Source organism: Cyprinodon variegatus, unplaced genomic scaffold, assembly GCF_000732505.1.
Source record: "Cyprinodon variegatus isolate N-32 unplaced genomic scaffold, C_variegatus-1.0 Scaffold499, whole genome shotgun sequence".
Classification (NCBI taxonomy): domain Eukaryota; kingdom Metazoa; phylum Chordata; class Actinopteri; order Cyprinodontiformes; family Cyprinodontidae; genus Cyprinodon; species Cyprinodon variegatus.
In genome coordinates, this window is record NW_015150952.1 from 169,978 (window position 1) to 224,833 (window position 54,856).

At 37.3% G+C, this 54,856-nt stretch overlaps 1 protein-coding gene across 1 annotated transcript; it reads left to right on the forward strand.

Moving 5' to 3' along the window:
* The first annotated feature begins 4,702 nt into the window (after positions 1 to 4,702).
* Positions 4,703 to 43,262, forward strand: LOC107094667 (cytochrome P450 26B1). The gene is made up of 7 exons (XM_015390434.1): positions 4,703 to 5,808; positions 26,573 to 26,797; positions 36,731 to 36,849; positions 38,229 to 38,385; positions 38,547 to 38,702; positions 40,270 to 40,554; positions 41,588 to 43,262. Exons 1-7 carry the CDS (start codon positions 5,605 to 5,607, stop codon positions 41,978 to 41,980), a joined length of 1,539 nt encoding a protein of 512 aa, XP_015245920.1. The 5' UTR covers positions 4,703 to 5,604; the 3' UTR covers positions 41,981 to 43,262.
* The last annotated feature ends 11,594 nt before the right edge of the window (positions 43,263 to 54,856 follow it).

The following is a 54,856-nucleotide window of genomic DNA, read 5'->3' on the forward strand; positions in this document are numbered from 1 at the left end:
GCAAACCAACCACGAATCATGACAAGTTTTGCACAAACAGTTTTTGAAGGACATTAAAAAGATTTAAAAAAAAATCATCCAGGCTTTTAAGTTTGTTTTGATAGTCAGATTCAAAATGTCCTATCTTTAATGCTCTTTTTACTTTTACCACTTTTTTATTTTTTTTCCAGAATGAAAGTAACTTATATAGTTCAAAGAACCCTGAATTTTGTCATGAAATATAAGGTTGAATGTTGTTTTTATAAAATGCATTAAACATTTTGTGAAAATTATCAATAATCTTTCAGATTATTATTTATAAATAAATGAAAAAAATCAGTGGTACTGGAACAGAGCCTTGGGAAAACCCTATTTTAAGTCAAAACAAGCTTGTAGGATGTGGTTTATACACGCACTCTGTTTGAAGATAGGTATTCCTATCTAGTACTTTGCCCAATCTGTAGTTACCGTAATAAGATTTTTTTTTGTTTATTTAGTATGAAAGACAAAGAAATCTTATTATATCCCTCTTTTTCAGGAGGTGTTAAAATCTTTTCAATTTCACAATAGAAACCTGAAACTCTAAATTTCAGTCAATCATCTTTCGCAAAAAAGATGGCCGATATATTGAGTCAGAGCTGCTGAAAACACTTACATTTCTAGGAGTGTCGGTCATGTTAGTCATGGTATCGATTCAGGCTGACAGGATACAGATATTCATGCATTTTCTTAAATCAACATGAATGAAGTCTGACAAAAATTGGACATAAAAGGATGTGCTTCAGGGAGAGATCATCTGATTAGAGCTGACCTGTTTTACTCATCAGGTCAACAGTCAAAACTCTGCTGTCTACTTACTCTGTATTCACTAATATCAAAGCAACCTGACTTGATTTTTTTTTTTTTATCTTTTAGAGGACTGGATGGAAGGTGAGGAGACTTTTTTAATGCTCTACATTGTTGGGACCCCTCCTGTTTTCCTTAAAACTTTCAACTGAAAAGAGAAGCAAGAAGGTGTCTGGCCTAAAAATCAGCTGTCAGATATTAATGGAAAGTCCAGCAAATAGCCAGGACCGATCAAGAAAACTGATCAACCACTGTTTTAATTGTTGGAGTAAATCACATTTTCTCTCTGTCCATCTAAAGGAATGAGAACAAACTAAGTCCCCAGTTTGCAGGCTGTAAGAAAATAACACATTTAGAGCTGGTTCTTTGCTGACTTCTCCAATATGTCGGTACAGCAATGGTTAATTGTTTAAGTTTAAGTTGATACTGTTGCTGTCATTTTGTGTTGAGGTAATTATATAGATAAAAAATAAAAATAATTAACTGTTTGTTGTCCTGCATTTGTTGACTTACTGTGGAATATAATTTCTCCCGATTCACACTTATAACCCAAACTCTGATAAAAAAAAAATAAAATAAAAAATAATGTGTTCATGTTGTCGCTGGTGGGAAAGAAACTTGCATCTTGACTTCAAATAATGTTAATTTTCTTGTGATAATCACACCTATTCACTAACTTTTGAATCTGGGATTTCAGATGGTCACATTTATCATGGGTTTGAGTCCAGGCCCGTTGACCTTTGCCCCATGTCTCTCCCTTTCTCTCTCTCTCTCTCAACCCCAGATCCTATCAGCGATGAAAGCCAATTGTGCTAAAAAAAAAAAAAAAGCATCACAAAGAGAATCTACCTTCGATCCATAAGTCACCTTCAGAACTGAGCAGCTGCTTTAATTTCTTGAAATATTACGTTTTTGAAGATTTATGGCCTATAGCAATGATATAACTACTTGCATAAGATGTTATCTATTACAAATGTATCATACATCTAATTTACTTTATCACAGTTCATATCATATTATATGTATATCTTATTTATATCATATTTCATATCATGCATATCATAACTTGCATATATTAGTAGAAACAAAAACTAATTCAATTTGAGGTAATAAAATACTGCACAGCAGTGAAATAAGTGCAATCTTTCTTTGAATCTGTCTCACAGCATCAAGTGCATCTAAAGAAACAGCTAAATGTTGATTAAAATATGTTCTAATCTGTAGCTCTCCCCAGTCTGCTCCGTTAGAGAGCCTGCAGTGAGGGTTGTCTCCACTAGGCGGCATCACTGAGCTGCTAATTGAGGGCTGCACTGAAGAGAAGATTCCATGAAAGAGGAAAATGAGGAAACCCCAGTGAGGTTTCTTCTCTGTTCTGGAAAGGAAGAAGTGAAGCAAGAGGAGTAGTTTAGAGCAGAGAAAATGATTCCTCTACATGACTGAGTTATGAAAGAAATCTATATGAAATTAGCTTTAAAGGAGGAATCACTCATCTGAGTGGAGGGGCTGTTACTGTAACTGGATATACCAAGCTCTGCTTCATCAGCAGCTTTAGAGGTGAGGAAGGCAAGACAGTGACTGGAAAAGGAAATAATTAGTCACAATGTTTATTTAATTTAGCATAATTTAAGCAGGAGGGGATCTCTGTGAAAATCATTCAAACAGATTTTACATATGATGAAGCTGAGAAGGATGTGAGAGATGTATGAAGTCACATAAACCACAAATATTAACTGTTCCTATTTATTGTAAGGTCAGCTTGGAAAAAAAAATCAGTTGTGCCACCAAGAACCAGGATGGCAGTTCTATGCATGAAAATTTAAACTGGTAGCTTTAATAAATGTATTATTATCTTTGTTGCTCACTCCTGTCCCCCCCGCAATGACCCCAGCTTCACAAAATATAGGCTAAAATCAGGAGAGTTACAGTGTTTTAAAGGTGCACTACACTATAAATATAGTTCTATGTAAATCAGCTGATTTATGTAACCTGACAAATGAGCTTAAGTTAATATTTAAAGAATATAAATCTAATGTATTTCCCTCAATGTTGCTGAGAATATCTTGTTTATCTCTAGCAGTATAGATAAATGTCACTAGAAGTCATTTCATGGGTTTCAGGCTTGGCGTACAACTCCTAAACCAACAGTGACCAGTTGGATTGGAGCTTTGTGCGGAGCACGGGCCCCAAGGTTTACAGGGCCTCAAAAATATTGCTTCACCAAATAAATGATTTATAACATAGAACGCAAAAAGTACACATCAGTATATTATATCAACATATATACTGGTGTTATGGAGGCTGTTAGGTCTTTATCAAAGTTGGTGTTGTCTTCATTAACCTGCTGATGGGGGATCTAAGGACAAGAAAAATGTATGCACCTTCTAAGAAACAAAGCTTACATGGATCAGGTATTATATAGGACATTTCAGTGCATCATTCACTTTTTTTATTTATTTATTATCATTTAAGGCACATTAAGCTTTATAGAGTTAATTTCATAAGTTTCCTAGTAAATAACAAACATGCAATGACTTAAAAAAATCTAATCTAACCCCCTTATGTATAAGAACACTCATTAAGCATCATCTCCATGACATCATTGTTTCTGGTGGTGGTTTTAGGCCTGGTATAACTTCTGCAATGTATTTTATAGTTAGGCCCGAGCAGCAAAGCGCTGCGAAGGCCTATTGTATTTCGAAAGTTTCTTCTTCTTCTTATTATTATTGCGGTTCTTTTGGCATTTTGAACGCATTTTAAGGGGACTTCGCATATTCAAAAACTCAGGAAAATGTGGCAGTAAATTGTCCCCCGCATGAAATAGACGGACTATAATGGAATCCAAAATGGCCGCCCCCAAATTACGCCACAGCGCCCCCTAACGTGAGTTGGGGGAAACTGTAAGTCACAGAGATTTGAAATTTGGCACACAGGTAGATCTCCTCAAATCATGAAAAAAAGTCTCTTGGAGGTATGCCCTAAAACCCACAGGAAGTCGGCCATTTTGGGTCAAAGTGCGATTTTGGGCCATTTTTCATTTTTATTGTATTCATGAAAAGTTCAGTTTTAATAGGTTTTTGGTAAAAAAAAGAAATCCATATTTCTATATAAATATGACCAAGACAGAAACGCGTTAAACTTAATCCGGACCATTTAGTCCTAATTAACATATTAAGGAAACCTGTGTGGGAGACAGTGGCGGTTCTCCAAGAAAGACACTCTGACCAAGTTCCTGCTGCTCCTAACCTCAATCAAACTGCATTTTAAATGATATTTTGAGCCTACTGAATGTTATTCAAATTGATGAAAAACAAACAAACAAAAAAAAAAGTTATTTATTAATTAATTTTTTGAAGACAGAAAGAAAACGTGAGTAACAAATACAGAGAAACTGGAAAAAGCACGCGCTCAGATCTGTGCGTAAAAGGCGCACTGCTAGAAACCAAACGAAACAAACTGTTTTTTCCATCAATTGTGCTGCTTGTTTCAGCCTGCAGGTGACTAGCTCCAGAGGACCAGCAGGATGGGGAGAGCGCACGTCCTGCATGGAGTCAGGACTGCCACTGCAGCACTGGATCTCGCTCTCTTCCTCTCCTTCCACCTCAGCCGCTGGCGCTGCGCCAGCTGCAGCACGCTCCGAGCCTCCTCTCTTCTTACGCCGCTTGCCGCTCACTTTACAGCACCCCCCACCCCCACCCCCTCTCAGTGAGGGGAGGGGAGGGGGTTCTCCGGGAGCTGAGAGAGGTGGAGCAGAGGTGGAGGAGGGATGATGGGAGGGAAGTCTGGGGCTAGAGGGGGGCGACGGGAGCCCTTGGCCGCCTATTCGCCTTCCAGTTGCCTCCACACTATATAAACACTCATTGGTGCCTCTGGCTGGACGCACACACTCTTTGCACACACACACACACACGCGCATTGAGGGTGACTTGTATATGCAGCCAACAGAGAGAGAGAGAGAGAAGCGCTCCGAGAGACAGAAAGGTGCACAGAAAGGAGAGTGGACGGCAGAAGCAGAAAGAGCGCAGCAGCAGCAGCAAGACGGAGCATCTCTTGTGCATCACTGCAGCTTCACGGATCTTAAAACATCTCCAACTCCTCACAGAGGCTCGTAAACATTTTTGAAAAAAACATATTTTTAAGTTTTGGACCTGAATAACGCGATTTCTGGAAGAGTTTCTCCTTTAAAAGCAACTTTTTTCCATCCATTCCAGAAGTTTTTATAAAAGTTGAAACTTTTATTGACTCTAGGTTCGGCTTTACTTTTTTTCCCCCACGTGTCCTGGCCATTTTGCAATTATTTCCCTTCAGATTTCTAGACATTTTATTCTTTATAACTCTTATTTTTGAATTCAATAACTCCCATAAAAGACTAAAAATGAACTTTCAAACACCAGGAGCGTCCCCAGTCAGGTGTGATTCTAGTCTCAGAAGTTTAAATCATTAAATCAAACTAACTTTTGGTGGTTTAATTTGATTTTCCTGAAAGTTTGAGATAAAAGCGTCACCTGTTGCATCTCATCACCTCTACTTTAGGCGAATTGCGCTCTGGAGACGCTAAAACGCCTCTTAAAGATTATTCTCAGAACATAATCCATATCATATCTTTACAGTTCATTCATTCTCAGAGCAAAATCCTACCGCTTTTAACTTCCAGGAGAGTTTGGTGTGCGTAAAAAGGCGCTGCGTTGTTTTTACGCACAAAAAAAATCACCACCCAAATCCACAATTTGTGTCCCAGACTTTTTAAAGCTCTCTTTAATCCTCCCGCCCGTCATCCTCGTCATGCTGTTCGACAGCTTCGACCTGATCTCGGCTCTGGCCACACTGGCCGCCTGCCTGGTGTCCATGGCGCTGCTGGTCGCCGTCTCCCAGCAGCTCTGGCAGCTCCGGTGGACGGCCACCCGGGACAAGAACTGCAAGCTGCCAATGCCCAAGGGCTCCATGGGCTTCCCCTTCATCGGTGAGACCTGCCACTGGTTGGTACAGGTAAGAGGCATCATAAATTATTGATGGTTCTAGTGTCCCTATGGAGACAATTCCAATTTAATTGTTGAAATGCTCCTTATATATTATCAAATACACTTTGTATGCATTTAATTGTTGTTTCTACACTTTCCATTTGGCCACATGTTGGGAAGTTATCAAGTCACTGATGAGTTAGTCTCCCGCAGGACAATCACAATATCTCAGTATTGATTTTTTTGCAAATATTTCTTCCCCTTTTCAACTTTTCACTCTTGCAAATCAAAGATCTGTCTCTGTGATAAAATGTAAATTTGCTCTGATCAGCACCAGAGAAGTTAAAAGCAAGCATATCTGATGTGATCTATCTGAGTTGGAGTCTATCCCCATCCTGCGCAGAGTTTCCCCAGACTTTTTGTCTCACAAACTTGATGGGTTTATATATTTATTGCTCCACTGGTGGAGGAATCAGGTCACTTTCTTTACTTCTTTATCTCAGAGCGGCGCGCGTCAGGGGGTCGAGCTGGAGTCAGCCTGATAAACGCATCGATCACATCAGATATGAAGGGAATCGGCTGCAATGGCAGGAATGTGATTGTTTATATGGAGATGGGGAGCAGAGAAGAGGTTTAAACTGGATGGAAAGTCATTTCCATGCTTCGTGTTCACAGCTTGTTGCCTGCTCCAAAAAATCCCAAATGAGACATCTGATGCTCCGGGACCTTTAAACAGCCTGCAGCATCTCCTCACCCACCCCAACTTAAAACCCACTCAAATTCACCTCCGCACCGCTCAGAGTAAACCAGAAGGAGAAATAAGGATAAAAGAGATATACAAGTTTGAGTAGAAGAATTGCATTAATAGAAATCACAGATAATGGTGTTGGAGGGGAGGAACATGAGGAGCGAAGTTCATCAGGACGCGCGGAGGCACGTCGGCAGCGCGCGGAGGTTGAACTCGCAGTGCTCCTGTCGGTGAAACATCTGACATAGAGAGGGGGAGAGAGGGAGAGAGGGAGAGAGAGAGAGGGAGAGAGAGAGACGCGTTCCCGGAATGCAGTCGAGGACCATGGCCAAGTTTATGAAGAGGGGAGCAGAACGGAGGGGGCTTCTCTGTCAGTCTGATGGAGGAGGCTGAGGCTGTCTGCACTTATGAGCTCCAAATGTCTCCGAAAGCGCAGAAAAGTGTGGAAAAGTCCAGATTGTTGGCGGCGGCGCTGGTTCTCCTAAAGAGGCTGGGTCTGCAGGAGACTTTAGTGAAATTAGAGATCAGCACCGATCTGCCTTTTCCTGCACGCTGCCCATTTTTCTATGTGGTGTAACCTGCCTACTCAGTTTTTATTATTATTTTTGACATATAGAAATTGTGATTTCTTTGATTAAATTTGTACATTTAGAATTCAGACCGATTAAAAAAACAAAAAAACAAAAACAAAACATGTTTCATACTTCTAGAAAAAAAGGGTCAGATTTTATTTCTGCATCTGATCTGTTCATCACTGGTTAGAGCTGATCAAGAAAAAGTTGCTCAGCTGAAAATTTCAATTTAGTTGGATTCAAGACAGAATGTGAAACCAATGAGGACACTGCTGTCCTGAAACAACTCTAATGTTCAATTCATTGTAGTAGGTCTGGATCTTACTTTACCATCGTCTTACCCTTTCCACTAAGCAATTTACACAAAAACTGACTGATAGATGTTGGAGGTGATGGGACATCAAATATCTTCCTACCTGATTCCGATTTGGGGAACAGATCATGTGCAAAGTTAGGTCAAAGAAATGAAAATACAGATGTGTTAAGTTAAAGCTACTGATTTTTACTCTGCTTATTAATATGCTTTTCAGATTGAAGACACCTTAGTTCAGTTCTCTACTTGTTGTTTGACACAGGAGCACAATAGCTGCCGGACCGCCTCCAACCCCCATTTTCTGTAGAATAATCATTACTTTCTGAGTAAATCCGTCTGAAATTGGAGTTATTTAAAAAGGGTAGATGACAACTTTCTCTAGCCTTTAACTTAAACCTGTTGTAACAACTAAACTGGAGTTGTGCTAAGTGAAGTTTCCTCAAGAATTAACTACTACAGGCTAATGGACTTTAAGCAGAAATTCATAATTAAACCAAAAAACAGACCTAAATAGGAGAAAACTCGAGTTTGGCACAGTTTTGCTTTACCATGATCCAAATGGCCAAATACAAAACTCATACAACACAACCCAACCAACCATTAACTAACCAATGACCCTTGGGAAATTAGTGGGTCATTTATTTGAATCTTGAACTGTCTCTTTAACATCTGGGTCCCCAGTTATAGCTACCAGTAATCGCAGCACTGATGCTCTTTAACATCTGGGGACCCAGATGTTAAAGAGCATCAGTGCTGCGATTACTGGTAGCTATAGCACGAACTGACAGAACTGACAAACACTCCTAGGCTTCAAAATGCTCTTGGAAAAACAAAGTGAAAGTCCAGTTTTCTGCAGTTCAACCTGAATCTAAGGCTGTTTTGTGGTTGTCATAACTCTGACAATTGAGATTTTGTACAGGCATCTCACGATTCAACATTTTTTCCTCTTAGACACCATTTAGACATCGTTTTTTTTTAGGCTTAATCTGGTCGGTCTGTCATAGTCTCGATTTAGTCCAAAAATCCTTGTTGAAAATTGGGCTGTGTTTGGTCGGTCTGAATTTGTCCCACTTTGGTCCAGTAATAGATGTGGAAAAGATGTCGCAAACCCAGTTTTCAACATCTTTTCGACGATCTGAAAATTAAAGCCTTTCACCTTTCACTTTTCAATCACAATGTCTCTTAAAGCAATTTTTGCTTGGTGGGTATGTATACCTAAATCCATGTGAAAGACAGGTGAGTTTTATCATATTACTTGCATTAGACGAAGAAAGATTAAGATTGGTCAAGAATGTTACTGATTGATTGTTTGTGGTGATGAAATGTCAGACAGATTTAGGGAGGAGTTTTACATACAAGTCAAAATGTCTGACTCATTAAAGCCTGTTACCATGTTCATGAAGTAAGGAACTACCTGGTGGATTATAATTTTTTGAGTTCTTAAGATTTAGAGCACATTTGCAGCTTTTTGCTCATTGTAAATTCTAGATTCTAGAACTTACTAAACTCTAGCTTCTAGAATCTAACTAGTTCCAGATAATTTTCAATTGCTGTTCCCTTCTTGGACACAACAGGCTTTGCTATGGAGCAAACTAACCAGGCCTGATAAGTCAGGCAAGTACATGCATTAATGGCTTTTTACAAATCCGACAGCTGCGTCCTTCAAAGGCCAGCTTTTTCGGCCTACTGCGTCATTACTTGGTGCTGTGGCTTCTTCGGATTCGAAGACTCCTTTGTATGCGGCCAACAGACGAAGCCTTCGTTTTTCTGGGTTGGTAGGAAAGATCCCCTGTATCGTTCATTGCGAGTCCAAGCAAGCTGGTTGCTCCGTTTTCAGAGGAAAAAGGGAAATAGCGGCCAACAGTGGTGAATATTGTAAGTGCAGTTTATTATAATACAAGTATGTGAATAATCTCATTTTGAATTAAGGAAAATAGTTAATTTAGAGGGTTATTGAGTCAAACACAATAATTGGTAATGTTTGTAGTTTGTAGTATACAGAACAGCAGTAAGAAGTTCGGCATCCATTCTTTGCCTTCTTTGTGAGTCAACTGTAACAGTTGCTTGGCAACAGAACGTACGCTGAGTGAGGTGACAGTCGGAGAAGAGTGGATCTTTTTGAATCCATAGCTGAGCTCTTATTTTCATGGACTTTGATGGACCCAGTCCAGGTAGGCCGGGTTCAGCCGCATCGACCGAAATTGAACCCAGCCTTGGTGACCTGTGAAATATGGATCCTTGGTTTCGTTTGCAGAACTTGACTTTCGCAAACAGCTAACAAACACATTTCAATAAATTTGACTGAACTACAAAGGTACTTAAAAACTTAAAAAAAATTATAATAAAAGGAGCTTTCTAGAAGTTTCATCTACTGACCCCTACTGTTTTTAAGAGGAAGTGCAGTTATCCAAATGTGTTTTTTTTTTTTAATAACTTCACCACCCGTGTTCTGACTGTATACTCATTTCTACAGCGTTGTTTCACTACTGGCACAACAGACCCTATTGCCTCACATTAGGCGTTTTCCTTATATCCATAAATATGCAAATGTTAAAATTTACAAACGAATATTAAGTATCTTATTTAGATATAGTTTGGCTATGCTTGAGTTGCTATATGCGGTTGCAATTGCTAAGTTTGGCCACATGGTGGCAGCAGACAGAATTTTTCAAATAACTCTCGAATATTTTCGCTTATATGTTATCAAGCAACATTTTATTTGCCCTAAACCGTTTTTTTTTTTTTCGGTTCAGGTTGGTCTTAAGCAAGACCTGGCTAGTACACCACACATACTGAGTGTTCCAGGAGGTATTTACTAGCTGTAACTGCTTGGTTTTTGTTGCTCTTGTCTGCCAAAAACAGCACTGTGGGTGAGTTAACAGAGAACCAAAATACTTCATTTGTGCAATAGGGAGCAAAACATTGAGGTAAAACTCACTATGAAGAATTACAGCAGGGTGTTTGTTTACATAAGTGAACAAGAGGCATCTCTGTAGAAGCACGTCGTGAGGCAACAGTAAAGCTTTTATTTCTTCTTTTTTCAATACAAATCGACTGGTTTGAGATTATTTTCTTTTCTCGATTCCTATCCTCTCTTTGTTCTTCTGCTCTCTCAGCTGACGTCCCCTGGCACCTCATTCAGAACTCCAACATAAACACTTAGTGTCTAAATGTGTGTGCAAAGTGTATACACACAGTATATTTTTACCTCAACACACACACAGCAACATATTTCTGTGGCCGATCCATTTTAAAGCAATCTACAGTTAGAAATAGTGATGTGGCCGCTTTGCCAAGGATCTGTCTGCTCTCATTAGGAGCCGGAGCTTTCTGAATGGACGGTGCCAAGCAAGGAGAGCTACTGAGGGAGGACACACACAGTGCAGAGAATCACTTACCTACACTGGGTAGATTTATGCATAGAAAACAGCATGCAGAAATAACTACAATTTGGACCAATCCAGATGTGATGGCTTCAAATAAAACCCGATACCTATTTCTTTTTATGCAACTCAGATTTATTTATGTTGCTGCAAATTACAGCAGATGTCAACTAGAGGCCTTTTGGAAACAAAATATAAAATGTAGTTGGCACAAATTCAACTTCACTTTTGATAAAAAAAAAACAAAAAAACAAGAAAACTATTTAAGTCTTGAGTTTAGAAATGTCCTAGACTCCATTTTTTTGTGCTAGGATAAGCGTTAAAACAAGAACATATGTTGTCATTTATTTAGTCCAGAAAAAGTAAGGGGGTCTGATCAACATTCTTTCGAACAGCTACTGTAGATAGATGCTTGATAGATATCAAGCATGGCGGACAAAAGCATTTGAATATTAGTTGTTTTGGTAAACATTTTTTAAAGTTCCTCAAGTGTCCTCGTGATTTTTCCTTTTGCAATAGTATTTCAGGATGAATGAAAATAAAAAGAAATGCTCAAACTTTGCTTAAAAAACTTCGTAAAGTTTGGTATTTTGGTTTTGTTGATGAAAGCACAACATTTTTTTAATCAGTAAAAAAATCAAAGAATTTTCTCTACCACTACTTATAAATATATTTAGAATTAAAAAATGCACTTGGAACATTCCTAAAACAGTCCCTAATTAATAAATGCAAATTATCTTTTAAATAGTTATCTCCTGCTTCCACACGGTGTCACTAAAGTGCACAATTCCTGAAATGTTTTGGAAGGTAAAAATTTCTTTAAAATTTTAAATAAAAAAATTAAAAAAGAAGGTTTTTATCAAAACCAGTGCAAGACTGTTTTTTTTTTTGAAGAATCAGCAACATCCCAGTCACTCAGCTGTGGATAATATGAATGTGCTAAATGTTACCTGATTTATATTGGCAAACAATCACTCTGTTTATAATACTTCGTCATAGACCTTTGGAAGTAATCAGACATGGCAAATGTTTCTTTGGATGTGGCTTCCACAGTGTATCATCCGTCTGTCTGTCTGCCAGCCTGGCTTCCTGTCTGTCTGATTTACAGTGATGAAGTGTAAATTATGGTGGTCAGGGTAATAACCGCCCTGCAGACCAAACACCCTCATCACACAAAGCGATGACAGAGGCTCCTCTCACTTAGTTCTCTTTCCTAAAGCACCTGCCCTATCCTGTCTCCTGCTTCATCAGCTGTAAATTAAACATCAGGGAATCATTTCTCAAAAAATCACACATTTTTTTGTTTTTTTTGTTTAGATACTCTCAATGCCCTGATAATTGTATTTATCACTATTTAAAATCATGACGCTTCTTAAAAAATGAGTCCAAAATATAGTGCAAAACAGTCCAATGTAAAGTTATTTATATTTAGAATTTTGAATTAATTTAATGCATAATGAGCGAAAAATGTATATTTTTTAAATAGTCTTCAAATGGTTAAAAAAAAAAAAAATTAAAGAACTATATTTTTAGATATTTACATAAACTAAATATCTTCAAAGCAAGAGAACAAATATTTTGAAAAATCAAATGTATGTTATTATATGTTGTGGTGTCAGATGTGGATCACTTTCATGGGTGTTTTATAGCCGCAGACTCAATTTTTAATTTCACTTTCTTAGCATATCCGCTAAACGGAGTTTAAACCGCAGCGGATGATGTAGTAATGACTAAACTAAAGGTGCATTTTAAAGTTTATTAAAACACAACAAACTTATAGCAAATGTATGTTTTAAAAATCTAAGCTTAAAAAACAGCAACAACAACAAAACTGCAGTTACTAAATCTTTATCCTTAACTTATTAGTGATTTTATTGGTTATTTTCTGGCTGAGAAGCGTTAAAACGGATGTAGGTTTAGGTTTTCTTGTTTTCAAAAACACCTGTGATGAACGAAGAGATGCCAAACCCAAAGAGTTACCGTTACGTAAATGTATTTAAGGAAAAATATTAATAGAGTTTTATTAGTTCAACAAGTAATTAGAACTTCAGTTAAGACGCAGTTTATGGTGAACAGTAAATGCCTTTGAATCATTCTCAAAATGGGTAAAAAATAAATGCTTTTGAAATGCTTTTAAATAATTTGGATGCTTACTTTATTATCATTGTATATAGAAATCGAAAGCATGCAACTCTGAAGGATTTGAACACATTTGAACCTAATTGGTAAAATAAATGCTGTAGAAATGAGCAGGGTTTGCTTGAATCAGCCAGAACAAGTACGGGATCAAATTCCCTTGATTCAACAGTGAATGCATGAAATACCCAACCATTAGAACATCCTCTCCCATTCTTTAGAAAGCCACAGAGTAACTACAATATTGACAGAAACTATTAAAACCAAAAAAATCCTTTCAAAGCTGACTTCTTATGATCACTCCCTGTTCTGCGTTTTTTTTTATTTTAGAGGCTTGTGCCTTTAAGCGTCTCAGACAGAGCGAGCATTGTGAGGCCCAGTGGCTTCATCTATAGTATTTTCCATTACTGTGGTGCAGCTCACTGTGTGCTGCATGACTGCGGTTATACACACAAATACCCAAGGCAGGAATCACATGAAGTCATGAAATATCCCATAGAATAATGCATGATGTTGCAGAAAACGCATTTTCTCTTATAGTCAAGAAAATGTGGAATTGGATTTATCTTTCAGGTCTAGAACAAAATTTACAAAGAAAACAACGTTTGCAAACATGTCAGTATTTCCAGTTGAGGCCTGGATCACATATCGGTAATGAGGTGCACCAAGGTTTAATAAAGTTAAAAAACAAAACAATCTGGACTTCCTACTTTCTCCATGCCTTAATATCTTTTTCATTGGTGGAAAGAGATTTTTCTACAGCTTTAGGCAGCAAATGGTAACGTAGGATTCCCCCATCTCACTTGTTGTAGCAGACTAGTTAACTCGCTAAAAAGAGTGATCCACTATAATCCGTGCTAGCGAAAAAGAAATTTGGCCGTCTGAGAATATTTGTAGCAGAAAACCTAAGAAAAACATAAAGCAACTCTACTACACTTTGGTTTCAAATTAAATTTGAAAACATCCTGTTGATTATCAGCGGATTTCAAGTCAGATAGCCTTACAAAGTATGAGGGGTTATAGATCTAACACCATAACTAACAAATGTTCATCATTATATTACATTGTGGAAATTTGCGTTTTTGTTTTAAGTGACCAACATCTACGTCTCAATTTTAGGGAAAGAGTAAAACTGTTTTTTTTTTTTATTAACTGTTCCTTTTATGATGATGGTAATAATAATAATATAATACCAGTCCTTATATGTTCTAGACTTTATTAACTGTCCTCTTGTTTTGAATTAAAGTATTTAAAATAGCTCTAAATGTTGGGTTTACAAAAATGATTGTAATAGTCACCATAAAGCCCTCTTTTCTTCATCGTTCTGGGTCTATAATTTTAATCCTAATTTCTTGTGAATATTCAGAGTAACAGACCTTAAAAATCAAACACTGATCGCTGCCCTCAAAATTCTTAGGGTTTGGAGGCTTAATGTTTCTCTGTTGATACGTTTTACTCATATGTCTTCAGTTTTTTTCAGGTGTTTTCTGCTTGAGTTTAAAGCCTGATCACGCTCTAAATACTTAGAAGAAACATAAACTGTTAATGTTTAGAGTTATGTCCAAAAATTACAGACACAATTTGCATCTAGTAAAACGTGCAATTTTGAAATAAGTGCAGGAATCCTGCACTGATGTCCTCCTGGAAGAGAACTCTAAGTTTCTAAGTTTAAGATACATAGTTCATTAAGCGGGCATGAAGGGGCGGCCCTTGGAGTGTTAACATTCAAGGCAGGAATCCTGAACCTCCTAGGGCTCTTCTTCGCCCGTTACATGAACTTTTAAGATATCCATCTTTCTTTTCTTTCAGTTTTCCTTAAATAGTGTTTAAAAATAATATAATAAATATATATATATATATATAAAAAACAACATGTTTAAGAGTAGAAAAAGTTTTGTTGAAATTCAGTTTTATCGCTTTACCGTTATTTCCGCTGCCCTTGTTTTTACGTTCCTTCGAACTTTCCTTATGAATTCAGCGGTTTCTCCAACATGAGATGGTTTCAGGTTTTTTGGTATATTTCCTTTCGCTTACACAATCAGATTCAGTTTCTCCGTCTATCTCTTCTTCGCTGACGACTTTCTACTCCGCTCATCTGTATTTTCATTCCAATTTTCTTCAACTTATCAGACATCTTAATCTAAATGTATCCAATGGAATGTTGATTCATGTCAAAAACGTAAACTTTTCTTAAAATTTAAAACACCTCTCTCCTTCTCCTGGTCCAAGCGACCTCGCTGTCCTCCTCCTCCTCTTGTAGATTAGCGGGAGGTTCTGGCAGCAGTCCCCTCTGCCCCTTCTTTCACCCCGAGAACACACTGCTCCCTCCTTCAACACTCTTGTCCTGGGCCGACTATAGAGGCCACTGATAATCCCCCCTCTCCTCATCCAGTGAGTGTGTAGGTGTGTGAAAAGCTTAAAGGATAAAGTGGGTGTCTTTATGTTCTTTGGTCAACAAAACTACCACAAACGCGCGGAAGAAGACTCATGGTAGAGTTTTCCCACCAATTTGACTTTACCTCCGTGTAGTGTGTTCTCATTAAATGCCAGTATAACTGTTTCTGAAATGTATTGAAGCAGAGGATTATTCCACACATAGAGAGTAAAAAAACCCTGAATTATCCAGATTGTGTCAGTGGTTATATGCAGGTCAAAGGGCAGGCGGTTTTTCATGTTAACCGACCCAGCAAACAGAATACCAGCGGCTCTAACAGGATTTCTACCTCTATCAGCTGAAGATTTACAATTCAGCAGATAGAATGCAGATGGATAGATGCATGGATGCATGGTGGGCGCATCACTAGATGGACAGATGGGTAGACAGACATAGCCATAATGAAGGAAGAATATTGGTAAATAGAAAAATAGATGCAACAGAACCTGGTTTTAGACTTGCACGACCATCAAAGTCATACCTCTCTAACTAGTCAAGAGACTTTTTGATTCCTTGTGACACCAAAAAGCCTTCTAAGACCAGACTTGAAAGCTCTTAGAAAAGAGTCCAATCTTCACAACTAGGCTGTCAATGTTGTTTTCTCAATCCCTTTATCAAAATGTTGTTTTTTTGGATTAACTGCCTTGGTATTTGATTTAGTCCTCAGTCCCAGAGGTGGGTATTATATGCTGGGTTGTGACTTGCCTGAGAAGGACTTTGGATTGTTTTCCTATCACATATTGGATAATGTTGTATTCTTGGAAAATGCACACATGGAGATTAAAAACGAAGACTGAACAGTGCACTTTTTGGTCTTCTGCTTGTATTTGTAGTCTTTTAAATCTTTGTGTTCTGTCCATTCATCGCTTTTGCCTTTAGTAGTTTTTAAAGTTTAACCCCAATTCTTTTGGGTTCAGAAATAAGCCATTTGTCTTAGGACATTTTTTACTCCACTTTTTCTACCAACGTACATCCTATAATATCTCCTCGTAGTCTTCGGCAAGGAAACATAGTGTAACCACACCAAAGCTAATAATGATGTTTGTTTAAACAGGCACCTTATTTCAACTGCAATAAACAGAAATTAATTAGTCAGAAATTGGTGAGAAATTATGTTATGATGACATTAAAATGTGAGACGATGGAGTCAAGATAAAAATACCTACATAAACCTAAAGTGGCAACTAGATGAATGGTTCTGAGGTTTATCGATAAAGAATTTGCTGCTAAATAAAGTCAACATTGCATTCCGTTTAAGGTGTATTATATGTTGACATAAAAGCAATAAATTAAGGTTTTGCTGAAATAGCTTTGTATCATCTGCATATAGAGGAATAAAGCAACATTAATGGCTGGTTTTATTGGTATATTTGATGAGCCACTGCATATATTTGAGATTTTACTTTGTTTTTATTGGAGCAGGGATACGTCAGTGTGCTGGTGTGAGTGTATGTGTGTGTGTGTCAGGGCATTAGCTGGGGTCCTGGGGTTAGTGTTTAGAGAGTTTTGAACAACCATAATCTCCCTTTCTATAATGTCCCCGGGTCAGGGGCCAGCCTTACCTCCCCCTCTGTGTCTCTCCCGCTCCCTCTCTATTCTTAGTGTTTTCTGGCTGAACCATCCAAAACTTTTTTCCCCCTTAATCCGTCCTGTATCAAATGAGCACCCATCCCATCTCTCCGCCTCCACTGCCACGCTCTGCGCTCGCTTTCTCTGCCTCCGTTTTTGGCTCTTTGCTGTGTCTCCCTTCCCTGCATCCCCCCTTACACTCTTCTTGGTTTCCTTCCCTTTCTGCTTTCTCTCATCTCATTTCTCCTCCTCCCTCCAGGTCTCCTTGATGCGGTGGCGTGACCGCAAAGGGACGGGGTTCATTGTCAAGTCGAGGACCTATCACACCATTCAAATGCACAATCACTCACACATAAAAGCCCTTACACTGGATCCTCGGTATCTCTGGCACCAGCTGAATGATTGACGGCTGAAAAGAGAGGAGGAATTCCCTCGGTGCCTTTGACCTCGTTTCCTCTCTCTTGTTCTCTGCTGGTCTCTTTGCTGTTTCACTTTTTCATTTTTAACCTTTATTTTAGAAGTAACCGTGGAGATTGCTGGCTTTGTGTGTCTGGATCTACCTGCCAGTCAAGCCCTGTGAGCGGATTTTTTATTTAAGTTCTATTTCTATGATTCTTGTGCATACTTACATGTACTCATTGCAATACTTGTGGGAAAGATGTGTGACTCACCTGACTCGTCATCAGCTTTCTCCAACCAAGAATTTTCTTGCCTTTCAGCTTTATTTTTCCGTGTACAACTTGAAACGAATTGTGTCTTATTTTTATAGTATAGCGCCCATTAATTAAATAGATTACTAGAACACTGTCCAAAAGAATTATGCATAATTGCACACTGGGGTTTCCAAAAATTCTACCTTTAAGAACATCTTCCTGGTGAGCCCTGATCTCCCTGAAGGAGACTGAGAGTTTAAACCATTAAAGCATGCCAGAAATTTTTGTCTCTTTTATAATCAACGAAATAACCCTGCTGGTGGATTAGTTAGAGAACAGACTGTACCTTACTGACACTCTGCCCTTTTCCACCATTGATTGCTTTAGACTTGGTTATATTTATACTGCATCCACCAGCTAACTTTGGCCCCAACAGGCCATAACCAACAACCAATCAGCAGCAGAGCAGGAACCCTGGCAAAATGTGATTTAGGAAGAGTTTCATGAATATGAGAAATTATAAATCTCAATGTAAGTTTACCGAAAATAAAATGTTGTTTTTTAATTCCAAATTATATCATAAAGATTTCTTTAAATTTCAAAATGACAAAAACAAACAAAAAAAAGAACAATAATCTGTTAAATATCCTGCAATCGTTCCACAATCTCAACAAATTTACATCGCCGAAGAATTCATGCAAATTTATAATAATAACAGGAAATAAAAACCATATTTAGATGCTTAATCAAAAACTTACGTTTTTTTTGTTGTTGCCATTTTTAGGCTTTAAGGTTTAAGCAGCAAACTGTAAGCTTTACCAAGAAATGGGTAATTTTTAAATGTATTTATCAGAGTTTCTTTTCCAGGAATCTCTGTCCGTCTCTAATACCTTAAAGCTAATACCCTTATTTTTGAATTTTTTCTCTCTCTCTCCTCACACGCACAAATGTGTGTCTGCTCTAAGTAAACATAATTAGCTGTGTTTTTTTGTCTTGCCCTAATAAAAGAGTCATTTGTTGGACATTTCCACTGCGTTACAAAGAACACATTTATAAGCCCTGGCCCAGGTTTGCCCCCAAGCCAACCCCAACAGTACAGACGGGGGTATTTTTAGCCCGGCCGGCGGGTTAGAGAGCTGTGTTGGGACAGTGTAAGTGAGTCTGTTGGTTTGCACATAGAGAACAAGAGTAAAAGGGATATTCGGTGGGAATATCTAGGATTGAGTTTATGAGGAAATTTCTTTAGATTTCATGGGTGTGGGATTTCAGAGAGACCTCCGTTTATCTCAGTGTTACTGGATGTTTAGTAAAATATCTGACAAATCTCTAAAAGATAAGAAATTCTGTGAAAGTGGATTTTCTAGGATACCAGACCTGCTCTACCAAGGCTGCAAAGAGCAGGCCGATTTGAAATGGCTTTCCTTTGGTGACATCTCCTCACACTGTTGCAGCCGTTCATTTAGTGTTACTGCGAGTACGAAACCTTTAACACGAACAGAAACGTGTTTTGACCTTGCTTTAACCACGCCTTGGGGTGCAGTTTGAAGCTAGGAGCTTTCGTTTCACCGGCGCCGGACTTATTCTCGCATTAAAGCTAGCTGGGAACTCATGGGAAACAGAGGGAAGTGTTTCATTTTACAAAGCTACAGAACACTGGATTTAAAGTTTTTTTTTGTTTTTTTTTATAGACACTGCTATGTGGAAAATATTTAAAGGGAGGACATGCATTAAGCATTGTTAAACACAAGATAATGATGGTATATGTTAGATTTATTTTGTTACAGAAGTGCGATACTGAGCATTTTGTTGCCACCGTTTACTCTTCTGAGGTCAGTAATGTTTTATGGATTTTTATATTTAGTTTTTAAAAATAAACACTTATGGTTGCATAAGTTGTTTGAATATTATAAAAAAGGAGAACAGTATCTGTTAAAAAAAGGGGTATAAAAATAGAAATAGGTACAAATATAGTGTTAATGATATAAATATGTTTTTCTCATTGTATTTTTTTCTTAGTTAACTGGAAATTTAAAAAAAGGAGAGGAAAAATGTTGGTATTGTCAATTTCGTCATATAGGATAACTTGGGCTTTTACTAACACACGGTAATTAGTAAATATACTCTTTTACAAAAAGCAACACTCAAAATGTTGGTTTTAATCCTTAGTTTACACTATCAGGACCCTTTTTTATTTAAAAGAAGTCAATTAAACAGTTGTATATAAGATTGGAGTCACAACGTAGAATAAAAAAGATATGCCAAAACCTTTAATGTAAATAATTTGATTTTAGATTGGTTATTCAGATGTTTTTTAAACTACAAAGTTGATCAAATAATGAGTCTTAAATGCAGCATAATGTGTCAAGCTCCCCAACTCCCGAAGATGGAAATATGGGAAAATGTTAGCATTTGAAGCAATTGTTATAGAGATAATTTTACCATATGAATAAATAATATATGCACCTATTTAAATAATGAATAGGGTACAAAGTTATATTTTAAACATATAGTTGAGTGGTTTGCTTAGATTTAGTCTGTTATTAAAAAATGATTTCAAATCCTAAAATCTCTATACTATTTACAGTACATGTCAAAATAATACTTTCAAATCCTTCAAATGTAAAGTTATATTTTCTAAGAAAGAATAAAGAAACAATTTGATCGATATATACTGATAATTTTTTTTCTAAAGTTGGTTAAATGGTTAAATTGAGAGCTAATTGTCTTATTAACGTGGTCATACTTGAAGCAACCTACAAAACTCCATGGCACCATAAAGCCGTTTTATATTTTTCTAAGATGACAAGAAGCTGGAGAAACCTAAAGGTTGCACAAGTCCTGTTTTCTGTCTCCACAGTTCACATGTACTTCCATCAGTTGCTTAGTAACATGTCGACAAAAAAAAGGCCTTTAAAAACTTTGCGCCTGCCATTATTAGGAGAAACCTCTTTATGGTTTTCAACTCACATCAGAGTTTTCTGCCTCTGACCTCTCTGGTAAAATCAGCCGTAATGTTGTGGTGGTAATTTTGGTTTCTTGGAGGTTTATTTTATGAAAACTGATCGAGTGTTTACAGTGAGAGCTCCCTCGCTTCACTGACGTTTGGAGGGAAACTGTGTCGCTGCCTGCTCAATCAGCGCGAAGCTGCGACGCCTGCGTCTCTGTGGCTACGTCTGCTGCTCAGACGTCTGCGCGTGCGTTTGTGGGCCACAGAAAGAGTGGCGTCATTACATCATGACTTTCCATGATTTTCTCTATTTATGTGAACATGTAGGGTTTTTCTTTTTGGCCAAAAACTTGGAGGAAGAGGAAGAAGTGGGGGTGTACTCGTCTCACCTTTGAGTTAAATGTCATCCAAACCACACCTCTGGCAGAAAGACTCAGATTATTTCAGTACAGCAGCTTATTGGTGTTGTTGCAGCTTTTCTTTCCACTTTCCTGAACAGAATATGACAGAATAAAGCCTTCAGTTTCGAAATATGCATATGAAAAGAAAAGGCCAGTGGAAAGACAGATTGCAGAGAAACTCACATAATGCAAACATATGCACACCCACAATCACTCCAATCTAATGCTGTATCTGAGAGTGTGAAAGGGAGCCTTGTCTGGCTGCCTGAGGAACTCCCTTTGAATTAAACTCAGTGTGTGTGTATGTGCGTGTGTCGACAGGTCTGCCAGGCAGACATACTAAACCACTCTACATCCATGTGGCAGCAAAATGTAGCTTGGAAAACAACCCTACTCCAAAACACACACACACCCCCAGGGCTCCAGAGGCCAGCCGGTAACCTGGTGTGTGTTGGTTTTATTGTGTGAGTGTGTGTGTGTGTGTGTGTGTGTGAGAGAGAGAGGGAGAGAGAGAGAGGGTCTGCATGCCACTGTAGAAGGAGGAAGTGTACAGGAGCTGGGAAAACAGCTCAGGTCAACAGTTTGTACCCTGAAAGATGGATGGAAATCAAACGCAAAACATAAATACACTAAAGACTAAGAACCGTAAAATTTGCCGTTCAAGATAAACATAAGCTCCGAGGCAGTTCTATAGGAAAACCCTGGTGTAAACAGGCAGTGTGAATAAAATTTTTATAGACCCTACAATAGAGTTTTAACATCTGAACAAGCTTAAGTGCAATTACAACACATGCACCCTCAGACTGGGTTGGCAGTGGCTGATTAGCTGCATTTTGCTTCTATAAAAGCAGGTCTGGTGTTCATAGTTTTTTTTTCTTCCTTAAAGCAAGATGAAACGGTTAAATGACTCAGCAGGGAGGCTGGGGCATCTGTGCTCAATTTGGCCTACATGGAGAAAGATGTGAGATGTGTCGCAGGAAGGTGAGAAAGAGCCAGAGGACATGAAGAAGTGGAAAGCTAATCTGGTATCTCTGGTCCAAACTTCTTTTGTGTTTGCACCGAAAAGATTATGCAAAAAACCGAGTCACGAGATGTTTAACTGTAAGAAAGGTAACACCTAATGAAATTCAGCAGGATGCATAAAGCAAAGGATTGACTAAACTAACCAAGTTAAAAGCAATAAATGTTTCTAGCATTCATCAGTCTGGCTTGAATGACAGGATGGCCAGATGAATGCCACTCCTCAATGAAGGACGTATAGCAACTGGTCTGAATCCAAAGGCACCTGAAGAACATTATACCAAAGCAAATAATAATTTTCTGCTCTGATGAGACATTGATTAAACTTTTTCCATGAATGTCAGATGTCATGTTTGAAAGAAACCAGGCCCCATGACAATACCATCCCTACAGGGAAGCATAGTGGTGGCAGCATCATGCAGTTGAGAAGTTTTCAGCAGCAGGAACTGGTTAGTCAGGATAGAAGGAAATATGAATGCAGCAAATAAAAACCTGCTCTTATTGCTCTCTCGACCTCAGATGGAGGCAGTGACCCAAAGCGCACGGCCACGATCTCCAAGAATGTCCTGTAGTGGTCGGACCAGGGTCCAGAACTGAATCAGATTAAACAGATATGTGACCATGGCTGTGAACATCCAACCTGATGGAGCCTCAGATATGTCTCTAATAAGAATGTGTAAAACTGCCTAAAGTTGTGCTAAGTTCGAGGCATCATCTGCAAAAAGACCTCAGGCTGTAGTTAAAGACGTATAGACAAAGTTTTAAGCATAGGATGTGAATACGAACATAAATAAGATTCTTTCGTTTTATATTTTTAAAAGATTTTCAACATTCTGAAAAAAAAAAATGTTTTCCATATCTATATAAAAGGATTATTGATGTAATATTTTGAGGAAAGAGCTTAATGAAATATCATTTGGAGTAAGGCAGTAACAATTCTAACAATGTGAGAAATTAGCATTTTACTACCAAACATTTGCTGCCATATTTAAATTTTTCCTTACTTTTACAGACTTAAAAAAATCAAATCAATATACGATAAAGACCTTTTGGGATTGTTTAGCCACTTGGCTTTTAAAAGCATAAACACTGAAGTATGCAATTACATGAAGTTAACAACTATAATACATTTTTTAGTCTGAGAAAATATATATTGGATTATAATTAATGTTTAACTGAAAATGTCAAATTTCTTACCCAAGAAACATTATATATTATTTAATATGGCAGGAAAGAAAGGTTAAATTTCATTATTTCACGATATTCTATTGAAAACAATGCAGAACACTCAGGTCACACAAGGTAGACTTAAAAAAAACAAAATTTTATTTTTATTAGATCATTCTGTTTTAATGTTTATTTATTTACCTAAAAAATGAAACATCTCTGCAAAAACCCAAATGATAAATAATCTGAAATGATTTATGTCTTAGAAACATTAAGATAATTGAATTTACAAATCATACACTTGACATGGGTTAAATATCTGGTGCTTTTATCATCATTTCTATTCGTGGTAGCAAATATTTTTTGCAGCTTAGGTGTAAATATCCATTTTTTAGCAAAGAATGAATTTGATCCTGTGAACGATTCTTATAAAGCTAAAGGTTTTGTCAACCAAAAACCCTTTGCTTGTCGCTACTTGAATGCTTTGCACCAACTACAAATGTTAAACCATAAATCTGGATGAAAGATTTTTCTCAGTTGTTTTTGGATGATAGCCATTACCTTCAAAGTTTTATTTTCACTCAACTGTAAAGCCCTTAAGGTGTAACACATGATGCTTATCGGGAGGTAATTAAAGCCCATTCATTTTTATCCTATCATTAGTTATGATTTCAAAAAGAAACAACAAACAAAAACCGAACAAGCACTCTTACAGTATAGTGTTTTAACAGCGAGCCCACAGATCTCATCTCAGGTTATGAATCTTTCCATTGGGGACAAAAAGTTTATCTTCACTTTTGGATTTTAACACATTTTGAACAAACTGTCTAAAATAAATAAAGTTGCTAAAGCTACACCTATTATAATTATGATAAAACAATTATAATATTTGCTCCTTAAATAAAGTGGCAAAGAAGCATAAATAGAAATACCCAAATACTTTAAAATAGTTCTTAATATCCACCATTTAACCTAAAAATGGTTTTAGATACGCATTAGAAGAAATGAATATTCACTAAACCTTAGCTTGCAAATAGAGCAGCTGCTTTATGGGATGTTTGATAAGCTGCATGGTTTGGAGCTCTAGAGTCAAAAGGCACTAGGAAGGAAAGAAAAGGTGATTCATTTGCCTGTAAAATTTTTAAAAACATGGGTTTGATATTTATGACCTACAGTATACGTTCTTTACTGGTTTAGAACATAGACTTAAGATAAAAAGAAAAAGCCACAAACCTTCAAATCAAATAATGAACCTAATGACACAGACCTATCAGAGATTCAGCTCTCTAGGAACCCAAGTTAGTTTCACTGTAAAAAATCTAAATCTAGATAAGTCATTTTTTTTCTTAAAATAAGTGCATTTGTTCTTGAATTGAGGAGGTAAAAGAGACATTTTGCCAATAAAACAAGACAATTTACCGGTACACTTAAAATAAGAAAACACATTTAAATTGTCTTATTTCAAGTGCATATTATCAAATTATCTTATTTTAAGAGTAAAATGACTCATTCCATTGGCAAACTCATTTAACTGCTCAAATTAAGGGTAAATACACTTAATTTAAGAAATTTTTACTTATTTTTATATAGGTTTTGCAGTGTAAGTCTTCACTATCTGACACAAATAGGCTATGACCAAATGAGAAATATGATCTAATAGATATAAATCAAAATGCATAGAGAAAAATAGAAAATAATAGACTATGAAGGTAAATGCGAAGGAATGAACTGATTCGAAATGCCTTTTTATGATAATGAACTCAACCTTATTTGGCAAGACCAATTAAACATACGGTAACTATGAAAAACACAGAAACAATCAAAACAAAAATGAAAAACAAAACATTGAAAGAACTGCAGGTTTTTAACAAATCTGCAGTTAATTTTAAAGGATTGGGTCAAATCTAAGCCCATGAAACATATAAACACAATGTAAAACACAATTTATGCATGTGATTCACAAGTTGCTCTTTGAAACAATTACTTTCAAACCTAGTAAGGAAGCTTTATTAATTCTGAAAATGTTTGCTTTTAAAATATAGATGACCTTGATTAGATTACCCGCCTGCATCTAGTATGATAACTTTAAAATCGAAGTGCAACTTGGAGAGCCGTGTCATCGTAGCTCGCATTTAAAAACAAACAGAACGCACTCCTGCTACCAGAGGCGTGTCTCAAACAACAAATAAACTCTGCTAAAGTTAGATGCTGATTTCTGCATTCATTTTCATGTTGTTCGGTGGTCGCAGACATTAGAAAAGTGGATTGCACTCAGAGTTTCTGCTAGTTTCATAGATTAGTGAAAAACAACACAAGATAATGGTGATTTCTAGATAAAAAGTGATGTAAATTTTCAAACATCCCCTTAGAGTTGTGCTTGTTTCTTGAACATGCATCACATTTCATTGTAAAAGTGTGTGTGCATGTGTGTAAGTGTGTCTCATGCATATATTTTACCCCTGAAGTAAAGTGGGGTCAAACCAGTTAGTCTTGTCAGAGCAATTTGTAGCACAGCCTGCCTGTTGCACGGCGCTGCATGCTTTCTTTTTAGTCTCCAAAGTGTGTATGTGGAACCGAACACGCGGGCAATGGAAGTGTGTGTTTTTACAATAAGTGTGAATACTTGCATGTGAATGTGAGATATGCTTTGAGCATCCTACATGTGTGCGTAACACAGTAGGCTGCCCCCCGGCTGATATGTGTCCTGCTCACTCAAACAGGCCATCTACAGTTCTGACTCCCTCTCGCTCTGTCATGACCCCAACCATTTGGAGGTCAACGCTGCACTCGGTCAGCCAGAAAACTGACTCCAGGTCTGGGCCCATGTGGGTTTACCAGCAAGCAGGCTTCTCCAGTGTGGAATAAATACACGATGTGGATCAATACAAAATAGCAAAAGGGAGAAAATATATTTTATTGAACAGGTTTGGCAAGAAATTTTAGAGAAAACCTCAATTTGGGTCACCAGTGTTGTATTTTAGTTCTTTATCTTTTATGATAAGTAATTGTAATAATAAAATAAGAAGTGATAGTCATTGACAAAATGCTCAGATTATCTTAAAGACCTTCTGAACTTAAAAATCTTAAACTCTTGGATATTTATAGTATTTACTTCACATTTAAAAGTTCTTATGGCTGAAAACCTACATCAACCCGTTGTTAAAGTAGATCCTGGGTGGATTCGAAGGTTTTAAAACAAGAAAACACAAATGTTTAAGTACCGTATATAAATGAACTCCCATCTGGATTTATCTCTTTAAGGCATTCAAAGACTATAAATGTTATTCTTTCCCCATAAACTTAAAGAAATTGTAATACTGATGATAATGATGCTAAAATTTAAGGTTAGAGTCTCAAATTTACCCGACCTTGAAATAAACTGCATTGAAGCGAAACAAAAAAACACAATCAGCTTGAACATTTTTGGTTTCTCTGTTCTGTTCCCGCAGGGTTCGGGCTTTCATGCATCGCGTAGACAGAAGTACGGAAATGTGTTCAAGACCCACCTTCTCGGCCGTCCCCTGATCCGAGTGACGGGAGCCGAGAACGTCCGTAAGGTCCTGATGGGGGAGCACACGCTGGTGACGGTTGACTGGCCCCAGAGCACGTCCACACTGCTGGGGCCCAACTCTCTGGCCAACAGCATCGGAGACATCCATCGCAAGAAGAGGAAGGTCAGAGCACACAGCCTACACTCTCAAACACTGAGGGTTGATCAGTTTAACTGTTTGAAGCTGCAGAAATGAGTTTGATGCAACTGAAAAGTTTCACCAAGCTCATTGTTCACATATAATGCATCACATAAAGGTAAAGAATATTGCTTTTGAAAAAGCAATACTACACTGAAGTAATATGCTTCTAAATTAAATGGAGGTAAAACTCTAAAGAAAATCCAAATGTTTTAAGTTTTTTTAAAAGCAGAATCGACAAACGGCTGCTATTAATGCCTAAATAGTGAATTAGGCTGAATGTTGAGGATTTACATTCTGTTGTTACAAGAAAACGTGACACATTTTCATTTCCAGTTAAAGCAGTCCTATATTAAATTTTGATTTTGTTTGTTTTTTATTTAAAGAAATTATACATAAGAATGGAAAGTTTCCAATCTTTGTAACTTATTTTATTTTTATTAAGGTGAAAATTTAAAAGAGATATTTATATTTACTCTGAGCTCATTTTAAATCACATGTTTTATCTACAATATGTGACATCACAACATTTACTTATATTATATAATCAGAAAAAGGACCGTTCCATCTCAATACTACCGGATCCCTGCTTTTTAAACACATAAATAATTAATCAAACTGTGCAAGCCCTTTTTTTTTTAATTAAATACAAATTTTCTGCAGATTTATTTATTCCTGATTTGACATGTGTTAATCTTATAAATGTTATTGCAAAGCTGTGAAATTTTTACTCAAATGCTTAAATGTTGCTAAAAATACAGAAAAACAGGAAAAGTATAGAAATTTAAAAAGATAGAAAGCTTTTATTAAGAAGCGGCAGAAAAATGACACAAATGTTGACATATTAGAATTACTTTGCTTATAATTGCCAAAGACTGAAAAGCAGCTCAAACATTTTTATATCACTTACTACGCAAGATTAGTTTTAAGCAAATAAAGTAGATAAAGGTCTTAAAAACTCCTGCGTAGAGCTTATTATTTTGAGACTTAAGTAACACAAAACTGAAGCAGGTCTTTATCAGTCTAAAATCTGAACTGTTTCATATTTATGCAGGTTTTTCAAAGCAGAAAACTACAAAGTTGACTACGTATACAGAATTAAATTGCTGAACCAAATCAATGTATGGCATTTGGATCTATGTTTTAATACCATGCTTCCATACCAAATATCTTCTATATTAGACCTCATATTTTAGATGCAAAAGCTTAAAGAGGTGCTGATATTGTGATGATCAAGTTAAAAATTAACTATGAGAAAAATGTGGATTAATCCCAAACACTGTCATTATTGTAAAAGTCAACATTTGTCTCTCAACTGAGTATTTTCATTATTTTAAAAGGAAAAATAGAGTGGGAGAGATTCTGAACTGTAAGAATAAAAACAGTTTAAAACACGAGTCCTTGGAAGTGTATGAAATGTAAACTTTCTAAGCAGGAAAGTAAATGGTAAATGCAAAGTATTGATGCTCAAGTATTAGAAGCAGAAAAGCCACATCTGATAAAAGCATAGACTGACTCAGAATCTAAGGATTGGTGTAAAACTATCCCTCAGGCTGAGTGTTATCAGCATGTTTTGCCGAGTGAAGCATGAGAATGACTTCTCCATCACTCCACCCTCTTCTCTTCCGAAAGGAGACTGTCTTCGATTATCAGTTTTTCCGTCCCTACCGTCCCTTCCTCTGTGTTGTGTGTATGAGAACCATTACCGGTAATAACCTTCCTCTCCTGCTCACCTGATGCGCAAACACACAAGTCAAAAAGCTTGAGAAAGAGCCCACCGTGTTTTCCTGTAAATCAGCTTCATTTTCTCTCATTTTGAGGAGAGGGAGAGGCTTCGGTTTCGCTGCCATGGTGCCTGGGGACGGCAAGGGGTCGTCTGGGTCTAATCTGAGCTCTGATCCCTTCTCTTCTCCCCTGAGACCCCAGGACTAACCTCATGTAATGACCCCTGATTAGGAAGGCTGCCTCCGACATGGCACAAAGAGGGGCTTTCTGTGTGGGGGCCTGACACACACAAACACACAAAGCATGGAAGTGCATCTGTGCGCACACACCTGAACTCTGCCTGGCTTTATACACAATAAAACACACAGCAATGGATGTGAAATCAGGAAGGTTGATTTTAGAGATAATTTCATGTCTCATCTTGCTGTGCAAAAAGGACATGACAACCAGTTTTCCACACCTACTTCTACTCTATCTGTAACACCTGGATAGCAACAAAAACTGATCTAGTGTGCAGATGAAGAGATTAAGTGTCTTTTGGAAAATATCTTTTGTTAACAACAAAGTTATACTTTCACTACAAAGAGATTTCCAAGAACATGACAAGGGAGCTGAGTTTTGGTAATATAATACTGAAGAATACAACAAATTAAAAACTGTCTTCATGTTTTAGACTATAGATGGTATTTTTTTTAAGTTGGTTCTGCAAAGCCAGTCTCAAAATTCCCAATATTGCATTCAGTAGGCAGCAGTTAAAGTAGTCTAGTGAAAATGAGAGTGAAATAAAGTAAAGCTTATCTCCACTGTCAGCTGCTTAAAAGAATGGCTTTACTATCTAAAATAACTTCAACTAAAAATTTTATAGTTTCAGTAAATAAAAAAAATAAACAGACCATAAAAACAATTTAAGAGTCAAGTAGCTAATTAAAATTTTTTCAAACACGTACCGGTATGTTGATTTTTAACTTAAAGTTTCCAAAATGTCTGTTGGAGGAAAGAAAAAAAAAGAGGAGCAGATTAAAAAGTGTAAACCTGTATTTTTTTCCCCAACTCAATTAGAGGCTAGAATTATGAACTTTTATCAATTTATCAATTAGCAAAGCCACACAGATATTGTATATAGGAATACATTTTGACACAAACATATATACATGTCTAGTGCAAAAGGGACCAATTGTGTTTAAATTGTTTAAGTTGTTATAAGTAAACCGTGAAATATGCCCCGCTTTGAGCTGAGCTTGTTCTTAACTGGTTATTATTTCACCTAAAAGCTTATGTTTTTGTCTCTGCAAACTTGCATTGTTGTTAGTTTTACTTTAATCATTTTTAACTTCAACTTTTCGAAAATGCTAGTTTTATCAGAATTAGTTTAATCAACAGGTCATAGCTATTAGGCTGACTTTTGCAACTCCGGAACTGAAATGTATAAGCCTTTAATGTTATGCATCTGAAATATATATATATATTGTGAGTAAATATAAGCTTGTGTTTGGATAGCTTTAACTTCAATTAATACAAGCTATGAAAACATTTTCTTGAACTTAAGTATAATCAGTGATTTTACATTACTACTCACTCAACACAATCAGTGAAATAAGTGAAAAGGAGGGGCTACAGCAAGCAAATGTACAGCTATTCAAATGTGTGGCAGGCCTATTGAATACTGACCTACAGGGTCAGCTAGTGACGCTTCCAACTAAATATCTGAAACTGAACATCATTCTATGAAGGAGGTTACCTATTTAAAGCAGCATTTAGAATGATTTTAAATAACTGTCCACTTGATTCTAGCTATCAATTTGATTTTGAGATGTTGGTGCTCAGGTAGCAGTGGGTAGCACTACTGCCTTGCATCAAGAAGGTTCTGGGTTCGATTTCCTGCCCAGGGTCTCCCTGCATGAAGTTTGCATGTTCTCCCTGTGCATGCTTGGGTTCTTTCCGGGTACTCTGGCTTCCTCCCACAGTCCAAAAACATGACTGTTATATTAATTGGCCTCTCTAAATTTTCCTCAGGTGTCAGTCTGTGAATGGTCGTTTGTCCTGTGTGTCTATCTGTTGCCATGCAATGGACTGGTGACCTGTCCAGGGTGAATCCCGCCTCTCGCTCATAGACTGCTGGAGTTAGGCACCAGCACCCCTTGCGCCCCCAGCCGAGATTAAGCATGACAGAAAAATGGAAACATGTTGTCACTGATTATTCATACTTAGATGCTAGAAATGCTGCATACTGCAAATAACACACACAGTTGTCAGATCTATTCCCTTTAGCCCAAGAGAATCATTATCTTTTTTAAATAAAGACCAATATTTTACTTAACAAAAGCATGATTTTGTAGGGAGTGTGTGAATGCAGTGTGGTAGTTTTCATGGCTACAGTTGGTCAGTGTGTGTGTTCATTGGCAGTACTAAGTCCAGTTTTCTGGGTGATAAAACCAAGTCAACAGACTGAGACGGGACGACAGCGACTGAGAATAAGAATGAGCAATTGGCTTACTGTTTGACCTACTGGACCCGAGTGTGTATGTCTGCCCTCCCTGAGGTTTTCGCACGGAAAAACAATCTTCACACAGCACATTAGCCTTTAGTGGATCAACAGAGCCAGCCAGTTTCCATATAACCCAGTATTGAGCTGGAAAGCTAAGTCTCTTAAGGAACCACAGAGGGCTGGGTTTCCAAGAAAGACCATTTTGTGCCAAACATTCAGGAGTATCAAACTGACTAAAGCAAATCTGTAACATGCATATGTCTGTTGCCTTCAAGAATACAAAAGCTTGATCTAATCAATCTGAAGCACTTTAGTCTTGTAAAGATGCCACTGAACTAACAAAAGTTTTGTTGAATCAAAATTTGAACCAGGTGTATGTCACTGTCAGTCAGCTCTGTCTGACCAACATCAGAAAATATGTAGCAATGAATGATGTCTTTGTCAGACTAAACTCTCTTCCTTTTAATGCCAAATGATCTATAATTTAGATTATAGGTAATGTAATTTATATAAATATATATAAATAAGCAGAAACAAGAAACAAAAGCTGTCAACTTACTCTGTAAATCTAAATCAGGAACTTGTCAGGCAATGCAGACATTTAAAAGATGGCTTTTATATGCTGTAATGCAGTGAGGTGATGCCTCATCAAGCCTCACATATTTTCCAAATAATTGTTATTACCAGTAGGGGGCACTGCTATTTCTAACTGTTTCTCTCCATCTCTCAGGTCTAAATGTAACACATTTGCAAAATTTGAAGCTTTATAAATAGGAGATTTTTGACATTATTAAAGAATCTAATAGATATTTGGTCTAAATCAGTAAAATCATTCAGTTAAAGTAGTTAAAAAGTTACTTGAAATCATAATGATGGTAAAGAAGTGTTTGGAAACATTTTTTTGAAGTAGTGGAGTAGAATTAGTTTAAAACAAGATCATCTTTAATTAAGAAAAACTGCAAAACAACTCACTATACTAACCATGAACCACTATTCATGGTTTTGTTCTTGTTCTAAAAATTTCACTGTACTTATTTGCATTTATGTGATAAGGCACCAGATAGAGCACAACATTTATGTGGTACTGTAGATGAAGACTGATTTTTAGTTTTTGATAAATAAAAAAATAAAGGTTTAAAAGCAACTTTTGGTTCATCTGTCTCTACCAGTTTTTAGGTTTTTATTAATGAGACTTAATTGAGACATTTTAAGATGCACCACAGATTCTGCACACATGAAAATGCTTTGATTAAAAACATTTCATCAATCCCTGGATGTATGTTCGCAGTCCTTGTCCTGCTGGAAGGTGAACCTTTGTACAAGTCCCAAGTCTTCTACAGCCTCAACAAGGTTTTCCTCCAGGATTGTCCTGTATTTAGATCCAATTCAAATTTCAATCAATTCTGACAAACTTCCAGATCAAGAAAGTATCCCACACAGCATGCTTCTACCGCCACCATGTTGTACCAGTGAAGGGGTGCATTTAAATTGTTACACTTAGACCACAAGTTTTCCTTTTTGTCCAAAGACTTCAATTCTAGTGTCATTTGACAAATTGAAATGCTACTGACATGACCTCCTGTAGATTTCATTAAACAGTGGCTTTCTTCTTAATGCACATCCATAAAGTCCAAATTTGTGGAGTGTAAGTTTATTTGCTGCTGTACTGACAGATTGTCCCTACTAACCTAAGTATATTTGCAATTTCTCAAGAGTCACCATGGACCAATTTTCAGTTTCTCTCTGTATAATGCGCATCCAAGCAAAAATTGTTTGAAAAGACATTAAAAGGCGACATCATTTACTTCCAAATGACATGTACAATTGGTTGAAAAGTGAAAGACGCTGAAGACTGGGTTTTTAACATCTTTTATTAGACTAAAGTTGGACAAAATAAGACCGACCAAATACAGCCCAATTATCGACAAATATTCCTGGACTAAACCAAGTCTACGACGAACCGACCAGATTTAGCCCAAAAACCAATGATGTCTGGTGTTCGGGCAGTTACTTTAAAACAAAAACTCGTCAAATAGATATATGGGTGTTGGGAGCCAGTCGGCCTACTTAACATTTTAGAAACAAGACACTTGAATCTTATGGTTTCTTGTCTGAGATGTAAAACATTGTCGGGGAAGCAGAAGCTAATACTTAAACATCGGCTGGCCGCTCAGACATCTTGACCCCTTCACCAACAAAGCCATCACTGATTCAGATTGATGACAGAAGTGTGAAATACGTACAGTATGAAGTGAAAAGAAGAGAGCGAAGCAGTCTTTCTGAAAAGAGGATGGATGAAGGGGGCAGGCAGAGACGGGAAGAGGTGGGAGCACTGAGGGCAGAGAAAAAGAATAAAGGAGTCTTTACATGTCGGTGGAACCAGCAGCTCGCAGCACTTTCACATAATTTAAGACATATGGACGTTATTAGGACAACTGTGTTCGTGAGTGTGTGTTTTGTCTTTGCGCTGCAGGCTACAGAAGACAGTCACGTTTTTGTGGTGCAGTAGAATGACTTGTACAGAACAATCCCCCTTTAGCACACTCCACCACCCCTCTACCCTCATCCAAACTGGGACCTGGACGTCCCAGAATGACGCTGCAGTAAAGCAGCGTTTGATTGGCAGCCAGGTTTTGCAGAGAGATGCTGGGTGGGTGTGTGTTTGGATGACCTGTAGTTACCTTTAAGGGTGCAACACAGTGACAGACTGACTCCTTGGTCCTACAGTAGCGCAGCCCTTCTGCCCCCTGTCTATTCATGTCTGAGTGTCAGCAGGGAAGGCAGCCCGAGCAATGATAAACAATCCAGCACAGACAGGTTAGACGGATGAATTTACAACCAGACATCTTGTAATCTTTTAAAGTGGTCTAAATCCAAAGTTCTTCAGGGGCTTTTGTTGGTCTTTAGATGGTTTTCTTTGGACTTAGATTTTTTTTTCTCACTTTCACTCAAAGTAATTAAACAGGACCTAAAACTTATATTATTTTCTCATCACTGGGAATAACTTTGTCAAATATCCTTTTTTCTGTCTAGAAAGCCATGTTAGTCTGGATAATGTTCTGTGATTAAACTCAAATATTTGACCAAATCTGTCTTTGAGATTAGTGGTAACAAGAGGCCTAAATATTCAATTTAGGATTACTTCAATCCTAAACTGTCTTTTATGCTGACACAGCCACGGTTCATTACATATATTATTTTTACAGAATGACAATTCTTCTTGAATTTATAAAAAAAATGATTGGAAATTGGGTGAAGAAGTCCAACTTTAAGCTGCTGTCACACCGTTTTTCATCTTGCACTGTATCCTGGATAAATCAGAACCACATTGATTAATATTAACATGGCAGAAGGAATTTGTGGAGCATTTTAAAGTTTAAGCGTCAGTTGCATCAGCTCTAAATTATGAATGTGGGTTAAATTCAAGGGTAATGAATTTCTTTTTTTCCCCAGCAGTTATTGTCATTACACTGTCACAAGTACAGAGCAACGAAATTCACTATCTGCATTTAAACCATCCCCTTGGGGAGCAGTGGGCTGCCATTGTGCAGCGCCCGGGGAGCAGTGTGAGGTTAAGGGTCTTGCTCAGGGACCCAGAGTGGCAGTCTGTGGGAGTGGGGCTCGAACTCAGAACCTCAGGTTTCCAAGCTCTATGCCCTAACCAATAGGCCTTCACTCCGCCCACTTTCCAATGTCCAACTGTATCTTATCAAATTATATAATTCTTTCTTTTCTTTCTCATATTTAACTGCTTGTACTGCTGAAGAACAGAATCTAAGTACTAATTAAACATTACCTCTGAATATAATTAGAATTATTTTGAAGAAGGGTGGTTTTGGAAGACCCTCTCCTGCAACAGACTTGTGATAGACACTTTAGAAAAAAGATCCCCCTCATTATAACTCTCTCTTTTTGAATTTTTGCTGTATCTCACAGACAGGATTTAAAAAACAAAATGCTACAAAATCCTACAAAGCTGTATAGTTCTTTTGAAATTCACTTTAATTGGATCTTTGTCATTTACAGAAAATTGATAAATAACTGCTAACATCAACCAGTTTTACACTAAAAAAGAAATAAGTTTAAACAGTTTCTAAATAACACTAAAAAAATAACTATATTTTTTATACATATTAGCGATTTTAGACATTTAGCACTGTAAACAGCTGGATGAAAGCAACCATTTGCAGTTCCTCTTTGAACAAAGAACCAAAACTAAAACTCTGAGGTCAGATTCTGTTTGTAATCTCCTCTTAAAGAGGAAGATGCCGTGTAATATTTGCTGATTTGAGACCTGCAGCCACTTGATGTAGCAGCCACATGAAATGCAGCCGTGCTAACATACCCAAACAGTTAACAGACATAACTAAAACGTAAACACTTTCATGCAAGCAGCGGGGACTCAGTAGACCATTGTTTATTCATTAAGTGGAAGGATGGGCACAGGATTTAAAGAAATGAGCAGTAAAAGAGGAACATAAAGGGCAGCAGAATGAGGTAAGGGGAAAAAAGAGGAGGATGAATGCCCAAGTGATGGTGAACCACATGGATCAAATCCCAGTGGGAACTCCTTTCCTCCCTCTTTATGTCTGACTAATGTAGTGCCCCTTTGTTGACATAAATGTACTTCATTATATTCTAAATAATTTTGATGTAATTTTAAAATTGCTGCATTGTTATGCTACGGCAGGGCTTCCTTAAAAAAAAGAGATGTTAATGTCAACTATCCCTATTTTAGGTTTAATTTATAACAAAAAGAGAAAATGAGGAAAGAGAAACTGATGTGTGACTTTTCTGTGAACCCCCATCTACTGTGATCGTGTCAGAGGTAGCTGATGGGCCTGACAGGCCACCAGTCTTCGCACAGAAGCTCTGATATAAAAAAAAAAAGCTTATTCAGGCCTTCCAGACTCATTTCATCAAGCAGAAAATGCAAACCATGTGCAGCTGTTTGCTGAGCATTGTGCTGGAGGATGTGCCATTTTGCCTCCTTCAGATTCCTGATTCACTCAAACCTTGTCATGGAAAATCTGTGGAACTTGAACTGAAAACTGGTTTCCTGAAATGGACCCAATAGGCATCATCTTTATGTTACGTTCTCCAATAGCTCTGACTGTCAGATCCGTGAAAATGTCTTTGTTTAGATAAAGGTATGTTTTAGAAACTTCTTAAAAGAATTATAAAGATCCCATGTTTAACCGTCATTTTCTGAACCATACCCAGAACAGTTTTAAGGGCAGTTAAGGAGCTTGGATCTGATGGAATGTTATTTGTTCAAACAGTGCTGACGACTGGTGATTGATTCATCCTGAAAAAAAAGGTCTTAGCAGGCATTACTTGTGCTTTTCACTAGACTTTTTTCTCTTCACTCTATCAGTCTTTTCTTTGCTGACTGCAAAGGAAAAAGCTTTTAAATGTTACATTTTCACTAAAGATTGAAGCAGGAAGAGAAAGAAAAGAGTAAGCAAGTAAATGGAGGAGGAATTTTTTTTTTATAGAAATGACTTCCTTAATCCACAGTTTAACTTTTGACTAGATTTCATTTTTTAACACATAATTCTTTTAAAAAGAAAGATGTATGGATTTGATTTGTGGTCTTAAGTAAGCATTTGTGGTGACTGCAGCTTCTTCAGGGCTTGTCAGGTTTTTATATACACAGGGTTGGAAATCTATCTTAATTGGAGTTGTCTTTGACTTTTTTTCTGCAGGTGTTTGCTAAAGTGTTCAGCCATGAAGCCTTGGAGTCCTACCTCCCAAAAATCCAGCAGGTCATCCAAGAGAGCCTCAGAGTATGGAGCTCCAACCCTGAACCCATCAATGTCTACAGGTAAGCCAGTAGTCCAGGAAGGTTACGCAGTAGGCTTAAACAATCCTCTATGACTTTGGAGCTCTACTACTGTCATTGGCCAAGAGGTGGTCTACGTCCTGGACTGGTTGCATTCAATCAAATAGCAACACACCCTCATAGAACCTCACCCTAAAGAAAGGATTAGTGACTTATTAACCTGACTGTCATGTTTTTGGACTGGAAGTAGAAGTTTTTGTACCAATATTGACTGATTTTGCCATAAAGCAAAATTGCAATCTTTTCTTCAAACTCTGTTGCAATTATGATTTTATATTGACTTTAATTTTCACTTGGCATTTAGTTGTTTCACTCCAGGGTTTCATTCTATCCAGGAACTTAAAAGCTTTCTTCCTGAGAGCCAATTTTGCAGTGTTAAAGTAACAATTTAAGAATGCATTTAGTCCTACTCTGAATTAGCCTTAAATTAGAACTCTACATAGTGTGTATCTCACTCCAGTTTTTGTTGTAATAACTCCAAAAGAGTTTATGTACTTTGACTCAGCATATTTATCCCTGTGGACTTTAGAATTGGTTATTGTTTTGTTGACAAGTTATTTCTTCTACTTGCATGCCTGGATCTGCATGCTAGCTGCAACTCTTCCCTTCGGTGTGGCATTAAACCCAACTTAAGAGTATTATAAGTGCCATCTAAAGGGCTACATTTTGAAAATCTGTGTCTTACTCTTGTTAAATGCAATGTGACCAAAACAGAATGTCTCTGTGAGACTGCTTTTTGTTCAATTTACACAATATCACAAATGCATTTAACTTCACAGCCCTTGAGGCCTGTGTGCAAATAATCCAAAATAAATTATTTTGTTAACCTTTTTTCCTGCAGGTCGTTAACAAAAAACTCATTTTAGCTATTTATTACTAATCAAACCTAAGATATGACAGGGGAACCCGTGTATGAGTAACAAAAGTGATAGAGAAATATAACTAATAAATTTAATATTGATACTAGATCTATCTTTCATATAAAAACAAACAAACTTGTTAGATCTGGTAAAATCAGCTAAAAAAGATCTAAAATAAAGACCAGCATTTAATAAAATTGCGAAATTCATATAATAAAACCAAAAACAATTAGAAACATATAAAACAGAATTTTGTAGACCAGTATTAACAGGAAGAAAGTTAGTTATGATTTGCTTGTCAATGGGTCTGTAGCAATTCTATTGCCTTTGGAAAGAAGAAATAAGATTTCCTAGCTGTTCTTTATTTCCGGTAGTTGCACCAATACTAGTACAACATTTCTTGGCCAGACTTGGTCTCTTAGGTTTTGCCAAATTTGCAAATAAAGATTTCTCAGGTTTTTGTTATGTCTTTGGTGTAACTGTGTGGGTGTTATTCCACAGGGAGAGCCAAAGGCTATCATTCACCATGGCGGTAAGGGTGCTGCTGGGCTTCAGAGTGGGGGAGGACGAAATGAGACACCTGTTTTCAACCTTTCAAGACTTTGTAAACAACCTCTTCAGCCTGCCTATTGATCTACCGTTCAGTGGCTACAGGAAGGTAGGATTTCGAAACTGCAGATTCCCCTTGCAAAACTTTTCCCTATATGATTCATGCCTGCTCTGAGACAACCAATGTGAACAGAGCGCTCTATACTCATAATATACAAAGACATGGTTGACTAGTTGTTTAGAGTGGTTCTGTGTATTTTTTGTTTCCAGGGTATTCGTGCACGAGACACCCTTCAAAAAAGCATAGAAAAAGCCATCAGAGAAAAGCCTTTGCGCTCCCAGGGGAAGGATTATAGTGATGCTTTAGATGTCCTGATGGAGAGTGCCAAAGAGAACGGCTCTGAGCTTAGCATGCAGGAGCTCAAGGTAAGACATCTCTGCAAAGATAGTAGGAAGACCCCATAGTCTTCATTTCATGGTGAATTCAATACATAGGCAGAGCCAAAAAACTGACCACAGCCTAGACTCTATCAAAAACTCTGGCATGTTTGTCCTACTTGTACTGTAAAATTTTTAAAACTTTTTCAAAAACAACAGTTAAAAAAACTTAAAAACATTTTTCTTTTTGTAAAAGGTGTTCAATAAGAAAAACAAGTATATTCCTCTGCATTAATTGCTCCATTTGTTTATGCTTGCATTTACCTACATGGCTTGTATAATAAAATACAAAGAGGCTTGTTACATCTATAAATCTTAGCACTAGTTACAGATTTTCATTTACTTGATGTTAGATTCACTTGACTGTATATTTTTTAACATGCAGATGGTAAGAAATATAATTTTAAAGTGTCAAAGTGGAAGATGAAACGTGGGAAGAGTCAAATGTTGAGTTGTAGTGTGCTCAAGGGTTTGACTCCTCCCACATCTAATTTGACCCACAAATTGCAGATTGCTGTTTTTGGGCTTGAAAAAAACACCTTTTAAAAGGAAAAAGAGGGCTTAAACAAATACTTTGGATTTTAGCCAAACACACACGAACTCACTGAATTAGTTACAGAGATATGCAACAATATTTTCAATGAATATATGTATTTCAAATAAATGCAAACATCTAATGAGACATATTTGTCAAGTTTCTTGTAAAATAGGGAGCAAATGAAGGATAGGCACACCCACTATTTACCTATTTGAGGAATTCTGTGGAAGCCTATTCCCCTCTCTGCTTCACTGTTTGTGGCTTTTGGGTGAAGTCCAGGACCAAAAATAAGTCAACACTGCTCTTGCTAGGGGTCTGAATAAGCCCTCCTGTGCGTGCACACTCAAATGTGCAAAAAAAAACTGAATTGGGGAGGCCCTGTCGTAGAGGCCTAGGCTCTCCCTTTCAGGTCTGTGACGCATTTCAAACACACACATGCAGAGAGAAGCACAGACCCTGACAATGGGGAGATTTGCAATCTAGGGCATTCAGCCTAGTCTTATTTATTTTAGGATCAACACCAGGCTTTCTGTATTATTGGAAAACAAAAGTGCCACTTTTCAGAAATCAAAAATATTTACATATTTCAGTTGTAAGTTCTAAACTGGTTAGTCATAATTGCAAGACAAAAAAGAGAAAAGGTGTGAAATAGAAGATTTGTTATTAAAACAAGTGTCATTCTTCAAATTGCTATGATTTTATTTTTAACCAACTGCGGTTTTCAAAATAATAGATAAAAGCAAAACTCACATCTTGGTAGAGACTGTCTATTTTCTGTATTCAGAAAGTCAGCATCAAAGGTATTGTTGGTACATCAAAGCGATTTGTGTCCAAACTTCAAGATGAAGCAAAAAAATATATTTTGTAATTTGCTTGCTATTCGATTGAAAAAGATCATCACTATTTTTTTTCATTTAATCACAAAATTGCCCCTTTTTGTAGAAGCCTGCAGGTCGTAGTTGTTTTAAAACTGATAATAAGGGATAGCTGGATCAACTTGTTTTCATGCCTCCATAGGAATCAACCATCGAGCTGATCTTCGCTGCCTTCGCCACTACTGCCAGCGCAAGCACCTCCCTTATCATGGCGCTCCTCCGCCACCCTCAGGTTCTGGAGCGCCTCAGGGAGGAGCTGAGAGGCAGGGGACTCCTCAACAATGGCTGCCTCTGTCCTGAAAGAGAGCTGAGGCTTGATACGATCGTCAGCCTGAAGTACCTGGACTGTGTCATCAAGGAGGTGCTAAGACTGTACACGCCAGTCTCTGGTGCTTACCGAACAGCCATGCAGACCTTTGAACTAGATGTAAGTTTTTATGTAGAATACATGTCATTTGTCCAGTAATTTCTCAACATCCAGATTAACATGCAATAAGTACTTGTTAAAATAAAGAGTGTATCAAACCATCTCACCTAATGGAACAGTGTCAGGCCCCATTCTGCTCAGGTTGTTAGGAGTCAATTTAAATGTCCTGCTTGTCTTGCTTTTATATGCAAATATATGATAGAATACTTCTCTTAATGCTATGGAGTATATATCTGTCATGAAATATAGTCAATTTCTTTCAACCCAGAAGAAAAACCCTTTCCTTCAAGGCAAGGGCCTACTCTCCCAGTCTGTTTGTGGTCATTTCATGACGTCACCTAATACCACTTCTAAAGGTGGGACAAAGTCTGAGACTGGGGGAAAAAAATATGTTTTTTTATGCCTTTAATATTCCCTTAAATAATAAAAGTTGATGTGCTGTGTAGATTAGCTGCTAAAGAGCCAAAGCCGTTGTTTTAAATCACCACCCTCAGTCTGTGTTTCTTAACAGTTCATAAACAGTGGGACTGAGGTAGGTGCTTCCTGAAGGGGGGCAGGCTTACGTAGCTATCATAGACTAACTTAAGTATAAATCAGTGACTGAATTTGACATTCATTGCAACATTAAAATGGTGATAATAGCATTTTTAGATATTTAATTCTGCCTCAGGCCTTTTAAGGAACCTTGTTAATATTTGGGCTTTGCCCTTAAACTTTAAATGGCAAGAATTTTATAAAAATAATTGAACTTTATTGATCTCATATTGGATAAATTTACCTTTGCATTAAACCCATCCCCTTGTGGAGCAGTGAGCTGCCATTGTGCAGCTCCCAGGGAGCAGTCGGGGGTTAAGTTGCTTGCTCAGGAACCCAGAGTGCAGGCTGTGGGGATCGAAGTGGATATTGCAACCTTTTCAGAGCACAAGTGCACTGCTCTAACCCACTAGGCCTACAGTCCCCCTAAAACTGTCTATTTGTATTAGCCAAATTCATTTGTAACCATGTTCTTCTTTTCTTTTTTTTTCCTTTATAGGGCGTCCAGATTCCCAAGGGCTGGAGTGTTATGTACAGCATTCGTGACACTCATGACACAGCGGCTGTCTTTAAAGACGTGGAGGCCTTCGATCCTGACCGCTTCAGTCAGGAGAGGAGCGAAGACAAAGAGGGCCGCTTCCACTATCTGCCGTTTGGTGGTGGCGTTCGATCCTGTCTGGGAAAGCAGCTTGCCACACTTTTCCTTCGCATTCTAGCCATCGAACTGGCCAGCACAAGCCGCTTTGAGCTAGCCACTCGCCACTTCCCACGTGTTGTCACGGTTCCTGTGGTTCACCCTGTCGATGGGCTAAAGGTTAAGTTCTACGGCCTGGACTCCAACCAGAACGAGATTTTGGAAAAGTCAGAAGAACTGCTTGGCACAACTGTTTAATAAGGGCATGTGCTTATGAGGGGGGAGTGGAGAGGTTTGGTGATGTAAATCATTAGAAAGAGGACAGATGAAAGGAAAAACTAATATTTTGGAATAATCATTCCTTTTTCACCTTTGTTCTGCCAAGTTGGAGCATAATTTCAGACTCTTCATGTCTTCTAACAACTGATGATCAGGACTTTTCTTTATGAGAGGAGAAAACTGCCAAAAAGTTAAAAAATGTGCTCTGTTCTGTGTGTTTTCTGAAGAATTATACTTACAGTAAATGTACAAAAAGCTATCTAATATAATTTGAAACAGTGTAGTGCACAACAGACTTTTGGTGAGATGAAGTGTTGAGATGAGAAAAGTAATAGTGTGGAAGAGGTGTGAGATAAAACAGGGTATAGAGAGAAGGAATATAATTTCAAAACCATTTTGCCTGTGCTTACATTCAACAAATAATTTTAGGTACAAGAGATTTTATGGAAAAAAACATTTTTCATTACATTTTAAGCATATCCGGTCATTTGAATCAGAAGCTGGCCTTGCACCTTTGAGCTAAAACATGTAATATTCTTTCTGATACAGGGATGAAGAGAAAAGATAAGAAAAAGAAAGATCAACAGCAAAACCGCTTTGATTTACTGGAATTTTTCAGTCCATGGTATCTTTGGAAAAAAACCTTTGGTGCTCGTACCATTATAGGCAGAAAGCAGACATTTATCATTAAGTTCACATTACATAACTGGCAACACATTCTGCAAAAACAGTTTAAAGAGTGCATCAAGAAAAAAAAAACTGTTACATCTTTGTTCGTTATAGTCCTTTTTGGTTCACCAGTTGTAAAAAAAAAAAAAATATGTGCATCCGATCTATGTTTAGGTTTATGAACCAAGGTTAAACCATCTTCATTAGGTTTAGGATCTAAATCTGCTTAGTCTGGGACCTGAATGTTTGTAAATGGTCATATTAATAAACAAAGCCTACTTAGTTTGGTTTAAGAATCAATTATCTTTAGTTAGGCAACCCAGTTTCTAATGCCTGATTGGGTTTAAGAACCAAATGTATATGTCTGAATCGGAAACAAACAATCTGATTCAACCCCAAAATTGGGGTGGAAAATTGGTTGACTTACATAACAGCTGGATGACAGATCACACTTAACAATGTAGTTTAGGGATCATGTTTTCAAACAATGAATAATATATTTGGTAATATATAAAACCCATTCACATATATACCTCTGTTTCTCTTTTAAGACAAAGTAAAGCAATTACAAAAAGAAAAGAAAAAAATTAATTAAAAAAAAAGCACAGGTTGCCTATTCCCAACAGTAAGAAGCGGGAGCTTGAATGTTTCCTAAATATTATTAACCTAGTGATGCTGACATGAAACTCAGGTGCAAAGACAATGTAAAAGTAATTAGAGTATCTGCTTTTTGATATATTTCTGACATTCTTTGATAGCTATAATTTCATAGTTGGAAAAACTACATAGCAAACTTCAATTTTGTTTCAGGCTCATGCAATTTTCTATCCATCTATCATTCTCTTTACAGGTGTTTAGTGGGAAATAGCAAATGTTCAGTTTTCAAAATTGAATTCTGTGCTCTAGGTATTAAACACTACTTTCAACTAAATTTCTTGAGTGTTTAAACCTATTTCATAGTAGGTTTGCTCCAATAAAGCAGTGCACCTTCTTATGCTGGAACCAGGTTATCAGATCAGCGGTTAGAGTGAAAGTGTAATGGAAGAGACCTACATACATGCTGCTTAATTGCTGCCTTATCTTTGTCTTTATTGTGCACTTCTGTTATTACACAACCACCACTGAGGACAATGGTGTTTATGCTCTTGTTGTTCCTCAAATCAGTAATAAAATGGTAAAGCAGACTCAGATCAAGAAGAGTAAAGTTGATTGAGTTGATTGTTCAATCAGAACCTTTGGAGTTTGTGTTTTCAGTTATTCCACATATTGGGGGGTGGATTTTCCTCAGTGGAGTTCTTGAGCTTTCTAGAGGAACTTTCAGACATTCCAGACTGCTCTAGGACTGTTCTAAAGAGCCAGAGAAAAGGACCGCTCAAAAGGTGTTTACTAATGGACAACCTTGACTGCCTGTGCCATACCATTTTCATTTTTCTCTACCACACCACTGATTTTTTTTTTTTACAACAATACAAATCTGAAAACTGAAATGTTTTTTTTTGCTGCTTTTCTTGTATACATTTTCAAATTGAAAGTTATAGATTGTACTGAGTGAGATTTAATATGTCAATTATTTTTAAAACTTTTTTTAAGCATAAAGAACATTAATAGGGTTATTAATAGGTGTGTATTAACTTGTACATTATTCCTTATAAGACTATGGGGAAAATAGCTATTTACATAAACTAATAACCTAATATTAATGTTATTGTATAATTAATATTGTTGCTATGAGATATTTGAAATGCTATTTTTATTCTATTGCAGATTTTGAGTTTTAGCCAACATGAGAATGTCTTTGGTAAAATATTGGATGTATTTAGAATGTCATGAATTTCATTTTATATTGTAAACAGTGTTTAAAATATTGATATTGTTGATTTGATTACTGTAATAATTATTATTTTGTTATCCAGACATATTATCACTGCATTTTATTTTTCATTAATTATAGAAACAGAAAGCACTTGCCAGATAAGTTTATTTTTTAAGTGCCATGCGACTACAGTTTCCTCTTCCTTTCACCCTGTTTATTTCTAAATCTGCCCTATGTCCTTCTGTACATATTTGCAATTCTTTTTACAGGAAGAAATGTTCATTTAGTTTAATTATAAATGTCTTGTGATAGTTTGTCTTTTTTGTTACCAAGATTGTTATGTGTACTCCTGTAATAAACCACAAAGGAAAAATATATCTCTATGTGAAATGATTTATAATCTAACTGACGAGAGAGAAAAAGGAACAATGGTATTGTTTAAATTCCTTAGTGTTAAGATATGCAATATCATGTGGTGGGGTTGCCTATCTAAAGTCACAAAGGGAATACAACATAGGGGAGACAATCTGTTTTCAAGACATCTTTGAATGTGTCCTACAGTAATGTGGGCATTATTGATAATAGCGAAACCAAAGCCTCTGCAAACATGTGGATGACTCTTCCCTGATCAGAGAATACATAACAAAAAGTCAATGGGTGACAGAAAACAAATAATGCACATCTCCCTTACAGGACCATCCTCACATATTGGTGGACAAATTAAGGTGTTGAGTTTATTTTTATTAGCAGAGAGTTGATCACTGGGTAATGCCTATATTAGTAAGTTACTTCACTAGTCAATCACTGCCACCTGCCAGTATGACAGAGTTAGAGATAAAGTGACATAAGCTAGATGGGATGAGGAACATAAGGTGTTGCACACTTTTGCGCAGCACAAAAGTGTTTAGGCTAATACCAACAGCAGTTTTCAAAGCGCTAAGACTTTAGTTTGAACGTTATTTTTAAAACATGGGCTATATGATTTACATATAATATATATGTTATACATATAATTGTATAAAATAGATATACATAAATAATAAAAAAATATACAATAAATTAATCTACATAAAGTATATTACAAGGATAAATGACTGCTTGACCGTTTTAAAATGTGAACACCTTCCTACATATTTAGTATGGGGAACAGAAGTCCTCGATTTCTGGGGACAGCCCACCTTTTAGACCACCTGACCCCAACTAAAGCTGTCCCTGGAAACGTCCTTGATTTGACGTTTTTTTTAATAAGAGGGAAAATATTGCGTGGCTTTTTTTACGGCAGAAAGAGTAAATAAGCATGTTGTGCACAGAAACAGCTGTTACGGTAGCTGGTTGCCCTGCTTTTAACATAAAGGACAAGACCACAGGTTTCTTATTGGGGACCTTTAGTCTATATTTTCAAATAGTTATTGAAAGAAGAGTTATTAGAAGTTGCTTTGCTGAGTTATGGTTGGGATTTATAAGCATAAATTTCCAAGCATAGTTGTAAATCCTACTACTCAGTTTGAATGAATACAAGTGTCTCATTAAAATATAGGAATCAGGAAAGGAAAACAGGAAAAGCAACAGGAAAACTGAATGAGACAAGATCTGCATGATCTGAGAATGATGGAGGAAGAGATAACCACCTGTTTATTGTTCATTTATAACGATGTTTTTGTTTGTAGCTCTAAATATTGTGGTAAATAGCACTTTTAGTATTTCATCAGGTGACAAAATAATAATAAAAATAATAGTATTGCTAACATTATGTATGATGAGATTTTACCAGAATAACTATAGTAACGGACCTCAGTAGCCAGGCAGACACACCTGGATAAATCAGCTTGTCCAGTAATGAAAGACAAGGAGCAAACGAGCTGCTGAACTTCAGGAAATGGAGCTGTGCATGGAGCGCATTAGTAGGAGAAATGAATCTGCTTCTTTATAATGCACAGGTCTATTGACTATGGATTCAACATTAATCAGGTTGTTATGGATCAAATTGCAATTTCCCTTGGAGGCATGAGAATACAGATCAGTTTTGATGCACCCCGCCCTCCTTTAAAACCACTGAAACCCCATTTTTCTTCTTCTTTCATTGGTGACCAATGTGCTGGACAAAGAGACCTAACCATCCAGTTGGACACTACATCCAACGTTGTGCAGAACCTTGAGCTGTGGTCTGTTTTTGCTGGCGAAAAGGACTATATCCCTCCTCGAAGAGGCTTTAAACTGAAAATGCAACACACCCTCGCTGGTGCTGTCTGTTTGTACCATGGATGAGGAGTTTTTAAATCTCCGCCCATCGATTAACTAAAACAACACCTGGATCCGTCCTGTCTAGACAATCTGTACTGGTTGTGCCTTCTGTGCTGTGAGCCGTCCTAAGCCATGGACCGCTGAGTCACTGCCTGCCCTGTGAGGTGCTGCAAAACTCTGCCGGTCTAAGTGCATTATGAAGGCTCCGTAAGTGCCCAAAAGTTTAGGATTCTACGAAACTACGTGTGCTGTATTAGACAGACTCTGAGTTTTCCCAGTCACCAAACAGACATACTGTAGGATCCAAACATAGAAAGCACTAAAAGTTGTCTTTAAATAAGCCGTTACACTTCAGCACATTTCAGAATAAGCAACTACAAGTCTTAATGAAGTTTTGCCCAACTTTGGCTGAAATACTGCAGAGTACCCTTAAACTCCTAGGCGCTGATGGCTCCACATGTTTAACCATTTACTGGTGATTTTCCAATCAACTAAGGAACAGTGAACTTTCATGAGCCCTTTTCTTACTTTCAGCTGCCCATAAACACCAAAGGATAAGAAGCAGGCACACGTGTCTACTGTGTTATAGTAACAATACTTTGATATGTGGGGTGAAATAACAGAGAGAGACAGAGATCAGCAGTGAGTGGTTAAAAAAGGGATTCAAAGCAGATATCTGGGCCTTGTCCAGAGTGACACACCGCTCACTGCTGGAACAAGTTTAGTTCAGTTTGTTTGTGGGTTTGCAGCCAGGAGAGCCTGTTTGCCGCACATAGTACTCCAGGACGAACCACTTCAAGGGAGCTGAAATTATTCGATAGTTTTTATGAACAGGGAAATGCTCTGTCATCAGTGACAAATGTCTGTTTAGATTTTGCCCCCACATATAATCTAAGCCCGAAGGAAATTGTTCTCTAGAGTGTGTTTATACCTAAAAGTTATGCTGCTTTAACGTGCAAAACAACACTCACAAAAAGAAAGAAACTGAAAAAACATATTTTATCCAAATAGAAATGATGACAGCAAAGATTAAAACCAACTGGAAAATACTGGATATTGATCCTACTCAAAAAAAATCTTTATCACAATTATCTTGATCTACATTCAGTGCCAACCAACATCTGCACTTTCATTGATACTTTTTAAATAAATACCTTCACTGAAACTTGTTTTTATTTTCCCTACTCTACAGTATAGGTATGCTGCCAACTTGACATTGGCTTAACTTGATTTACCTCACTGACTTAGCAGAGGTTGATTGTTAAACAATACTTGTTGTAATTGTTTTATCTTTGTGAATTTACCTCAGGTCATCATGTGTGTTTTCTTTCTTTAATGGGGTCTCGACCCATATCTGCATGTTGCGATAATGGGCAGTGCCTGTTTTTGGAACTTTTAGTTTTTTGTGGCAGTTCTTTGACATCTTGAATTATGTTGTGTGGATTAAGATTAGAAAATAAAATTAACCAAGGCAAGCATTAACAGCATGGGGCAAACAGGACACCACTGATGGAGGATAACATAAAAAAATTCCTGGACTTTCTCTCAGAGGAGTTTTTTTTTTCTATCAGACTGACTCAAAAATGTATTCTCCAGCTTCTTGAAGAGATGAAAGCTATCTGCTCTAATTTTTCAGAGAAGGACAAGAGGATGGCCTATCTAGAAGACATAGTGTCTGACCTATCGCAGTATACAAGGATGTATTACGTTATTATCACCTTGCTACAGATTAAACCCTGGTAATTTACTCACATGGTGGATTCCAAGAACCGGGAAAGCTGGATTTTGATTCCATAGAACAACAGGCTGCTAATTCTCTCCTGTCCCATGGGATTAACCTGAACAATGGGCGCATCAAAGATTGTCACCCCTAGCTGACAAAAAGCTCTAAAGATAAACATTCCCTCATCATGAGGTTGATCAATCGAAAGCACAAAACAGCTCTGCTAATACTGTAGGAAGGAGGTGGAGGGGGACAAATGCGTACATCAATGAACACCTGAGTTAAAAGGAATGCCAACATCACCAAGGTCAGGTGTCTGAAAAAACAGGAAAAATCCAGGAAAAGTAAACAAAAACTGCCAGGATTTTATTTAGCTGATTGGAAAATCAAGGAAGGCAGAGGTTTTGTCATCAGTGATACAGGGCTTCTGGGGAAATAAAGGTGAGCACCATGTGTGGACACATTGTAGTGTCTTGATTTAATTAAAGGTCTGACCCAAAATGCAGAAGACCAAACAGAGAGACCACGGAAAAGTTTAACAGGTTTATTAGAATATGGTGATAAATCCAGTGCTGCTCCGAACACTGTCAAACCGGAACTGGAAGGTGAAGGGAAGACACTGCGGTTAGTTCAGGCTCAGTGGGAAATTAGATTCTTAGGCTTGAATTGGAGGAATAGGTTGCAGATTCACTTCTCCAGGAAAAGGTGTACTTTATGGAATCCTGTCTGTGTGGGAAGATTCCAGTGATTGTCTTGTTTGGTGTTGGGCGGTTTACTCAGACTGCGGTTGTTCCTAGGTGAACGGAGAAGCTGACTGCCACTCAGATTTCCTGCGGTACTTGAACGGGCTGTGGTACAGATGAAACCTTTGCTCAGTGTGAAGCTCAAACGACCTCTTGGGAAAAGTGGACCCAAACTTCCTGTTTGGAGTGAACGGAGAAGCTGACTGCCACTCTGATTTCCTGTGGTACTTAGGACACTAACTCACAAGTGGAATGACACAATGAGCATGTAATAACTCAGTGACAGTTACACACATTTTCCAGCTGAGATGCAAAACATTTGAAGCTGAGAACCTTTAATTAAATGGAGTATGAAGGGCAGGACATGGAGGAGGACAGTGACCCAAAGAATAAATTTTTAGAGTGATTCATTGATAACTGCATTTGCCTTATTGAAGAGCAATACAACAGTCCAGTTTAAACATAAAATAATCTTTTTAACAGTCAAGATTGTATGCAAATTTTAACAACATCAAATACTATATAGGCCAGTTACACAACTGTCTAGCAACATTATAACAGTGGCGGACGATAACAGCATTCAAAGCCTTCACTGCTGGCCTAAAATCAATCAGAAACACTTAACTAAATTTACAAAACTAATTCTTTTTTTTCCATCCAGCTGTATTTATTTCAAAACAATCAGTTCTTTTAATTTTGTAGTGTTTCTCTTGGCTATGCTGCTTCCATTACTATTATGCGGTTGCTTCATTGTTTGTCCAATCAGATTTCAGCCTTAGCGTGTTGCTAGGTAAAACAAATCTGCCCAGTGCCTTCAGAATCAGCAGTGCTGGCTGATGTTACCTGAACAATATTAGTAAGGAACGTCACCATTCTGTCCCCTGGTTGGTCAGTTAGAGCAAAATGTTTACAGCCATGTTAAGCTAGCGACAATCTATATTTTACATAGTATTATTTACATAGTATTTACATAGTATTTTACATAGGGTTACATAGTTATTAGATACAATAATGTTGTAATACGGATTATTAGGCAATAAAAGTACTAATTTTTTTAAACAATGGTTGTCTGTGGTTATTTATACAGTGAATGAATCTATCACTCAGAGCCAGATCCAAATTGTTTGGTTAACAGTGTAAGAAACAGAGACAATTTCCTTTGGTTTGTGGTTGATAACTCTGCTGATAACCCTTGTCTAAATGACTAAATTGACAACAAATAGCTGGATTTTAACAGCCAGCCAAGAAGTCCAGTAGCGTTTATTAATATATGTCGGATCTGCAACTCAGCAGCTAGGGCATCAAAAGCCGGAATCCCTATAGAGGGAAAACTGAGGTTAGTGACCACATAAATCTGACAGAGGACAATTACCAGTGTGTGAGTCACTAACCTGTTTCTAGAGTTCAGTCTGTACCCAGAAGAAAGAGCGGAACCCAGCTGGATGCATACCAACAGCACGTGGTGAACGCGGCCCAGAGAGATCCAGGAGCAGAAGGCTGCTGAACTGGCTGACGAGCAGATCCAAGCAGATTAAGGCAGGCAGGACTTTCCAGAAGACGAAGCCAAAGCCTGTGTTGAAGAAGTTAACAGGAGTCCATGCCAGGAGATCAGAGATCCAAAAAGGTACCGAGGGGAAATCTCAGTTGATGTCGAGACAGATCCAGGTTCAGTCCACCGGCAGATACAGGCAGGAGTCCGAAGGGAGGTCAGGCAAACAGATCCGAAACAGAAACAGGCAGGCTCAAAGGTCTGAAGGCAGAACTGGTCAGGATCAGGCAATCAGAACAACAAACAGGTACATTAAAGAACTCTACCTGAAGGTTTGAATAATCTGGCCCTGATGACTGGGAGCAAGCAGTTTAAATAAAGAGTGGTGACACAGATGAAAAGTGATGAGAAATGGGGCGGAGCTAGACAGGTGAATGAAATGAACAATTAAGCCAGTCATCAATGCCAAGATAATGACAATTACATTTATAACAAAAAAATTTTTTTCATTTGTTTCACGCTTGATTTTAATTAACGATTAATTAACTTTAACTTCCATTTCTAGTTTTATTTAATACATTCATAATCTGCTGGTAAAATTGCACAAGAGTAGCAATGTTTTCATTACAAATTAATGTAAAATTTTGTGGATACTTTCCTGAAAAGAACACATTTTGAGGATTGCAATGTTTTCAATAAAAAAAAAAAAAATCAATGCAATTCAACTCACACTCCCTAACAGAACCATGCAGATTCACCATCCTCCTGTTGTCTTCAATCTTTTTCTGCCATTGTTAATGTCTGGCTATTAACCACATGACTCATGTTATATAAAAAGGTGTTTTAATGCAGATTTGTGAAATACACAAATTTGAATAAGGCCCCTAAAGCAACCATCAAAAGTAAAAATGTACAAACTAATATGAGAAAATTAAGCAGCAGGACTGAGGAAAATGTTTATGGATGTTCAGAGTTAGTAAAATTCCTGTCTCATCGTGCTGACTTGTTGGCTTTAAAGTGGTTTTAATGAGATTCATTAGTTGCCTCAAAAATGACTTTGACACATCCTAAAAAATATCTGGATTTGACAAAGAACTCACTCCCTGTTCTAACCTCAAATTGACCTTGCAAACAGTTTGTAGCTCAAGGTGTATGTCGATCATCATGTTCAAAGAGGTTGAGTCGTGGAAATTTGAAGGAATTTTCAGCAGCAGTTACACCTGCGTATATAAAGCCTGGGGCAAAACTGCTTATAAAGGCTTAAAATGTCACACAAATTCTAATTTAACCTGTCAACCAGTTTTCTTTTAAGAACAAAAACACCCTTTCCTGTAAATGAAGCAGAAAAGCCTCTTCGTTAGAGAACAGAAGAGATTTGCAGGATGAATCCACAGCAAATTGCTGATACAAGGAGTAATAAATGTCAGTATCAGGTCACTAGAAATGGATTTTAACATAGTAAAATGTCATAAGATTAGAGATAAAGGATTGCAAGACATGTACAAAATGTTTTTTTTATAAAATTGTGCAATAAAAAACTGAAAGTGATATAATATTCTGCAGAAATTGATTCTGTTTTAATTTTCCATCTTCACAGTTAGCTTTAGATTCTGCCTCTGCATGCTTGAGCTTGCACAAATATTTCCAAGCAAGGCCGTACTGTCAGTTGGCAAACTGGTAAGTATTCTGGTATGTACGAGGCGTGGCATTTCCATGGGATTTCCCTGCATAGATGAGCTGTCATACCATGAACTAACAGTCTGACTTGCAGCACACATCTACAAATCCTCGTGGCAGGTCAACTTCCAAAGTAAACATTAATCTGTCTGCTTTATCTATATTTCAAACTGTTTCCATGATGATCAGCAGTTTCGCTTTTATGCCTGTGTCATTTTGCAGCAGAATTTCTCAAGGATGAAAGCTGCTCACATTGGATTTGTAAATTGTTTCATTTTTATTTATTTCAGTTGGAAGTTTCAACCTGACAGTAACACCACAACAAATAGAAATATTTTCACATACAGTATAAAGCTCCTACTTATGAAGTTGAATCCTACATCTGGGATTAATTAATCTACATCTTCCTAACAGAGCACTTTGCTCTCAGACTACAGGTTTACTGGTTGTTTCTAAAGGTTGTATAGGAGGCAAATCTTTTAGATTTTAGGCTCCACTCTTTTGAACTTGAACTTTTAAGATTTTTTTTTCCCTGTTATTTTTTTCTCTACATAGTAGCCCAATCTCCAGCCAAACATCAGACATCATTGAGACAATGGTTTTTAGTATAAATCTGGTCGGTCTGCCATAGTCCTGATTTAGTCCAGAAATAGTTGTTGAAATATTATTAGACAATATTAGACATTAATATTGGACTAAATACAAATTTATATAAAAACTGGTTTTCAACGTCTTTTCAACTATCCAAAAATTGTGGTTTTTCATGTTTTACTTGTCAACCAAATGTAGACATCGTTTGGATGTGAATCATGTCATCTTTTCAATACATTTTTGCTTGGTGGGTGGGATTCTACGACAACCACCTAATTGGGGGTTTCAGTTGGTTTGCTTTGACAAAAAACTTAATGTACTCCCTCTAAAGGTGATACATTTGGCCTAATCGTTTAGTGAGTAACTTTGTCTTTCTCCTGCGTTTTAAGTGTAATAAAGGTATCTGCTCTTTTTCATCCTAAGGACTGGAAGGTTGAGTCACTTATTTGTTTACCTTCGTTTCTTCAGTAAATGAAGCAACTACAGGTGTTGCTATTACTTTTTTTTTTCACACATAGAAGATTCCTCTGGATCAGTGATTTTGTGATCTCTTTGTGTGTATGCTCTGTCTGCTAAAACCCCCTGTCAGTCATAGCAGAGTGTTCTTAGTGAATTTCTTTCTTTTAAAAGGGGATTTTCCTCTCTACTGTCGCTACATGACTGCTGCAAAATCAACGGACCAGTACAAGCTGAAATAATGATATGAACTATTTGTTCATATTAAATATGAACAAATTCAGTCTAATAAAGCATCCATGTTTCATAGGCTAAGCAGCCATTTAAACTTTATGTTTCAGTTGATGAAATACTGATAATTTTCCCACTTAGTTAAAACAAATTAGAGGGACAGTTCTTTATTGGCACTTGCACAAAAAAAGGCTGTTAAACTCTGGGGCTTGCTGACCAGTTTTCACGTTTACTGAACAAAATTAATGGAGACGCAACTTTCTACACTAAACCTATCTGAGAAAATCTATCACAGAGCATGATGAGAGCCAGAGAGAGAAACTGGTGAAAGACAGATGAAGCTAAATAAGGCAAACAAGAGCTAAAATAGATGGAAGAGTGAACATACATGTTAAAGAATGCCTTAGTTAACGTCAAGAGCTAAACCTAACCAAGAAGCTGTAGCAATACAAAGTTTTACTGATAATTAGCTCTTTTAAAAACAACAGTGGGAAAAATGTTAAGATGTAGAAGCCAGTTAAAACAAACCCAATAACACCTGCTGCTTTAGATTCAGTGAAACTTACTGTATACTAATGTATTTGTTCTTTTGCTTGTAGTTAACAAAAAGTTTACTCTGTGTCAAACTGTTAATAAGATACAAATAAATGTAATCACATTTGTGGTAAATGAAAATATAATTCAAAATGCTTAAGTGCTCTCTTGTTCACCAGAGTTCATTTTGATAAAGCAATATCTGCAGCCAGCATTGCTTGTTATTTTGAGAACTGCATACTGGTCTTTCATGAGAAATTTCATTCTGTGGAGGAGTGAAAGCAACAACTGATAAAGAAATCCCCTGTACGTTGGGACAAAAATTACCACATTAATCTCTTACTTTCACTATGAACCTGGTTTCATTTCTGCCATAGTTATAAAGTAACTGTGTATCGTTTTATTTTGACAACAGGGAACAAAGGTGAAATATTTAGGTGACTTACAAAGCAACTTCAGCAGACACCAGTTCATGAGACTGTCACAATAAACAAAAACTGGAAGAGGTGATGGGAAGGAAGCAGAGACAAGAAAGGCATTCTGAGCATAAAGGAAATGTAAAAAAAAAAAAAGGCTTGGGGCAAATGAACGATGGAAAGATAAAAATCATAAATCAACTGTAGGAATCAGTACAGGTATGCACTTAATGATGTAAGTTCACGAACTTCAGGCGAACCTGTATGATGTG

What these genes read in the sequence shown, in the direction of transcription:
- LOC107094667 (XM_015390434.1), top strand. Translation starts at nt 5,605, where the DNA reads ATGCTGTTCGACAGCTTCGACCTGATCTCGGCTCTGGCCACACTGGCC. An exon ending in TCCATCGCAAGAAGAGGAAG is followed by an intron (nt 26,798 to 36,730) that starts GTCAGAGCACAC and finishes TTTTTTCTGCAG; the next exon opens with GTGTTTGCTAAAGTGTTCAG. An exon ending in GAACCCATCAATGTCTACAG is followed by an intron (nt 36,850 to 38,228) that starts GTAAGCCAGTAG and finishes GTTATTCCACAG; the next exon opens with GGAGAGCCAAAGGCTATCAT.